At 41.5% G+C, this 72,089-nt stretch overlaps 3 protein-coding genes and 1 pseudogene across 3 annotated transcripts in view; 1 reads left to right on the top strand and 3 right to left on the bottom strand.

Annotated features, from left to right (window-relative positions):
• Positions 1-7,176: 7,176 nt before the first annotated feature.
• Positions 7,177-22,759, top strand: SmE (Small ribonucleoprotein particle protein SmE). The gene is made up of 3 exons (XM_080273753.1): positions 7,177-7,317; positions 16,154-16,322; positions 21,919-22,759. Exons 1-3 carry the CDS (start codon positions 7,267-7,269, stop codon positions 21,987-21,989), a joined length of 291 nt encoding a protein of 96 aa, XP_080129879.1. The 5' UTR covers positions 7,177-7,266; the 3' UTR covers positions 21,990-22,759.
• Positions 22,760-24,031: 1,272 nt separating this feature from the next.
• On the bottom strand, positions 24,032-24,150 carry LOC145401470 (5S ribosomal RNA; annotated as a pseudogene).
• A 1,694-nt stretch (positions 24,151-25,844) lies between these two features.
• On the bottom strand, positions 25,845-39,473 carry Tspo (Translocator protein). Its single transcript, XM_080273754.1, has 4 exons — positions 39,433-39,473; positions 30,102-30,121; positions 28,133-28,360; positions 25,845-26,052 (listed from the first exon to the last, which is right to left on the bottom strand). The coding sequence occupies exons 3-4, from the start codon at positions 28,286-28,288 to the stop codon at positions 25,861-25,863; spliced, it is 348 nt and encodes a 115-aa protein (XP_080129880.1). The 5' UTR covers positions 28,289-28,360; positions 30,102-30,121; positions 39,433-39,473; the 3' UTR covers positions 25,845-25,860.
• A 21,881-nt stretch (positions 39,474-61,354) lies between these two features.
• The window catches only part of LOC145401346 (uncharacterized), a 123,494-nt gene continuing 112,759 nt past the window's right edge, over positions 61,355-72,089 (bottom strand). The window contains exons 3-4 of the mRNA XM_080273671.1: positions 62,229-62,396; positions 61,355-61,615 (exon numbers count right to left, since the gene is read on the bottom strand). Coding sequence (XP_080129797.1) covers positions 61,401-61,615; positions 62,229-62,396 — 383 coding nt within the window. The 3' untranslated portion in view covers positions 61,355-61,400. The remainder of the gene's footprint in view (positions 61,616-62,228; positions 62,397-72,089) is intronic.

Consider the following 72,089-nt stretch of genomic DNA (forward strand, 5'->3'; position numbering starts at 1 on the left):
TGGGACATTTAAAAAAAATATATAAAAATTCAGGTTTAAGCAGCAATGTAATCTGGTTTATGTTAAAATGTTGCCACATCATTTTGCTCATTAGGTTGATATGAAATTCTTAGCTCTTCAGCTCTAAGCTATATATATATATATATATATATATATATATATATATATATATATATATATATATATATATAATATATATATATATATATATATAATATATATATATATATAAAATATATATATATATATATATATATAATATATATATATATATATAATATATATATATATAAAATATATATATATATATATATATATATATATATATATATATATATATATATATATATATATATATATATAATATATATATATATAAAATATATATATATATTATATATATATATATATATATATATATATATAATATATATATATATATATATATATATATATATATATATATATATATATATATATATATAAAATATATATATATATTATATATATATATATATATATATAATATATATATATATATATAATATATATATATATATATATATATATATATATATATAATATATATATTATATATATATATATATATATATATATATATGAACTGAAATACGTATATATATGTATATATATATGTATATGTAAACTGAAATAACCTTCACCAGAATTAAAAATAAATGACAACCTCTTCCTGCCACAAAATTATGCATAATTAGCCTCTCTCTCTCTCTCCCTCCCTGTCTGAAATATTGACTTCATTTTTCACTTTCTAGGCCTTATTTCAGAAGGACTAACTTAAGACTTTTAATGCATATTGTAGCCTGCAAAACTGAAACAAATTGTAATACCCCTCCCTTCTTTTAACGCTTTGAAGAATAGGTTAAACAAATAAAACTATTAATATATATTCCCTGATAGCTATTAAGAATGGTGTTTCACTGTGTTCAAATATAAATGATCAAAAGTAGCGTTATAATTTGATAAGGTCATGACTTGGTAGTGGTTGAGGGATAGGAATGTCCGAACCACCCCCCTCCTCAACTGTCCGAATCATCCCGAACCTACAGGTATGTAATTAATTGACGGGTACTCTCAAGTTTCACCCGAGCGAGTTTAACATTCGTTTTCCATAGCAATATGTTCTACATGCAACACAGATTCACCCTGATATTGCACAGTTCGATGCTTGACATATTCATTAAGTAGAGCTTACGATATACACTCAAATTATAACATAGGAGATGCAAAAAACATAAAATCTGACCTGCATCAAAAAGTGAGGGGTTTCTAGCTGGGAGGCTCAGTGTGGTCGAAGTAAACAAACTCTCCCACTTTCACACAAGATCACACGGCCCTAGGTCCCATACGTTTCTCAGGGAATGCACTGTCCAAACCATCACCGCCCTCCCCTACCCTTTTAAGCACTTTTCCCTCCAAACTTCCATCCTTACTCCTCACACTACCCAAGTACTTAAATGTACTCACATTTTCCACTTCCTCATCATCCAACCTCAGTGTACATTTACTGACTTCACCTGTCTCGAAGACAAATAACTTTACTCTTCCCTACATTCACCTTTAGATTCCGTTTCTTACACACACTCCCTAACTCATCCACCAAGCCTTGAAACTCCCCTTCGTCGTAACAACACAGCATCATTTGCAAACAACAGTACAGGGAGTTTCCAGACACTGCCCTCTCTCATTAGGGCCACTCCAACATCCACTGCCCTACCTTGTATCTCTTTTATAACCCCAACCATATACAAATTGAACAACCATGGAGACATGACACATCCCTGTTTCAACCCAACCTTCAAATAGAAAAACTCGGATCACTATCCACACGCACTGCAGCCTTAGCACCCTCATACATACTCTTCAAAGCATTCAGCAACTACCCATCTACTCCATATATTCTTAAAACTTTCCACAATCCTTGTCTATCCACCCTGTCACATGTTTTCTCCAAATCCATGAAGGCTGCATACAACTTCTTTCCCTTCTCTAGAAACTTTTCCACTTAAGATCTAAGAATGAATATCTGACCTCTTCCCTTCCTAAAGCCTCCCTGTTCTTCAACTAATTCCTCTGTTATTTCCCTAACTCTGTCAATAAGTATCCTACCGTATACTTTTCCTATTACACTAAGAAGACAAATCCCCCTATGATTACCACACACTTCTTTTTCCCCTTTCCCTTTGTACAAGGGAATAATTATACCTGACTTCCAATCTTCCGGGACCCTGCCATCCTCCCAGGCCAATCTACACATCTTCCACATTCATTTTACTACTATCTCTCCCCCATGCTTCAGCATTTCACCACACACTCCATCAATTCCTGGGGCTTTCTCCATTTTGACTTTCTTCATTCCACTACTTCCATCCTACTGATTTCCTCCTGTCTTCTTACCTCCCTCCTCCCAGCCATTCCCCAGCCACATATACTCACATTTCTTTCATTCTCTGTGTTCAACAATTCATTAAAGTGTTCTCTCCATCTGCTCACTTTTTCTCCCTTCTCAACTAGTAATCTACCATTTTTATCTTTCACTCCCCTACTAACTTCATTGCCACCCTGTCTGACTCTCTTTACCTCTTTCCAGAACATTTACATCCCCTCCACTTTACACTCAAATTCCTTCCAAATTCCTCATCTACTCTCTTCTTGCTCTCTCTTACTAATCTTTTCACCTCTCCTCCTTTCTACGTATAACTCTCTCTTCCGTCCCTCAACTTCTTCCATGTCCCCATTATTCATCCATTCAATAAATGCTTTTTTCTTTTGTGCCACAGCCTGTCTCACCTCTTCATTCCACCATGTTCCTTGCACCCCCTCATTTCGTCTTCTCTTCACCCCACACACCACCTTACATGTGAATATCTTACACACATCTTCCACGTCCTCCATCTGCTCCAATTCATATTTACCCAATTGTTCCTCCATTCTCTCTTATATTCTGCCTTTTTCTCTTCCTCTTGTAACCTTTCCACTCTCCTTGCATATACTCCTTCCTCCCATCCTTCCCTTCCATTTCTCCATTTTGCTTGGACCTTGATTCTGACCATTACCAAGTGGTGGTCAGAAAGTCCACTCCCCTAGTCTCTACAGTATATGCTCTTGCATCCATTACACATCGTCGCATCCTTTCATCCACACACACATAATCAGTCATTGCCTTTCATTCAGTTCACCATCCACCCTTCTCATGACTCGCCATGTATATACCTGTGGATCATTTTGTGCCTGAAGAGCGTATTGGCTATCACCAACCCCCTCCCGGCACAAATGTCTACTAAAGCACTGTCATTCTCATCGATCTCAGCAGGCACACCCCACTCACCAACTACTTCATCCACCTTCACAGTCCCTATTTTACAATTCATATCACCAATTAAAAACACTCTCTCATTCCTTTCAAACTTTTCCATGCACACTTTCACATTTGTCCAGAACTCATCTCTCACTCTGCTTGCCCGATCTTGCGTTGGCGCATACACGCACACAATTGCTCACACTTGTAGGGGCACTAACCCTCCGCCAATTACCCACTTGCAGTCACGTAAGGAACACGTGTCGGTTGGTTATAAGGTTACCACCCAGCGCTGTAAATGATTCCTGGTTCACAGGAAATCATTTGGCCTGCCACTCGATGTAGAGCTACCCTAAAAACGGTACCACTACACTAAGTGGGTGGATGATGGGCGTCCCCACCTACCACATGGCGGTATGATGTAATAAATTATATAGCATTATTAAAAATCTATCTATTTATAGCCCGACGCCCTAATCCCGCAAAGGGTGGCCACAGACAAAACGCCTCCAAGTCGCTGTCACCCACCATTTGACTATATACCCAAACTCACTCCCCCCTCCCTCATATACCTCATCTCCAACCCCCCACCTCATCCCCAGTCTCCCCTTCCCTCTCCCTCCCTCCACTTCACCTACATACACCCTCTTAGTCATTCTCCATTCTCCACATGTCCAAACCACCTCAGTGTATTTCTCCTAATTCTCTCAGTCACATCCACATCCACTCCACAACGTTCCTTCACTTCTTTATTCGTCAACCTGTCCCTCCATGTCACTCCACATGCTCCTCTCAGGTAACTCATTTCCACTGCTGGCACTCTTGACTTGTTCCCCTCTAGCAAGGTCCATGCCTCGCTTCCATACGTCAGGGTAAGGATCACAATACTATCATGCAATTACTTCTTAACTTCCATACTCACCTCTTAACTTCCATACTCACCTCCCTGTTTCTCATCACCGCTTTCAGTGAACCAACAACCCTCCTTCTCTGCTGTGCCCTTTCAAGTACTTCATCCCCCAAACTTCCATCCTTACTCGTCACACTACCCAGTAACTATGCACTCACATTCTCCATATCCTCACCATTCAACCTCACAGTGCACTCTATGACTTCATTCCTCGCAAACTATTACTTTTAAAAATCCACACGATAGAAAATATCCACAGCAACAACCGTACCCAACTACAGATCCGCGCGGGAAAATTCTGCCCGTGTGAAGTACTCCATTACTTCCTGTAGCATTCTAGAGTCTAGTGCACGCGGACGGTCACACGGTGAATCCCTACCGCGCGGACTCTGTGTGAACGGCCTCACTTGAGCAAAATGTTGAGTCCCAGTATTTACTCCACATGAAATTTCTGCCCACATAGAGACTGAATGAGCCAAGATACCTACTAGGCGTAATTTACAGTCTGAACAAACTATGCATTAAGAACCTAACTTGCACTAAATGTAGCAGAAGTTAAATAATATAGGACCACTGAAATGGCGGGTTGCCATCATATGCCATCAATTATATTTTAATTTCCGTTTATGATAAATATAAACAATTCACTATGTTTTATATAAGTGTTTTATTTGTATCATTTATATTACGGTATATGACATTACTATGTTACACAGTTTCACAGAACAGTGTAGATATTTAACAAAGAAAAATATGCTTTTTAAACAGTGCGGGGACTGTGTTTGTCCCAGTGGTGATTACATCTACCGGAATACTAGCTTTGAAAGCACCCCATTATAAGTCATATACTGGTATCGTAGTACCGCGCAGGATACTATTTGGTCAGCAGTTCAGGAGAGCAGATGAATGGCACAATAAATAGTGTTCGTTGTATTTCGGGCAGGGGGAATAGCTCGCTGTCACTTGGAGGAAAATAGAAGCTGTACTTAGGCTGGGCAAGTATTACACTGGTCTTGTAGTGCAGAGGAATTACACTGTAAAGGCCTAGTCTGATGTTTATTGAAATCACTGCACTCTTATTAAATCTCTCTTCTTACTCTCGCCTGTGTCACTGTTTGCTCGGATCTTGATTAGCACGTATTACTAGGCCTTGGACTTATATTCTATTGGTTATCACCTGCCCGATATTCTAGTTATTATCACACTGTCACTGCACTATTCACTGTCACTCACTGTCGGTGAGGCGGCGGCGTGGTTAGTGGGACGGCGGGAGGACTCACAGCCCGACTCCTGATGGGGGCTGAGTCCTGCCTGTGGCCTCTGTATCCAGCGGCCATTGAATCATTCGTAGGGGCGTCCTCTCTCGTTCGGGGCTAGGGGTGGCGAAGGGCCCTGCACTGTCAGGGCTGGGGGTTGGAGTACGGCCCTCAGGGCTGGGGCTGAACAGCTCCCTGAAACGCGCACTCAAGCGCCTGATGGAGGACGAGGGTCGTCGGCGTCGGGGTAGGGAGAGGCCTCGCCCAGGGGTCCTGGGGGCGGCACCGGGAGCCCGGTGACTGCGGCCTCCTGCCGTCGGGGACGTTGTCAGGAGTGAGCTGCGGTGTCTGTCGTCGTCAGAGTCCGTCAGGTAGGGTCCCTCTGGAGCCGGCTGGGCGGAGTACAACCCTGGGGATAGCACAGGGCTTCTCCACAGGTCCTCGGGGCTGGGACCCTCCTCCTGGAGGATATCACGTCCTGGGAGTGTGGCAGCACCTGACGGAGGAGCGGCTGCTGGCCGCCTCCTACCATAGGGCCCAGCTACTGGCTGTGGCCTTTTAGGGGACCGGCTACTGGGCGTGGCATGTGTGGGGGAGCGGCTACCGGCCATCTCCTGAAGGAGGGGTGAGCGGCTACCAGCCGTCTCAAGGGTACCTTTGGAGCGGCTACCGGCCGTCTCAATACGAAGGCGGGAGCGGCTACTGGCCGTCTCCTGAAGAAGGGGTGAGCGGCTGCAGGCCGTCTTATGAAGGGCGCGGCTATCGGCCGTCGCTGGGGTGCTGCCTGGAGCTAGTGTAATAGCTCCAACCCGGTCCTGTCGAGGGTCAGCTCGCCCGCAAGGTATAGTCTCCTTTTCCTGCTATGGCGGCGGCGGGGGAGTTCCGGGTCATAGGGGCGCGCGGCCCGGGCGGAGTTATGTCCCAGTCGCCCGGGGTCGGGTCGCGCTCTGTCTGCCCCTCCGTAGGCTCCTCCTGGGGGTGTTGTGTTGCCCTCAGTCGCTATTCCCGGCATTTTAGTAAGAAAAACGCTACTGTGTACAAGTGAAGAATATGTAGAAAATATATTATGTACAACAAAAGGAAGTGAAGATCTGAAACGGAGTGTAGTGGTTAGAGCTGTGATGGTACCTCACCGATTGCTGATTTGGCGATGCTATCATCACCTTCGGCCAGGGCTGGTACTGTTATGTTCACTGTATTCCTTTACTGGTCTGATACTACCCTTACTCTTTTATGTATTATGCCTCTGTATTTTAAAACATAGAGTTTAACTTATTTTTTATCAAAGGGCATGTGGCTACACCCACAAATGTCCAATCATTAACTATATGTATTGACTGAAGAAGGCGTGTGGCAAGACCCACGACCTTCTTTTGTTGTATTGATGCTCTGTACCTTTACAACAATAAATATTTCAATACTTCGCTTCAACAGCACAGTGGAGAGATTGCGAAAAGACAGCGCTTCAAAGATTGACTGAAAGCCCAGTCGACCCCTTTCCGAGGTATGCGAATATATTCTATAACAATTACAGTACAGTAGTACAAGGTATTTTTGGCATGTTATTTAGTACTTAATCACTGAAATGGATACTAGTCAGGATTAGTGGTGCGCACGCCGCTGCTCATATTCGAACCAACAGCAGCCAATCAGGTAAGCTTGTTATCCTGCGTGTTTAAACGTTTCCTGTGGCGGCTTGAGTGGAGGAGAACCACGCTTACAATTTTTTTTCTTCGTCATAGCAACATTGCAGCATCCTCAAGATGTCATACGCGCAGAAATCAAAAGTGCAGAAGGTTATGGTACTGCCAATTGTATCCTTTTATGATTAATAGTGTTTTTGAAGCGAATCATATCGGCTTTAAATTTCAGTGATTTCATAGGTGGTACCTTGGAGATTGTTAAATTTGCAACGGAAAACATGATGTTTCACCTTGGAGTGGGCCTGAGCTATTAGCTACGATGTCAAAACTTCCGCCACATGTGTGTTCCTCAGAAAATTTTGGCAGCTACTGATATGAAGTCGAGCTGTTTTTTTGAGCCTCTTGGAGAGAGGGAAGGATTCTAGGGGCCTCTCGTTGGTAACAGCCTTTCTGTTAATACCAGGAACCAATGGTTGGTTAATGTACGCTTTACTTGAGGCCGTAGAAGGACTGCACCAATTCACCACATATCCCTCTAGTTTTCTGTATTTTTCAGACTTTTCACTGTGGTAAATTATCTGAAAAATTTTGCATATTTTATCATGTTCCTTCAGCCATTCCTACAAATGTTTTGTTTCCGGCATTGTGGAAGAAACTTGGTGTACTTAAAGGTGGATTTCGTTTCCCAGTTTCCCAAGTGGAGCTTGGGTTAGGTTAAATCAGTAGGTACAGTTAAGCTAGGTAAAGTTAGGTTTAGTTAAACACTTATGACAGTCCCTTCTGCCAGTATGCTGATGAATCAAATGAGTTTTCATAGAGGTACAGCTAAAAACAGCGGGGAAATAGATTTTGCATGAAACATTCACCACCCCAGAAATAATCAGAGAAATAGGTAAAATTATCATTTAAGCCCCCAGTTCTCCTTTGATTTTATTTTTTCAGAAACCTACTGATTTTAATGCTTTCTTTAGGAATTTGATTATCAGTTTTACTGCAAATTACCCATGTTCGAGGTTGTCCCTCCTCCTTTCCCCACTTCAGCCCCCTTGAAACGGGCGTTTTGCTATGTAATTGGCAGTGAAAATTGTACGGAATTCATTAACACTGGTTAAAAAAACAGTTATATTTGATTAACTGTTTTTTTTCAATAAACGTAACCTAACGTAACCTAACTATGTACCGGGTATGAGGCTGTGCTGTATTAACTAAAGTACCTTTGTCTTTTTTTTTATTAATCTAACCAATCAAACCTAACCCTGTATAAGGCCGTGGTGTATTAACTGAATTAACCTTAATTTACAAATGAATTCATAAAGCCCATGGTTACAACTCGGACATCTCTGCACTAGATGGTCGCTGTAGCTAGACTAAATTCAAATTCATATGAAGGGCCTCCTTTTCCTATTTAGGGAAATTAGGTTTGAAATGATTAGCCTAAAATAGAGGAGATTGTAAGGAGTCCACCATATCCCTCCACCTTCTCCTTGACCTACCTCGCCTCGTCCCTTCTTCAGACTTGCTCAGATATTCCTTTTTCACCACACTCATGTTATCCATTCTGTCAACATGACCATACCATCTCAGTACACTCTCTTCGATTCTGGTGACCACAGACTTCACATCTTTCACGAATCATATTATTTCACATCCTGTCCACTCTAGGTACTCCTCATACAGTACATTCCTCAGCAGTCCCATCTCCACTGCTTTCACTCTTAACTTTTCATTTTCATGCCACATCATTGTCTCACATCCATACCGGTATGTGATATGTTAATTGGCACTAACTAACACTCCTTCATATAAGCCTCATGCAGCTGCTACACTCATGCCTGTGTGTCTTATCAAGGCCTTCATTGCACTGGCTACTTTCCATCCTTGTGTCACTCTGCTTTCCACTTCTTTTGCACATTTTCCATTTCTATCAATGTACCCCGGTATTTGAACTCTCTCACCAATTTCAGTCTCTCTAAATTCACTGTAACATCGCACTGGGAGTCACCTTCTCTCTTAGTAACCATCACTTTACTCATTTCTACGTTTACTCTCAAGGTATGACACTCCCAGACTTCAGCAAAACTCTGCAGTAGTCTACCAAGTTCTTGTGTGGTATTTGTAAGTACAGTAGTACTACATCATCAGCATACAACAAATTTGAGATTTTCCATCCATCACCATTCATTACCAATGCCATCCCCCTCTCCATTACTCGTGTTTTTACATCTCTCATCACGCATCCATACATCCATCATCCAATCCTATGTCACCCCAGTCAGCTGGCAGGCCAAAGTTCTTGGAGACTTCTACGTCCGGACAATAGCAAGTCTATCTATCTATAGCCCGACGCCCTAATCCTGCAAAGGGTGGCTGCAGACAAAATGCCTCCAAGTCACTCTGTCACCCACCATTTGACTACCCTCCCCCCAGCTCACCCCCCCCCTCCCTCATATACCTCTCAACTCCATCCCTTCACCTCATCCTCGGTCTACCCCTCCCTCTCCCTCCCTCCACCTCACCTACATACACCCTCTTACCGTAGTCAGTCTTTCATTCTCCATTCTCTCCACATGTCCAAACCACCTCAGTGTATTTCTCCTAATCTTCTCAGCCACATCCACATCCACCTCACAACGTTCCTTCACTTCTTCATTCGTCAACCTGTCCCTCCATGTCACTCCACATGCTCCTCTCAAGTAACTCATTTCCACTGCTCTCACTCTTGACTTGTTCCCCTCTTGCAAGGTCCACCCCTCGCTTCCATACGTCAGGGTAGGGATCACAATACTATCATGCAATGACTTCTTAACTTCCATACTCATCTCCCTATTCCTCATCACTGCTTTCAGTGAACCAACAACCTTCCTTCCCTGCTGTACCCTTTCACGCACTTCATCCCCCAAAGTTCCATCCTTACTCATCACACTACCCAAGTACTTGAATGCATTCACATTCTCCATATCCTCACCATCCAACCTCACTGTACATTCTGTGATTTCATTCCTCTCAAACACCATAACTTTACTTTTGTTTACATTAACTTTCAGCTTCCTCCTTCTACACACTGTCCCAAATTCATTCACCAAACCTTGCAACTCCCATTCATCTTCACTCAACAATACTGTATCATCAGCAAATAGCAAGTAAATTCAGCTAATGGTTTAATAGAGCCACAGTCCAGCATCCAACTGATGAACACGTCCGGATGCTGAGCCATCGGATAAACAAATGGGAGATAGTTACGGCAAGGGTGCTTGTTAGGATGTGAATATATCTCATGACACCATCTTGAGTAACTTTCAGTTGATGCAAGTGGCTGTAAACGACAGAGGAGGTGTGTTGTGTGCAATAATTCAGTGAGACACGCGAGTAAATGCAGAGATGTGACTACGTGGTGCCCTGTGTGTGGTGTGTGTCTCTGTATCAATTGCTTTACAGAATGCCACACACTAAAGACATATTAGTGTGAACAGTTGTGATTTACAGGTATACATAATATTTACATCTGTAAGATTATAACTGTAGAGACATAAGAAAAATTTAACATCCTAAAATACAGTACTGTAATGTGTAGTGTTCAAAGTGCACCACAGAGACACAGAAGAGTGTTCAAAATGTAAAAATAGTATATTTTAGGCAGGTATTACAAATAAGAGCAGAAAACAAGACTCACTGCCTTCCTGCTGTCAGTCGCATGCCACTGAGAGTGACCTTGGCGCACCATCACCCAGCCAGTGCGCAATTTGAAGAGAGTAATATCAAATTCTTTGTTTAACAGCTATTCTGATCCATGTAGGCTATGCATGTTTTGCCTGATTTCATAACACTATTTTTTCCAAAATAATCCATCCCACATGGATGTAAAATTGGAAAGTAGCCTGCCGTTTAATGGTTAACAAACACTTGTGAGCAGTACTCTGATAGAACATTCACCTTTTCTCTGTCTGGTGTAGCCTTAGAGTCTCTCCCATCACTTCTGTATAGGTCCCCTCGTTTTTGTTTTTATTTTCGTTTTTGAATGCTCCAGCATGCTAGGATGTGTCAGCCTTGGTGACCTAATGGTGGCTGTCCATGTTGCTCAATCTCTAGCAGCTTCCCTATTTAGTCCCTTAACCTTGAGGTCACTCTTAATGACCTCATCCCTGGTCTTTTTCGATCTTCCTCTCACTACCCTACCCCCAACGTTAACGCTTCGCACTTTATGCACCCAGTTATCATCCCCCATCCTCTCCACGTGCCCAAACCATTTCAATCTACTTCTCCCCATCACAGCACTGATACACTCCAGTCCCATTCTACCTCTCAACTCTTCCATCTTAAACCTAGCCCCCCCAGGCCTTGCACTCAAGGACGCACTGCACATCCACATGATCGCTGTCATTTCTGTACGCTTGAGCCTGCGAATATTCTCATCCGTTACTGCCCAGGACTCACTACCATACAGCATTACACTGCTAACACATTCCACATACAAAGATCCCTTAGCACGGAGGGAGAGCCCTCTCAGTGTCAGGAGAGGCAACAGCCCCCTGAACTTCCTCCAACCACTCCTTACTCTCGCCACAGAGCTAGCTCCTGCCCCTCCTCCAGCACATAACATGTCTCCCAAATAACAAAACTCTTCCACACACTCAAGAGACTCACCAGCAAGTTCAGTCCTTTCATGCTCGGCAATCTCCACCTGCTCTCCCTGACACACCACACACTTGAAATCAGCATTATCTCGCAGTCTGCCTCTAATACCACTGTATCTCTTGTGCACCCACTTATCACAGACACTCCTGAAGTCACGTGAGAGGGCTTTAAGTACCATGATAAACAACAAGGGGCTCAAAACTGACCCCTGGTGCACACCAACATTCACGGAAAACTCATCACTCAAATCTCCATTAACCCTTACCTGGGTGCAAGCATCCACATCTGGCCATAACCACCCTAACTAGCCACTCCTCCATCCCAAGCTTTCTCAATGTCCACTTCACCACCTCTATAGGGACTTTGTCTAAGGCCTTCTCCAAATCGTTTTTGTTTTTGAAGGCTCCAACATGCATGCATGCATTGGCCTTGGTCACCTAACGGCGGCTCTCCATGCTGTACGATCTATTGCAGCCTCCCTGTTCAGTTCCTTAATCCTGAGGTCACATTTAATGACCTCGTCCCATGTCTTTCTCGGTGTACCCCTCACAACTCCACCCCCAGTATTAACACTTCTCACCTTCTGCACCTAATTATCATCCCCCATCCTCTCCACATGCCCTGCCTCTCCTCATCACAATACCAATACACTCAATTCCCATCCTACCTCTCAATCCTTCCATCGTAAACCCAGCTCCCCGAGGCCATGCACGCAGGGACACACTGCACATCCACCTAATCATTGTCATTTCTGTACGTCTGAGCCTGTGAATACCTTCCTGCTGTACTGCCCAGGTTTCACTACCATACAGCATTACACTCCTAACACATGCAGCATACAAAGACCCCTTAGCACGTAGGGAGAGTCCTCTCAGTGTCAAGAGAGGTAACATCTCCCTGAACTTCTTCCAACCACTTCTCACCCTAGCCACAGAGCTAGCTCCAACCCCACCCCCAGCACACAGCATGTCTCCCAAATAACAAAACTCCTCCAGCAGTCAAGAGACTCACCAGCAAGTTCAATCCTTTCACGCCTGACAATCTCCACCTGCTCTCCTCGACATGCCGCACGCATAAAATCATTATTATCTCGCAGTCTACCTCTGATACCACTACATTTGTGCACCCATTTATCACAAACACTGCACAAGATGGAATTACTTCCCATGCCCTTGTGGCAAGCTGCACATAGCCACTCTCCCATGTCTTTAATAGTTCCACCACCAATTCTGGATATCATCATTTACCCTTAAGCCCTTATGCCCCATGCCATCTCTCCACTTCCTAATTCTTTCCACCACCTCCCTTTGGTTCTCAGCAATCAACACCAAATCATCAACATACAACATCTCCCACGGGAGTCCGTTTCTGAAGTCACGTGAGAGGGCTTCAAGTACCATGATAAACAACATGGGACTCAAAACTGATTGCTGATGCACACCAGTGTTCACGGAAAACTCATCACTCAAATCTCCATTCACTCATACCTGTGTGCGAGCACCCACATACATGGCCATAACCACCCTAACCAGCCACTCCTCCAAGCCAAGCTTTCTCATTGCCCACTTCACCACCTCTTTAGGGACTCTGTCAAAGGCCTTCTCCAAATCAACAAAAACAAAGTACAGTTCCCTTTTCTTTCCTGTATATTTTTCCTGAAGCTGTTGAACAATGAATATAGCATCAGTGGTCCCCTTGCCTTGCATAAACCCAAACTACATCTCATCAGTATTCACTCTTTCTTTAATCATACCCTCTAAAACTCTATTACCTTCATTATCTGGTCTAAAAGCTTTATGCCTCTATAATTTCCTCTTTCCTGGGTCCCTTATTCTTGTTTTTGAGTTGACATATTTCCAAAACATTTTGGGCTTGGTTTTGGCATACATGGCTATTTCTCATTCTGTAAACTTGGCATTTCTTGTTTCCCAGAAGGTCGTGGTTTGAGATAGGCCAACGTGTTGAGGTGACTGGTAAGAATGCCACCAACAGTCAGATGGAAATTACCCACCACTAAGGTCATGGTTTGGGATAGGCCTATGAGTTGAGGTGGCTGGTATGAAAGCCACCAATGGTCAGAAGCAAATTACTTGCCATGAAGGTTGTGGTTTGGGATAGGCCCATCGGTTGAGGTAACTGGTATGAAGGCCACCAACAGTCAGAAGCCAATTACTGAATGGTCGTACTAAATATTAATTAAAATTTCAACAGTGCAGTATGAATGAATACAAACTTATGAATGAATACAAACTTGGATGAATATATATTATCGTAATTAAACAGTAAACTAAACTTTCTGTGGGTTAGATATGTGCACATCAACTTAGTGGTTGCATCATGACATGCCCATTGGTAAAATGTAAACAAGGAACAGTTGATTGCGTCGAACATAAGGCAGTTGTGAAATCTTTGTACAGTATGTTCAAGTGTTTCCACCTTAAATAATTTAATGCAAAATTATCCTAACCCATTTTATGATGTTTCTGCTTGTTTGGTTAATTTATTGTAGGTTAGGTTAGGGTATATTAGGCTAGTTTATGGTTAAGTTTGTGTAGACCTGGTTAGGTTAGGTTTGCTTTGTTTGAGAGTGGTTAGGTGAGATTTTTTGGTTGGATAGGTTATAATGTTTTGTTAGGTTAGATAAGGCCAGTGTATGAATATGTAAGGTTAGGCTTGTAATAACAAATTTCAGTAGATTTGAGTAGGTTTTAGAGAGTTCCCCATAAATGCAAGTTAATTGGGATGAACATTGATATAATGAATGGGGAAAAGAAAACTATCAGTAAACAGTTTCCATGATAAGAACTGCCAGTACTAGATTAACATAGAGCACAACCAAGGAGAAAAGGAAGTGAATCAGTAAGGTATTTCTTCTTAAACTAGCCATGAGGAAGTCTGTTACCTCAAATGGTGGTCATGGTTGTAAACAAAAATTTGGTCAAACCATCATTAGTTGTATGCTGTTCCTGTGCATTTGAAATTGAGTAATGATGTTACTCAGTTTCAAAAGCACAGAGAGCAGGGCAGTGAAATGGAGGGGGGGGGGACGGTGACGTGGAGGTGATTTGTTTGTGGCCACCCTGTATAAGGGATTAAGGTGTCTGGCAATAGATATATAGATAGATGGATGTTAATGTATTACGAGTTTTTGTAGAACAAAAGTGAGTCTTACATTGTATGTAATTGAAAACAGTGTTAACATGCATTTGACCCTAAATGTTAGTGTTCACAACCTTGGGGTGTGGGCAGCGCTTCATGAAACTCGCCTTATATCCCAGCTGTGATGGTGTGGGCTAGTGAAAAGTGGTATTCTTGGTTCACTTCTGTGATGATGTCGTGGGCTGATGTGCCAGATCATTGTTTTTGAGTTGGACTTGGCCCAGCTCAGGCATTCTATAAAGATGCCTTTGTGCCAAAATATATGCTATAACAGCAGGAATGTGGATTTTCATCCTGCAGTGATAATGAAAACTGCTATAACCAGGTGCACTATAGCCAAGTGATCACTGTATATTATCGTTATTCCAGAAAAAAAATGCTCAAATAATTTAAAAAACACGGGTAGTATATAGCGGTTGTTGGTTTGAACAGCTTTAGTTTACATCCAAGCTGTCTGCTTAGACTTTACATTGGGATCCAGCTTGTCAATAATATGAAAAACAACACTCAGCAGATGAAGATTTGGGTGTTTACTGAGTTGTGTCCACAGCCTCATGACTTCTGGGTCCTTCAAATCAAGCTCTAACCACTTGATAAAAAATATTCTCTCTCTCCTTTCTGTCTTACTACTTGAGAGTTAGCAAAAGTTTTCTAGTAGTATTTCACTTCTGTAGGCTTTTACAAGCTTCAGCATAGCTAGAGTAGCATCATCCTTATTGGCATTTATCATCACTGTACTCGTGTGTCAATAAAATTACATAGGAAAAGACAGTCATTTGTCTGACTTGCATGGCAACCCAGGTTTTTTCATGCTGTGATTAGTTCATATGAAGGAGTTTCATTGTTCTTATTGCTTGAAATTGTCCACATGTGACAACAGTTTACCTATCAATGCATGAGGCCGTTTTGATTAGAGTTAGCTAACACCAGTCTAAACACATAACTTTCATCATCTAAAATCATTTGGGGACTTTTGATATTTTATTTTTATCATTATTATTATTATTATTTTATTTATTTTTTTTTTAAGGAAAAACCGCATCCTTTTATGCCAGAATGATACCAGTAATAAGTAGGAGAGTCAAGATTAGCACAAAGTACATCCCTCCCGTAATTTAAAGGCTTATTATACCTTATAGTATTGGTTTGTTCTCGGTTGCAAAATTCAACATATTCATTATTTTCATTACTTTTTTCCTTAACAAATACTTCTCAGAATCTGATTTTTAGGTTCCTGCAGTCCAGGGCACGAGTACAGATATGGCTGTATGAAAATCAGAACCTCCGCATTGAGGGTCATATCATTGGCTTTGATGAATACATGAATGTGATGCTTGACCAAGCTGAAGAAGTTCACATGAAAAGAGGAACTCGCAAAACCATTGGTAAGTGATGGAAATTGCCATTTAGTAAGATGAACTTTCGTACTCATACAGTGTACACTACAGTACTGTAATTGTTAACAGCATTGTACAATGTCATTTTATACCTGCCAAACTATGCTAATATTACCTGGATAAACTGTACTTCTGTATTCTTAGTAATGGTACTCTCATTATTCTGTATTGAGTAGACTGATCTTGTTAAAGGTTTGCCAGATCAGCCTTTTCTCCTTTTAAATTTCATATGTTGTTAGTCACTTCACTGTGGTGGCATATTTGTGTGTGTGTGTTCTTGCCTAGTTTTTCTTACCTACTTGTGTCTTTACAGGAATTAGTTAAGCTTGCACTGTCCCATTTATTAAACCCTTTTTATCACACACATCCTTAAATTTATTGATTTGGCACCTTCTATCTCATTTGGTAGTGCATTCCACTGATCAATTGCCCTAGTTGGGAAACTGAATTTCCTTGCATTTTATCACCTCTTTTTATGCAGTTTTTTTTTGCAGTGTCCTCTTACTGATGTTTCCCCATTGGTTCTGTACTCATTTATGTCTGTTTTCTCTTTCCCTGTGATGCATTTATATAACATAATCATGTCTCCTCTTTTCCTTCTTTCTTGTAGTGTTGGTAGGTTCTTTCTCTAGTCCTTCATCATAGCTTAGATCCCTTAACCCGTGGATTGCAGTTACTTTTTTTTTTTTTTTTAATCCCACCCCGTGGTGTGGAAAAAAAAAAATGAAAAAATAAAAAATAAATTTTTATTTATAAACTTGAAGATAAACATCCAGGGCATCATCTGGTTAAAAAAAAAAAAAAAAAAAAAAAAAAAAAAAAAAAATTTGCTTAGCGCCATGTGTAACATTGCGTAGGGGTGGAGTAGTGAGCAGTGATGCACAGCCACTGGAAGGTTAGCACAGCCTGAGCTGTGGCTTGCAATGTGGCGCTTCCCAGCCTGAGCTCTGGCTTGCAATCCTCCGGTTAAACTTGGTACCCATCTTGTAGCAGCCCTTTGTACTTTTTCAATCTTATCTATGTGTTTTTTGAGATACAGATTCCGGACTACTGATGCATACTTCGGAGTTGGTCTGATGAATGATGTCATAATCTTTCTCAGCATGTTTTCATTTATATATGTGAATGCTATTCTCATATGAGCAAGTAGTGTATACATGTTCCATACCTTCTTATTGACGTGGCCACTAAGAAGGTACGGAACATGTATACACAGCTTGATGTGTACAAATACTGTAGGTTAGGTATAGGTTAGAGATTGCTTATAGGTGGGGTCTGGGTATGGTAGGGGAATAGTGTTCATTATCCGGATGTAGCCACTACCCAGACGTGCCTTTGGCTCTATTATTTTCGGATAAGTGAGGGAATGTATACATGTATATATATATACATACATACAGGACAGTACAAGAAGAATTTTTTCAGCTGCTAGGTTACTTACCTGTCTGAGTTGCATTCTGATGCAAATACTCCCTTTATCATCTCAGTCCTCGAATTTTATAGATTATGCTTGTCCTTCATGGTATTTGGTACTGTAATTTTAACCCTAAAAGACAGGCATTGAAATGTTTTGACATATGCTCAGGATGGGCATCATCGGCAGGTGCAATATGGTGGGGGGTGGGCTGGGTGGTTGGGGTAGGTGGGGAGTGGGGATGGCAGTGGGAGTTGGAGAGGTTTGGGGGATAGGGGATGGGGGGTGGTGTGGGGCTGGTTGGGGGTATGGGGGGGTTGTGGAGTGGTGGGGCAAGGAGAGCACAAAAGATGACCATCAGTTGGTACACCCCAAATCATCAACCACGTACGATCAAGTGGAGACCATTCATCACGTGGTCCTGAATGACAGGCATTTGTCTGTTCAACAGAATGTTGACACCATGGGCATCAGTCTTGCTCAGTGCACACTGTTTTGACAGGTATCTTGGGTATGAGCAAGCTGTCTGCAAGATGGGTGCCCAGAATGTTGACACCAGAGCAGAAGCTGACCAGATTGGAAACTTCAAGGCTAATTTTGGCTCTTTTCCACTCTGATCCAACCAATTTCTTCTGAATATTTGTGACCCTGGATGAGACATGAATTCACCACTTTGAACCTAAAATCAATGAGTCAAAGCAGGCAATGGAAACTTCACTGTTCTTCACCTCCCCCCAAATTCAGGCAGGTGGCATCAGTTGGCAAGGTGATGGCTTCATTATATTGGGACACTGAGGAAGTTCTCATGATTGACTACTTGCAAAAGAGTTAAACCATTAATGGGGCTTATTATGCATCAGAATTACAACAGTTGAAATAAGAAATAAAAGAGAAAGGGAGAGGAAAGCTGCAAGGGCCATGCTATTGCTCCAGGACAATGCCCCTGTTGACATGGCATAGGTAGCAAGGGCTGAATCAACCACCTATGGCTTTTTAAGTGTTGCTTCATGCTCCTTACTCACCTGACCTGGCTTATCAGACTTCTGCCTGTTTCCCAAATTGAAATCCCATCTGTGTGGCCCGTTTTCGGAGTGACAAATTCATTCACGCTGTTGGGACATACTTGGAGGCTCAAGATATGACCTTCTTCTGCAACGGAATGACAATGCTTAAACATCGGTGGACCAAATGCATTAACTTAGGGAAGACTGTTGAGAATTAATACAAGAACAATATTTCTCTTGTGACATTTTTTGGGTGAGGCTGAGAACTTTTTGAAGGACCCCTCCCCCCCAACACACAGTAAACCCTTGCTTTACTTTTTATTTTTTAAATGCCAGGAAGAAGGAACCAAAGACCAGGAGCCCACAAACCGTTCCTCTTAAACAGAGAGAGAGAAAGCCAAATTCAAGATCCGTTCATTTTGAGATGCCTGGACACACTGCGTTTGAAGACTGGAGATCATAGGAAGTAGGAAATACAGACAGAGGGAGACAGTTCCAGAGTTTACCTGTTGCTTAAATGAAGGACTGGGAGTAATGAGTAACTCATGCATTAGAGAGTGTTGGACAGAAAAGGGATGAGAGTTTGTTGCTAGATGGGTGCTACGTGCCCATCATAGAGGTGGAGGGATGCAAGCAGACAGTTCAGAGGAGCAGTGACCATTGAAGTAGCGATAGAAAAGAGATAAAGATGCAACAGTGCAGCGAAGACAGAAGTTGAAGGGAGCCAGTAAGAGAAGGAAAGTTTATGAGATGAAAAGCCTTTTACTCCACCCTATTGAGAAAAGCTGTATGTGGGGAGCCTTCTCACACGAGAAATGTATTCCACACACAGGCAAATAAAACCCATGTATAAAGTCAACAACTGTGCAGGGGTAAAGAAGATACGGAGTCGGCTTAGCACACCTAATCTCTTGGAAGCAGATTTTACAAGAGGTAATATATCCCAAGTATGTTTGAGGACCATGCAGATTTGAACTGGATATTATTAAACATTAGTGGGTACTCCTGTGGAAGATTTTGTTGGGTCAATAGGTATAAGAACTGAGTCTTGGATGCATTAAAAACAAGATTACTTTTACCCCAGTCAGAGATACAAGCCAAGTCAGACATTAGGTGTGCCATAGCATGATCCCACGTTTGTTGAAGTAACTGCTGAGACGGACGTTGCGGGAACCGAATGGAAAGGTGAAGGGTGGAGTCATCAGCATATGAGTGGATAGGGTTAGATGTACAGCTTAGATGCTCATTGATGAATAGAAGGAAGAGGGTTGGTAATAGGACAGAGCCCTGAGGAACACCACTGTTGATAGATCTAGAAGAAGAACGGTAGCTGTCTACAACAGTAGCTATAGACTGACCAGAAAGGAAGCTATAGATGAAGGCACAGATAGAAACCCTAAGAGGGCAGTTTGGAAATTAAAGATTTATGCCAGACTCAATCAAAAGCCATTGAGATGTCAGGTGCAGTGGCAAAGCTTTCACCAAAGTCCTGAAAGGAGGATGACCAGGAGTCTGAAAGGTAGGTGAGAAGATTGCCAGTGGAGCATCCCTGATGGAACCCATACTGACGCTCAGAAAGATTATGATAGGAAAGATGCTTTAAAATTTTTCTGTTAAGAATAGACTCGAAACCTTTTGAGAGAGAGGATGTTAAAGCAGTTGGACAATAGTTAGAGGGTTGGGAATGGTCATCCTTCTTTGGGACTGGCTGAATGAGAGCAAACTTCCAGCAAGAAGAAAAGGTACAAGTTTATATATAAAGGCGAAAGTGTTTACCTAGGCATGGCATAAGCACAGAAACTCAGTTTTTAAAGACAACAGTGGGGACCTCATCAAGCCCATATGCCTTGTTAGTATTGAGGCCAGTGATGGCAGAAAATAAATCAGCTAAAGAAATTTTAATGTCAGCCATGAGGAAGTCAGAGGAGTGGAAGTGATGGAGGACCAGCACCAGAATCATCTGAGGTGGAATTGGAGGAGAAAGTCTGAGTGAAGAGATTTGCTTTATCAGTAGAAGAAATCGCTACAGATCCATCAGAGTAGAAAAGAGGAGGGAAGGATGATGAGGGAAAGTTGTTAGAAAGATTTTTGGCAAGATGCCAGAAGGAGCAGGAAGAATTCGAGTTGGAGAGTTGAGAGCATTTAGTACGGATGAAATTATTTTTAGCAGAGCAAAGAACAGACTTACCACGATTCCAGGCAGAAACATAAGAAAGATGTGATTCAGAGTTGGGTTGGCTCTAATACCATTTATAGGCCTTCTCCTTGTTCTGGACAGCATTATAACAAGAGTGATTTAACCAAGTCTTTCATGCATTAGTCAGAGGATATGAGAAAGGAATGTATGCTTCCATGCCCGAGAGAATAACCTCCGTAATGTGCATGGCACACTCAGATGGCTCCCGGCCATGGAAGCAATAATCATTCCAGGGAAAATCAAAGAGGTACCCTGTTTGACTGGATATCGGATTTAATGAACATTTTGAGGACCCCCAGACAAATTGTCATATACCGGGTATATCGCTTATCATCCGGAAAATGGGAAAAACCAGGTGGACCTACCAGACAATGCTGGGCCCCCTGTATACTTTTTTGCCTATATCGTATACTATCTGTTACCTGGGGAATATAACGCAGGCCTACAGAATTGTTTCCCTTGCACGTGGTCGTAGACTGTAGTTACCAACAGAAGGCAGTTTTTCCCATCCGCTTGGGCTAGTTACAAAGAAGTGCTATGACAAGGGTAGAAAAATTATGGGCCAGATTAGTGTAAAATGAGTATAGTTTTCATATTTATTACTAGAATATGCTATTTTACTTTTATTTTCCGTTGTGTGCTTGAAATCCCACTTTGAGGGGAGACCATCAGACTTACCAGATCATTGGCTTAATCAGATCGGGCATCCCCCAACTGATCAGTTACAGTGTCTACAGAGAGAGAGAGAGAGAGGAGAGAATAGGTGAAGTACTGTATGGTTAGAAAATAATGAAAATGGATTAGAATGGATGGCATAGTAAGATGTGACAGTATGTCCTGTAATTTCCTTACTTTCATAGTATGGCTTCTAGCTTTTATTTTTGCCTATCTAATTTTCATCAAATAATATCATTGTAGATGTACAAAACTGTTGTTGTGGTAGCTACTAACTATCAATTGTCTTTTCAGGTCGCATATTGTTAAAAGGAGACAACATAACTCTAATTCAAAACACGCAACCAGATGGAACCTCCATGTAATGTGTTACGTGCATACAAACCTAGGCTTAAATATCCACAGTCATGTGTAATATTTTGAATGAAATTCATGTATTGTTTATTGAAGTAATTTCCTAATTTATTTATTATTTTCTAAAGTTCCAAGTAATCTTTTGGTGACCCCCCCCCTCCCTCCTAGAATACCTTTTTATTTTTTCATACCTTGGTTAAATCTAATGTAGTTCTGTTAGTTACCAGGTGCATGCTAGAGGATGAAGTAATAGATAATTGCCATAACAGCTGCAGTTTTTTTTTTTTTTCATAGTACAGTATTTATCAGTACCAAAATTAATGATGCACTAGAAAATAAGCAGTTTTTATTGGTCAGTATCTTAGTATACGTGTCATCATTTTATATTGAGTTTCTGTAAACACGAAAGATAAGCCATTTTGTGAGAAGTAAAAGAGGTAATAAACAGAATTTTGCATGAAGCAAAGTATTATATTACCAAATAAAATGTGTTGACTGAACACAGAAAATATTACTGTATTTCATTACAAATCAAACCAAAATACTCTGTTTCTCATATTTGTTTATGGAAGTTTAGAGTCAAGGAGTTATATTGCTTTCAAGTATTCACCTTGATGTCCTTATTGTCAATGCTGTGAAAGAAGCTTGTCATTATTTCCCATACATTTGATAGGTAGCTTTCACATTAAGTGTAGATGATTTATGTTTTTTTTTTTTTTTTTTTTTTTTTTTTTTCCCGTGTTGAGTCAGGTATCTACAGGAAGGTCTTTTTATATATATATATCATTTTCTTTTCTAGTAAATTTTCATACAAATTGCTTATTAAAGTTTTATTCCTACCTGTCAGGGTTGTTTTGATTTAAATCAATTTAAATCATTGAAAAAAAAAAAAAAAAAAAAAAATCATGATTTAAATCAAAATGTTTAGAGAGAGAGAGTAAAAATGAAGATAGAGAATATGATCGATATGTACTGAACAGATGCATCAAGTCTGCTTGTCCTGTACTCCTCTTGTACTGATCCTGTATCAAGTCAGGCACCAGTGAACCACTGCCTTCTGTTAGAAGGCAAATATTCAAGTGTTAAACACAGGAAAGAGGGCCCTTTTGTTGATAACAATGTTATTATGTTCACTGTTGACATATGAGCTCAACTCTTCTTTGTATACACAGTAACAATATTCATTCTAATGATTATTATCCAACTCTGATGAAATATAAAAGACAAGTTGGCAACTTTTATCAGTATATGAGACACAGTGATGTAACACCATGAGTAACCTCCCCCATACCAAGGAGTGCTAGCCTGTGTTGCATATGCTTGCTCCCACTTCCAATTCACATTATTTTGTAACTTGTAAGTTTGTTTAATTGAACTCTGATATATAATCATACCTAATGGACACACTGCAGCAAGTGGGAGGAAAAGAGACCCAGTATGGTACACTTTTAATTGAATTCCCAAAACTGATACCAAAATAGGATTTCACTTAACAATGGCAAAGGCTTAGTACCATACTGTACAAAGAAATGTCTTCATAGTTGTAAAAAAATTTATTTAAATAATATAAATCTGGTCTAAGTAATTTTTTTTTTTTTTTTTTTTTTTTTTTTTTAAATAAAAAAAATGATTTTTTTCCAACCCTGCTACCTGTAAAGCAAACTTTCAAGTTTTCCCTAATTAATAGTACCAGCTGCAGGAAAATGTACAGTATTTTGGAACACATCTTTGATTTCTAACAGTGGCTGTCTGTATGAGGAAGTTTCATATGCCACCATTATACTACTCTGTAATAAAATAAGAAAATTATAATTGCTTTTATGTGTATATATTGTCGTCATCATCATCCGGACCTCCTTTCCCACCCTAAGGCAGGGTGAAGAGTAGCAATGTCCAGACAGACCAAGAATGCCCAATCCAATGGGCCACGCTTCCATTCATTCATTCATTGTCAGACGCCATGTATCCCATATGGGGTGGCCAAGGGCTTAGGGTTAATTGTTTTACAGGGAGGGACACTAATCCTCCACCAACCCCACTTGACACGTAGGGATGCCAACAGCGTCTGGTGTTCCTAGGAGGTCACCCATCCAAGTACTAACCAGACCCAACGTTGCTTAACTTCGCTGATTGGACGGGAAGCAGTGTACTCAACGTGGTATGGCCGTTTCACTCATCATTAAAGCCCCTGGAATGCTGGCTCTATTGGATACACCAAAAACATTCACCACGTTCTATATATATATATATATATATATATATACAGTACAGTGCCCTCGCGTCCAATACGGTAATATTGTCATGCATGGGTCCCGTGTTGGACCAAAAACGTGTTGGACAAACAACAGAGCTTATGGGGAAAAATGAATTATGTCAGCAACCCTAGGAAAAGTCACCCTAAATACCTACCATATACCTATACATATATTGGTACTATTGTAATTATAATAAATGGTACTGTGCTAAGAATGATAACTAACCTTTTAGGATAGTGTTGGTGGGCTTGCTGGGAATGGAAGGTGGTATCCAAGGCTGTAGGTAGTCCTACTGGGTCCCCGGAGGATGGCTGCTGGTGTCACTAGCGGGTAATGGCTGCTGCTCCTCCTCAACCTCCCTCATAAATCCTTCGAAATCACACTCAGAATCACTATCTTCGTCCACAGCCATGGAAGGTCCTGCTTCTGCGTGTCCTAGCACTCTGTAAGCCTTCACTGCTGCCAGGGGATCTTGTCTTGGTTTTTTATTATGGTCCTCATGTTGGCTTCATTCATGTCATAGGCCTTGGCAATGTCAACTTTCCTCTCCCCTTTCTTCTTCCTCTCGATGTTTACTAGCTTGGTGGCCTGAGGGAGGTGCCGACGCTTCTTGGGGTTCTCAGAAGGCTTCCTAGGCATCGTGAGCAGGGTAAAATGCAGTAACAAGGGCAGAAAATGTAGCAAGAAAAAGGCACCTTCCAATGCGAATTATGCAACTGAGTGGCGCTGTGGCGGAAGAAATTTAAACAAAACATCACGTGACAGCAGAAGCGTTTTTAATTGTGCGGCATCACAATCACGTCACGATAGCGGGCGGGGAAGGCTACTTGATCAGAAGTTTTCATTGGCTATCATCATCATGGGAATGTCCAGTATGACCGTGTTGGACCAGGGGTGATCGTGCTAGAGGTGAACTCTGCGGATTTCGCCCACTTCTCGGAGCACTGTGCATGTTATGCTAACACACTCGTGTTGCAGTAATTAAATTGTATTCAATAATACTAATTATTTGCTCTCCGTGCTGGACGTGAATCGTGCTGGACTGACTTGTTGGACGCGAGGGTACTGTATGTATATATATATATATATATATATATATATATATATATACAGTATATATATATACAGTATATATATTATACCTTCACTTTTTATCAAGAGCTGCTTATAAATATACAGTTGTACAAAACTTGGCAATGGAAATAGTGATGTGCAATATTCTCTAGCTTCCAGTTTTACGTCATCAGCCTGCTTATGCACCTTCTTGTATGATGCCAAACTATCATTGTCTGTTCAGTCCTATATATTCCAACAAATACATGATTTCCCACTGCATGTAGTAATGGGAAATGTATATTCTAGTAGCACTAAGCAAAACATGTAAAACTTAACTCACACCTAAATAAACAATGTACACATTATGCAAGTCATAAAGATAATATAAAAATGAAGAATCCTATCATAGGTTAATAAAGTAGAATTATGTGAAGGAACAGCCGTATTGTGAACATTTAACTGTCTCTAAAAGAGCAAATGTGGCACTTGAGGAAGCTCAAATCCATTCTCTGCTTAATAAAGCCTTTAAATTTCACTCTTGTCTCATATAGCTCAGGTAGAAATTAAGACACTACTTAGTTTTGTTACTTGTACCAAAGCGCCAACATGGATTTGCCTTCCAAATGGCAGCAGTGAGACAAGTTGCAAGGGTAAGCCATGCTACGTAAGGGAGTAGAAGCAATCCAGAGACCTGGTCCAATTCGAAGAATTTCAGTGTTGTCACCACCACAGCACCATACAGAACCACTATCTCCAACAGAGCCTAGAAAGAAAGAATAACGTACGGCAGAGTTAAAATTACTGTCAATAAAAAATATCAAATCACTCGTCCCTAGTTATTATGATCTTACGCATTAGTTTCCAAGTAAATGCTAATATACAGTAGATATCCGTATTATTCTAGCTGTGGTAAACTGATATCATAGCTGGTGCACTGTTGAACTCAGTTCTATTAAATGCAGAAAATTACAGTTCACTGACTGAATACTTGTACTGTCATCCCACATTTTTGCAGTACTGTCTTTGCCCATACTGGTTAATCACAGATGAGTAAAGCATCATAAAACTTACCTATCACTAGACATATTAATCCCAGAAGTGGTGGCCACAAATGAATTCCCTCTATGTAACACAGTCCTCTGCCACCTGACTGCTCTCTCTTTAACTCGTGCCTCCCTCTCTCAAACAAATCTGCATTCCATTCCTCTATCTCATCCTTGGCCCCCCTCTCACCCTCCCTCCCTTGACTAAACTCACATACATTATTTTGGTCAGTCATTCTCAGGCTTTCAAAGCAGACTCAGGTGAAAAAGTAGGTACAGAATTTTTCAAAAAGTAGGAGAGGAATGAAGTCACAGAGTATGCAGTGAGGTTGGATGGTGAGGATATGGAGAATGTGAGTGCATTCAAGTACCTGGGTAGTGTGATGAGTAAGGATGGAACTTTGGGGAATGAAGTGCGTGAAAGGGTACAGCAGGGAAGGAAGGCTGTTGGTACACTGAAAGCAATGATGAGAAATAGGGAGGTGAGTATGGAAGTTAAGAAGTCACTGCATGACAGTATTGTGATCCCTACCATGACGTATGGAAGCGGGGTGTGGACCTTGCAAGAGGGGAACAAATCAAGAGAGAGAGCAGTGGAAATGAGTTACTTGAGAGGAGCATGTGGAGTGACATGGAGGGACAGGTTGACAAATAAAGAAGTGAAGGAACGTTGTGGGGTGGATGTGGATGTGGTTCCAGTACTGCTTGTGCAATTGCCTTACCAGGAGCATGACCAAACATCAAAGCCTTTAGGAACCTGACAGACCTGGCCCATGTCTGGAAACCATTATCTGATGAGGGGGTCACACTGCATCCGGTTCTGGGAATTCCCCATTTCATCATACTGTAGAGTGTAAGGAATGCCTGCTGCACATATGAAGTTGACTACTCTCTACTCCTGCAAGACAGCTTTGTATAATTTTTCGGAGTTGTGGGACAAAAAAAAAAAGTAGGAATAAATAGGAAATACTAGGAATTTCAGGGTTAAAGTAGGAATAACAGAAACAGGGTAAAAAAAAAGCAGGGCAAACTAGGAAAAGTAGGAGAGCTTGAAAGCCTGGTAATGAGCCTGGAGAGTAGTCACAGAGTGTATGGGAAATATAGTAACATGGTTACCTCCATAAATCTAGATAGTGATGAGCAAGAGTGGGAAGTTAGAATGAACAAGAGTGGGAATTTACAAGATGAAATGCAAAAATGGGCAAAGCACTGACAGTCTTTGAATTCAAAATGAATTCTTGGATTTAACATTACATTCCATCCATCCATCCATCATCCAATCCTACATTGCCCCACGAGAATCGCAGGAGCCCAGGGCTAGGCAGTTGGTCCCGTGATTTAAGATGAGAGTGACCAGCCTCACTCATCCTTGAGTGGCATTACATGAGCAATCAACCCCGACCACCCTTTGGATATAAACCTTCACCGGTTCAATCCGATTGGAGTGCAATAATTACCCACTAAACCACCAGGTGCCAAAATTTGGTTATATGGTTACCACCCAACATAGTAAATGGTTTCCTGGTGCACAGGAAACCATTTGGCTTGTCACTCGGTGTAGAGTCACCCACAGGCTGAAGGAAGTGGAAAACATTACATCTGAACTAAAATACTATGCAGACTTACCAGAGGCATAACCCAAAGTGTATCTTATTACCAAGACTGCTATGGAATTAATCTAACACAACTCTTAATCACTATCATAAACATGCTCATCTGATAATGTTTATATATTTTAATGCATGCTGTGCTCAGAAAGCAGAAGAGAACTACAAAAGCTTTATTCTGGTCAATACTTACAAAAGTTATATGCTTCATGCCAAAGAATATTGGTGTCCAAAGCCAGTTTAACAGTATCTGAATCAGGAAAAGTAGGAGAGGCTGAGGCAGGAGGAATGGGTTGATGACATCTGGCCGTCCCAGTTGGTCCCACACACGGTATGATGAATAACCCATACTACAGTACAGGTAAGTCCATACTGGACCAAACACCCAGTTTGGTGGACGCCAACTAGGTTTTACCAATTGCTGGAAAAAAGGTAGTATAGTTTAATTATTTTACTGCAATAGTTCTTACTTTCTGAAAGGTCCCTGTATCATGAATCTGTATTGTGTACAATACAGATAACAATCATCATCCTAACCCTATTTCTCACAAATAAAAATTGGGATGCTAGGATCCAAGAGCAGAAAGAGGAAAACAATGGAGAGTGCCAAATAACTTTTGTCATCCACCCATTCACTTATAATTCTTGTCTTCAAAGTGCTTGGCTCCATCCCACAGGCAAAAGTCATCTACACTATAAGCTTCATTAACATCTCAGCACACTTCAATGCTCTGATCAACAGACTTTTGTATTCCACATCTTCCACAAGGCTCATTTTCCTATTCCTATCAAGCCGTCACAATCCACACTACAGATGGTCCCTATTGACAATGGGGTTACCTTCTGAGAAACTGCTTGTAAGGTGAAATTGCATTTAATACACCTAACCAACCGAACATTGCAGCCTAGCCAAGCCTACCCCAAATGTGCAAAGAACACTTACATTAGCCTACAGCCGGGCAAAATCATTAACACAAAGCTTATTTGATAATAGAATATTGAACATCTCATGTTATTTATTGAATGCCGTACTGAGATCATTGACTGTGAAAGTCCAAGTTCATGTGTGATGGCCATTACAGGTTGGTTCACAATTCCCCAACACACACAAAAAAAGGACAAAGTGCTATCTAGAGTAATTGCCTTCCTCCTCCTCTTCTCACCAGCAGCAGGACAGACAGAAGGGCATTTCATTGACATAATGGATGCACAAAACACAACGTAAGTGCAGTGGGGGGTATCCAAAAAAACGCTGGCAACACAGAACATTGTAGCATTGACTGTTTACAATAACAACCGCCCAGGCAGACTGGGAGTAACTCAGCTTGCTGCCACAGCATTGTACCGCATAACGCTATCTCAGGAAGAGATCAAAATTCAAATTTCGAAATACAGTTTCCAAATTCGTAAAGTTGAAAATTTGTGAGGTGACCGTTCGTAAGCAGGGGACTACCTGTACTTCTACTACTCACTTCTGACTTTTCAAAGTCATGCTATCCTTACCTCACATTCATATGTTAATGTTGGTGCTATCACACCAACATGCAGTCTCTTAGCACCTCTGTCTTCAGTTTCCTGTTCTCACCAACCACCTTTCTTCCTTGTAATAATAATTTCCCACCTTTTCTCTTTCTCAGGTGGGAATACAGGTTAGAATGATGATAACTACATAACAGTTCTTTAACAGTAATTCTTCATCACACTATGTGCATGAGTGTTTTGATGTACACATAAGTCTTGATTAATGCGGCGTTTAGTAATGTGGTTTTGCAGTTACATGCTCACCTACTTTGTGATCAACCTCGAGCAACAAGGGATTTTTTCAAAGTTTCATGGTCCGCTCCTGCACAGTGATGTCACACACCTGACTTCCTGTGGTTGGCTTCTCCACTTGACTCCGTCATACACATGATCACCTACTTTGCGATAAACCTCAAGTAACATGAAGATTGTTTAAAAGTTCGAAGTTCATTCACGTACAGTGACGTCACGCACCTGACTCACTGTGATTGGCTTTTCCACTTGGCTCCATCATACAAAATCAGCTCAACTCAACCCCCACAGTCCTGCTTCCACTTCAAACCTTGCATCTTGCCAAGGTCTAGCCAAGTTATTATCCCCCCCCCCCCCCATAAGTGCTGAGAGAGGTAACTGACCCTTACCCATGCTGCAACATCATCATCTGTGGGGGGAGATAGAAGGAGAGTGCCAGGGAGATATGCAACAATACCATACCAGTACACAGCAAAACGTTTGTTATTATGTTAATGTTCCTTAACTGTTATGTTGTTACAGTGATTACATCATGGTGGGTGTCGGTTATGGTCATTTATCTGGGGTAGGGTGGGCAAAGGGGTAAAAGTGGGACTTTGGGAAAGTGGCCAGGGTGAATTGTGCAAGTATACATGTAAACATATTGTCTGGGTGATGCAGTTTTGAGTAATGCAGTCCACATCTGGGCTATATTTACTGCAATACTCGAGGTTTGAGTGTACTGTCTTTACAATACTGATACAGTTATGCAAACTGTATATACTGTAATCCACCTAAAATGTGAAATTTGATGTACAGCTCCATTTATTTATTTATTTTTATGCAGGGAAGAGGGCATCAAAGGCTAGAGGCCCATACACTGTTCCCTCCAAGAAAAAATAAAGCAAGATAAAAAATATATATATAAAAAGAAAAAGCAATGCTATCTTAGCCTCAGTAAACACACACCTGGGAGCTTCTGGCCAACAAGTCATGAGGGAAGGGATGTGTGGAAGGGTAAGGTGGTAGGAGCACTGGAACTGCTTAGGGATGGAAGGGAGGCATGACATACTGAACTCTGGCAGAGTGATAGAATGGAGATGGAAGGTGTTATATCACTATCAGTTCAAGTTGACTGCCAGTATACAGGAATGGCTGGGTACACAGCCAGAACATGTGTTCATCTCATAGAGGATGGATGCTTCTGCCCTGCATAGTCCTGGTCACCCTTGGGCAAGGTGTTGCACCTGTCAGTCTGCCAAAATTGTAGCAGGTGGACATTTATCATCATCCCAGGAGGTACTACAGTACCATGGGAGTGATGTGGGGCCAAGGCTCAGTAGCTGACCTTGCACAACACTCTCAGGTATGGAACTCAACCAAATTTACCAAGCAGTCAAAGTCTGGGCTGACTATAGCACTAGCCATACATATCACCTATACACAGATCAAAATTTTTTGTCTGCCCTCCTCTCATTCTATTTCTCCCATATTTCCAGTCACTTTTTATTACTCTTCTTTCCATTTCAGGTGGTTTTACAATGAGTGACAAACTTAACGGTAATGGCTTCCTGTAAGCTAGGAAACTGTTTACAACGCTGGGTGGTAACCATACAGCCAACCCTTGCGTGTTCCCTACGCGTCACCAAATGGGTTGGCAGAGGGTTAATGCCCCTCCCTGTAAAATGGGATTATGGCATCTGGCTATAGATAGAGAGTGACAGCTCATCCTCTTGAAGGTTATGCTTCTCCATGTTCCACACCTCACCATGTGGAAGGACCTTGTTCTAATCCTGGCAAGGTGCTATCTGCCAGAGGAAGATGGCTGCTTGCTTGTGCTTGATGGCTCTGCTTGACTAGACAGACCAGAATAGAGCAGCAGCAATAATAATAATAATAATAATAATAATAATAATAATAATAATAATGAATGAATTGGATCTGGACAGCCTGTGGAATGCATATAGGGATTGCTTAGTTAGGAATGCTAGAATGGTGTGTGGTGTGGCAAGAGTATCAACAAAAAAAGAAGAGTACGGAATGGTGGGATAAGGAGGTCAAGAGAGCAGTGGAGGAAAAGAGGAAGAAGTGGCTAAGGTGGTTACAGGATAGGGATTCAGTTGAGATAAGAACTGAGTATATCGAAAGCAAGAAGCACGTAAAGAGACTAGTGATGAGGAAAAAGGAGGAGGTAAATGATGATCTGGGAAGAAAAATAAATGCGAACTATGAAAATAGGAAGTTATTCTGGAAAGAGGTGTGGAAATGTAGAAGTGAATGCGGAAAGAAATGTGATGGTGTGAAGGATGCAGGTGGTAGGTTACTAACCCATGGAGATGAAGTAAGAACTAGATGGAATGAATATTTTGAAAGCCTGATGAATGGGAATAGACAGAGCAGAGCGGCTGTAAACATGATTGGTTTTGGGGGTGTGCAGAGAAGGAATGCAGTGCCAGGAGACATAACACTCGCACAGGTGAAGAGAGCTGTGAAACTGCTGAAAAATGGGAAAGCAGCTGGGGTTGATGAGGTGTAAGCAGAGATGCTTAAATGTAGTGGAGAGAGTGGAATGAAGTGCTTGTTGGAGATATGTAAGAAGGCATGGATGAGTGAAACTGTGCCTGCAGAGCGGAAAAAGGCTGTGTTTGTACCCCTGTACAAAAACAAAGGTAAGCAAAGTGAGTGCAAGAATTATCGTGGCATAAGTTTATAGAGGTATATGGAAAAATTATTATAGAGAAAGTAAGAGAGATATAAGAAATTCTAGTGAGTGATGAACAGGGTGGTTTTAGGAGTGGCAGAGGATGCGTGGATCAAGTATTTGCAGAGACAGATAGCACAGAAGGCTTGTGAGAAGAACCATAAGGTGTTTATGGCATTCATGGATCTGGAAAAAGCATACGACAAAGTAGACAGAGAGGGATTGTGGAAAGTTTTGTGCATGTATGGTGTAGATGGTAAGCTGCTAGGTGCGGTCAGGAGTTTTTATGATGGTGGCGGAGCATGTGTAGGGGTTAAAGGGTATCTAAGTGAATGGTTCACGATCGGTGTGGGCGTGCGACAAGGTTGTGTGATGTCCCCATGGTTGTTCAATATATATATGGATGGGGTGATGAGAGAAGTAAAAACACAAGAAATGGAGAGAGAGATGATATTGGAATGAATGGTGATAGGTGGAATAACTCAAATTTGTTGCATGCTGATGATGCAATACTGCTTGCAAGTACCGGACAAGAACTCGATAGGCTAGTGCAGAGTTTTGCTGATGCTTGTGAGCGTCATGCCTTGAGAGTAAATGTAGAGAAGAATAAAGTGATGGTTATTGAGAGAGAAGGTGACTCCCAGTGTGATGTAACTGTGAATAGAGAGAGACTGGAACTGGTAAGAGAGTTCAAATACTTGGGTACAGTGATAGAAAAGAGAGGAAAATATGCAAAAGAAGTTGAAAGTAGAGTGACACAAGGAAGAAAAGTAGCTGGTGCAATGAAGGCCTTGATAAGAAACAGAGGCCTGAGTGTTGCAGCTGCACGAGGCTTACATGAGTGTTAGTGCCAACTTTAACATATAGGTGTAAGACTATGGTATGGCATGAAAATGAAAAGTCAAGAGTACGAGCAGTGGAGATGGGACTGCTGAGGAATGTATGTGGAGTACAGAGGGTGGATAGGATATGAAATAATGTGATTTGTGAAAGGTGTGGAGTGAGGAAGTCGGTGGACACCACAATTGATGACAGTGTCCTGAGAAGGTATGGTCATGTGGGAAGAATGGATAACAGCTGAGTGGTGAAAAAGGTATACCTGAGCGAATCTGAAGGAAGGAGGAGGCGATGTAGGCCAAGGAGAAGGTGGAGAGATTTGGTGGATGAATGTTTGAGGAAGAGAGGTTTGGATGTTGGTGGGGCTACGGAACTGACAAGTGATCGAGCTGGCTGGATGAATGTTGTGAAGAGAAGTGCATGATCAGGGATTTTGGCACCCCTTGTGAGCAAGGCAGCGTCCGGAATGACTCAATCGGATATGTTTGTGTGAAGCTGCAGAATGTGGTGAACGTTTTTGGCACATACGATAGAGCCAGGATTCCAGGGGCTTGAATGATGAGTGAATGGAAGTGTGGCCTATTTGGATTGGGCAAGCTTGTCCTGTCTGGACATTGCTACTCCTCACCCTGCCCTTGGGTGGGAAAGGAGGTCCAGATGATGATGATGATGATGATGATGATGATGATGATGATGATGATAATAATAACAACAATCAGTATATTAAACTGACATTATAACTACCGATACCTTTCTTCCTCCCCCCACCAGTACCCTATCCCCACATCCCCTATTAACACTTTCATCCCAACCCATCCCACTATTATCCCTCCCACTCTTGCCTGCTTCTACTCCCCAACTCCCCACTCCTTGCATTTACTGAGACTAAGACTGTCACCAATGTTTCATCTACACGAACTTGTACCTTTAGCAGTGTCCCCACCTCCCTTTGCCAACTCACTGATGACTTCTGTCTTGTCTTCCCATAACATGATTGTTTTTATAACCAGGCCCTGAGAGTGTTAAACAAGTTGGGACAAACAATAAAAGAAAATTTTCAGTGCCTAGATCCATCCATCCATCCACCATCCAATCCTATGTTGCCCCATGAGGAGCGTAGGAACCCAGGGCTAGGCAAGTTGATCCTGACATTTAAGATGAGAGGTACTGTACTTGCTTTTAACTTCTACAGCAAGGGGACTTTTTTTTTTTTTTTTTTTTTTTTTTTTTTTTTTGGCTAATTCCAAATAATTTTATTCAGCTTTGAAATAACTTGTCAGTTGTAAGGGTTAGCAGCAATCTATCTATCTATCTATTTCTATTTATCTCTATCTATATATATATATATATATATATATATATATATATACAGTATACAAAGTGGATCCCGAACTTATGAAGTAATTGGGTGCAAGGATTTTGCTCGTTTGCCAAATCCTTGTTAAACGAAGTGAACTTATGGGAAAAATAGGGTCAGGGAGCAAGGCCTCTGAGCAACCTCCCCCCAAACCACCAAAACTAACTTTCTGATCATTTTCAGCTGGAATAAGGGGATAATACAAGAGGGTAATAAGTACACCTGAAATATAAAAACAGCATTAATATAAGCAGAATAACATAATAGGTAAAATAGGAATGGGGTGAACAACCAGCCAAGTAACCTCCACCGACCACCAACACCTGTGACAGACAATTTTAACCCATGGATTGTGAGCCACAGCTCAGGCTGGGTAGCGCTGTGTTCTGAACCACAACTCAGGCTGTGCTGGCAGTGCATCACCACTAACTACTCCACCCCTACGCAACTTTACGCATGGTGCTACGCAAAGACAGAGGGAGAGAGATTTTTTTCTTTTCACCAGATAATGCCCTGGATGTTTATCTTCAAGTTTATAATAAACAAAAAACTCCATCCTCCATCTCATCCTCAGCTTCCCCCTCCCTCTCCCGTCTCCCCCCCTCCACCTCACTCGCATACATTCCTCGTTAGTCTCCATCCTCTCCACATGGCCAAACCACCTCAAAGTTAGCATTACTTTATCAAACTAAGATTCCGCAGAATCAGTGTAATAAAGCCTTACTCTTGCATGCCCTTACGAACAGGATGTTCGGTGATTGTTATGTACAGCAGAATCCTGGAGTATCTAATGTGAAGCCATGTGATGAGATGGCAGGTTCCCAAGAATCTCTGTAAACCCGGTCTTACATAAACCAAGAAGATAAAGTTCTTTCTCAGGCTAGGCCTACATCCACATTCAGCCCACTTCATGAACCTCTGACCACTTCGCACCATACAGTACCTCCAAATCTGTCCTCCAGTGATTACGTTTAGTTGAGAGAGACTGATATATACAACTTGGACAACAAAAAATGAACCTTGAAGTGCAGTGGGTGGCTATTCAAAGCAGGAGTTGGAGCTTAAAGTTTAGTCAAGCCAACACTTCTCAGCCAGTGCTAGTCAAAGTAATTAACGGAAAGACTTTGTTGACCATTTTTCTGATCACTTGAGGATCTTTCCCCCATCTAATGAAGCAGATGTCCTTGGGGTTTTCATCTCGTTTGGGAAAATTGCCTGAGGTTTTGAATGGCCTCAGTCTCAATGGTCAATAACGGCTCAGACTGCTTTCAAAGGTAAGGCCAGGAAAATGTATGATGGCATGTCTTTTCATCAGTGCCAAAATTATTTCCTCTTCATGGAACAAATGTTGAAAGCCTATGAAATTAACCCCAGAAGCCTACTGACAACAGTTCAGGAACTTACAGAAGAGGCCAGAAGAAACCCACTTGGACTTTGCCAAGAGGCTGGATCATGCTTAAATTAAGTGGCTTAGAGCTATGGAAGTATCAACCAGCTCAAACCATGCCAACTTCATTAAGTTGTATGATATGATGTTACTTGAACAATTTTTGAGTAAGCCTGATAGACAAACTGAGTTCTATCTGAGAGTTAAGAAATCTGATCAAGATGATTTACAGCCGGCAGCCTCCAAAGCTAATGCTTTTGTACGGAGAGCTTGTTAGGGCAGTATAGGTGAATGGAGTGATTCTAAGCCTTATAACTGTTCCTTCCACCCGAACCAGGCTCAGCCTTAGCGAAGTCCATTTTTCCCAAATCACCAACCCCACCATCCAGAAGTCAAATTCCTTTCCTTATCTCTCATTCAACACCCCAGACATCCACTCAGAAATACTCTGGTTCACCTAGCTGTGTTTGTATTTACTGTGGGATGTCAAACAACCTAGCATGCCACTGTTGGTTAAAGCACAGTAGACCTAACCCCTGTAATAACTCCAATGTTCTCTGTTTCACAGTTAGTGATGACGTTGCTCAACTTTCCCCCCTGTGGTAAGACGAGCAGAGAAGAGTGGTGTGAAAGAAACCTGGAAAAGGTGTAGTCCCCAGCAGCCAGATGGAAAGGTGTCCAGTGCTGCTAAGTCCAAGAGTGCTGACATGGTGTTGTCAAGCATTGCCTATGACTCTAGCATTTCTGTTTGTCTCCCCTTTATGTTCCCTGGTAAGGTAGTTTTTGATAATATTACTTATGATGTCACCGTACTTAGAATCATCGCAGCCACTGGAAGTTTGCTGGTGCACCCAATGGGAGCACTTGTAAATATTACCGAGAATGTACTTATCACAGATGTGGGTGGGTTCCACACTTGCCCTAAAGTTACAGTTGGTATTGTTTGTGATTTAGTGAACTGTAAAGCAGCTGTTGGAGTAGTGGAGCATTTGCTGGTTCCAGGTATGACTCTGTTGTTAGAAAATGACGTAGCTGGAGCAAAGGTCCTTCCTAATCCGGTTGTATATGAGGTTCCTGTAAGAGTGAGTGGCACAGCTGAGCTGAAGAGTAGGCTCCCTGAAGTGTTTATGGGGTGTCTCTCTCTGTTATCACTCCGTTTGAACTGGATAAGCATATTAACATTATCAATGGAGAGGTGTACTGATTGTTAGACAATATGAAAGTGGGTTTTAATAATATGGATGACGATATACTGAGGTACAAACAAGTGTTCATAATAAGAGTAAGATTAGAATATGCAGTAATGGTATTGACACACAGAAACATGTTAATAAAGTGGAACAGATACAAGGGATGACCTCAAGGATGTTAACAAGCCTGAGAGTGCAGTCACAGAAGGAGAGTTCAAAAGTTTGAGTTACCAACCCTAAATGAGCAATATGAGGAAGATTTGATTATGATCTTTATAGGAGTTAGAAGCCTTTAAAAAATGGACAGAGAGGATTATTTTTGGAAAGAAGATGGAAGGAAATGAGAACATGAATAACAAGATTACAGTGCTCTCTGAGAGGAATCCTCCACCAGTGTCTATACCAGACAACTCGGATCACCATCATGATTTAATCAACTCTTCCTTGGCCCATGACCCTCATATCCACAAAATTTCATTGAAATCCATCAATAACTTTTTCAGATATCCACTGGACAAACAAACAAACAGGGGTTAATACATAACTTTTCCAGCATTTCTGGCAAAGATAAAAACTGAGGAAGAATATACAGGTACATTTAACCCCAACGCTGCAGCGACCCTAAACATTTCCTGTGTCTGTGGTACGGGAAACCAGTTTTTAAAAAATCGTGTTTTCATCACATGTTCTGACCCACTTATACCTAATCAAACATGACATTTTAGTATGACAAAGTTTACACTCCACACTGACAATTCACAACCCATTTATCAAGCATAAGAATGCCGTAGGGGCGAAAAATGACCAAAAAATTCACAATATTTCACGTGGCTCTTCTGGAATGTATGACACAGTCTACTGACCAGCATATCTGGAATGCTATACACAGCCAAGGGGTTAAATGATTAATTAATACTGTATATAATAATTAAGTAATTTCCAGAACAGAAGAATAGATATGTGGCACTGTTTGGATGGGGTTGTGATCTATGCAAAGAACATCTTTGTTCAAAACTAGACTGAATTAATGTACATATGAAGAGAACCTGATCTAGCTCAAATCCTGTACACTACAACTAAGTATATACACAAACACAACCACAGCTAAATACATCTCCGCACTACTGCATATCTATCTATCTATCTATCTATTGCCAGACGCCTCAGTCCCGTTTGGGGTGGCCACAAACAAATCGCCTCCAAGTCGCCCTGTCCCCCGCCATTTCACTCCCCTGCTCCCAACTCACACCCCCCTCTCTCATATACCTCTCCACCCCATCCCTCCATCTCATCCTCGGCCTCCCCCTCCCTCTTTCCCCCTCCACCTCACTCACATACACTCTCTTCGTCAGTCTTTCACCCTCCATCCTCTCCACATGGCCAAACCACCTCAGTATGTTCCTCATAACGCTTCCTATCACATCCACATCAACACCACAACGCTCCTTTATATCCTCATTCGTCAGCCTGTCTCTCCATGTGACTCCACAGGCTCCTCTTAAATAACTCATTTCCACTGCTCTCACTCTTGACTTGTGTCCTTCCAACAACGTCCAAGCTTCACTTCCGTACGTTAGAGTTGGTATCACAATACTGTCATGTAGTAACTTTTTCACTTCCATGCTCACTTCCCTGTTTCTTATCACTGCTTTCAAAGAACCAGCAACCTTTCTTCCCTGCTGTACCCTTTCAAGCACTTCACCCTCCAAACCTCCATCCTTACTCATCACACTACCCAAGTACTTAAACGTACTCACATTTTCCAATTCCTCACCATCCAACCTCGCTGTACATTCACTGACTTCACCTCTCTCAAAGACCATCACTTTACTCTTCCCTACATTCACCTTTAGATTCCGTTTCTTACACACTCTCTCAAACTCATCCACCAAGCCTTGCAGCTCCCCTTCGTCTTCACTCAACAACACAGTATCATCTGCAAACAACAGCACAGGGAGTTTCCAAACACTATCCTCTCTCACCAGGGCCACTCCAACATCCACTACCCTACCTTGTACTACTGCATATAAATGTAATAAACCCCTTCAGCCCAGGAGGTCTGACATTCCGTTCTGACTGACTCCAGATGACAGTTTAAGTAAGACCTCTTCAAGCAGAATGAGTTAACAGCTATTATTCTGCATGTGTTAGCTATTCAGAAATATCTATAAGGAGCAGGATATACCTGAAATTGTCGAAATCAGAACTAATCTCTCTCTTACTGCATTTTAAGTGTAAGTACCACATCAATAATATTACAACTACCTACCTTGTTGTACCAATCTGGGATGCTCTTCCTTGTGAAATATGTTCCAACTAGTCCTCCAAGGTTGGGGAAGATAACTGCACTTACCACAGGCCACCAAGACATGATCACCCTGTAATATTAATACAGACTATAAAACAGAGCAAAATCAACAACTATACAAATAAAAAAATATCATCACCATCATCTTTTCCTGTGTTGCCCCATGAGGAGCATAGGAGCCCAGGGCTAGGCTAAGTTGCTTTTGACATTTTAGATAAGTGGACCAGCCACACTCATCCCTGAGTGGCATTCCGTGAGCAATAAACTGCAACCACCCCTTGGATATAAACTGACACAGGCTGAATCTGGTTGGAGTGCCTCAATTACTCATAATAATAATAATAATAATAACAACAACAATAATAATTCTGTAATTATAAAGTATTTACAAAAATACAGTTCAGTATTGTTGTTTGACTCTCACATGATAGTACTGTATAGGTGGGACAGTATTAGAAAGTGTGAGGGAGAGTAAGATAGGTTAACAACAATTGTGGCAGTATTTGTGTACTCTGAGAATGAGAAGGCATTTATGGAAGTGGATGTGGTAATGTGAAGGTGGATGGGGTAGTATAAGCAAAAAAAAAAGTCAAGAATAAAATAAATTATTCACTGAATTAACATGTCTCTAGACTATAATCCACTTCATTGCAACCTGTAAACCTATCTGTTAAAATAAAGGAGACATAAAGGATTTAAAGTTTCAAAAAATAGAAAACTGGTCATAAGTTGGCCATCTTGGAATTTTTCAAAATTTCGGAAAGACGGGCATCAACCTCCTATATGGCCCTACAATCATACAAAATATGAGAAAATTCCAACAAATGGTTTCTGAGATACAGCATGGAACGGACAAATGGATGTATGAACGGCAGACATGACCTAGCCTAAGATTCCACTTCATGAGAAACGAAATGGAATAAAAACATCAATGTAAGATGTGTGAAGTACAGTAATTTATGGGTGTCTGCAGTTATATGATGCAGTAAAGAGATGGTGTGAGAGCCTAAGAAGTTGTGCAAGATATTGCAAAGGTGTATAGGTCAATGCATGGGTGTGTGGTGGTAATGTGTGATTGTTTAAGAGGTTACATACAGTAGAGTGGTGTATTAGTTGAATGACGTGTCAGGTAGTGTTAGTGTGTATGAAGGTGCGTTCAGAACTGGTAGCTAATAATAAGATGTGTTAGGTGGAGTTTGAGTGTGGAGTATGTTGCTTATGTAAGGCTACATAAGAGTGTGATGGGTTGTTGCTTTTGTTGTTGTTACTGATCTTCCTCATTTGGCTAAGCAGACCTATCTACCACAGGCATGCAACTGCCCATGTAAGGCTGTCCCATGCAGTGAGCCAATGTGTTCTTATGAAAGACAATGCCTTGCTGTGGTGAGGCAAGAGGAAAAGTATGGAGGTTTGGTTCCTGGGTGGATGCCACATTTGCATCTCTCCACACAGTTAAACAAGGGCATCATAGTGGGCTCCATTTCGTTCTATGATGTGGTTATATGGTTACCACCCATTGTTTCAAATAGTTTTCTGGTTTACAGGAAACCATCATATACATCATTCAATGTCAAGCCCCCAGAAGAAGAAGAAGAAGAAGAAGAAAAAGTGATAGGAAGGTACGGGAGAAGTATGAAGACAGGCGGGCAGACAAAGAAATAGTATGATAAACGTGAAAAAAGAAGTAGGCAGCCTGACACCAGATGAGTGAATGACAGTCACCACTATATACTTACCACTTTGAAGTGATGGGTAATGTATCGTACTGGATAATCTGGGTTTATGAAGTTAACCCCTAAAGTCCGCAAACCTCCAGGCCCGACTGTCACCCCAGCCAAAAAAAAAAATGGCATAAATTTTTCAACACTCACCATGTTAAAATTTTCTCTTGCCAATTTGAAGAGCTTGAATTTACACACCTGAAAATGCCAATCTCAGTCCCACAAGCCTAATGGTTACTGCAAAATCAACTGTCAACTATAATAATAGTTACCCACTGCACATGAACGAAAATAGGAAACGTTTGGCACGTACCTATTTTTTGCCACATAACCTTACAAAAATCACCCAAATCGATATGCAATGTGTTCAGACGTGAAACAAGCTGTATGAGTGTGCATAAAACAAAGGGAAAAAAATTACCTTTGCATGCAAGATGAGAATATATCGATTCACTGCATAAGTAAATCATACAGTAACACAAATTATTATACATATAATGAAATGTATAAATGAAGAAACAACATTATGATAATATAAATAAATTAAATGAACAAAAAATAAATTGCTTGTCGTGTAAAAATATTACTGTAGGTTTTGCATGTAAATACAGTACCTAATGTTTGGACATGTCGACTGGCTGGCCGAAGTTCTCGGACACTTTTACGTCCGGATAATAGCAAGTAAATTCTGATAATGGTTTGATAGAGTCAAGGCCCAGCGTCTGGATAATGAAAATGTTCGGATAATGAACATCCGGATAATTGAGGAATCACTACTACTTGCCGTAGAACCCCACAGAGAGACTGTAATGCTTGGAGGCTTGAAAATATGCTACAAGAATCAGACTGTAGGACTATGTAGGAAATACAAATACTAGTTACGAGTAGTTACAAACAAGTGATCAGATCACTGACAATAATAACAGAAAACACGACCACCATAATACATCACATATTATGCAACAGGGAAGACATATCACAATCTGGGGTCATAGAATTAGGACTCAGTGATCACTTCTTCACATACTGCACAAGAAAGGCTTATAAAAATTTAATTGGTAAACACAAAAAAATCACAAATTAAAATCAGATCACTCAGAAATTATGACTCTCAAACATACATAGCTAAACTAAGAAATGCAGACTAGTCATTTGCATACATAGGTAGGAATGTAAATGAAGCCTGGGCACGTTTCAAAAGTATCATTAACCTACAAAGATAATTGATGAGGTACCCCTTTGAAGGAAATAAAAATAAAAAACTAGACAGAACCATGGATCAGCATGGAATTACTCCAACAAATAAAATACAAACTTCTGCGTACACTCGAAACACAAGCATGATAACGAACAAAGACGTCAGTTCAACACAGTAAGAAACAAATTAAGTGAAGACCATAAATCAGCTAAAGCAGACTATCTTTACAGTAAGGCTGAGGAACACAAGTATCACCCCAAAAAAACTCTGGAAACACTTAAAATCGACTGGGTACAGCGAGAAAACATCAGAATGCCCAAACATAATACTGTACTGAACACTGAACAATTTTTTTTTTTACTACAGTTGCAGATACACTAGGAACCTCCCACAACCTCTCAGAATTTACAGTACAGACACCAATACCTTCCACAATTTCTACAGAAGCAAAGGGGTTGCCCTCCTTTGTAATGTTACAGCTCAAAATGCATATCAGGAATTACATACTCTTAACACAAGTAAGTGCACCAGACCAGACAAAATACCAGCTAGGTTTCTGAAAGATGGAGCCATGGTAATTGCTGGACCCTTACACATCTGATCAACCTGCCGATAGGCACTAGCCTAATTCAGTACCTGTCGAGGTCAAAGAAGCACTAGTTAACACTTCTTTATAAAGAGGGAGACAAACAAGACGTGAATAACTACAGACAGGTTAGTATGCTTTGCATAGTGTCGTAGATTCTGGAAAGGGCTGTATATACACAAATCATAACCTGTTCATGAAAATGATTTTATATAAATTTCAGTCAGGCTTCAGAGGGACATACTCTACAGAAACATGCCTCATTCACCTTATGTACTTTATAAAATCAAACATGTCAGGAGGTGCATAAAGTACACAGGTATTATTCTGCTGGATCTTCAGAAAGCATCTGACACAGTTGATCGTGGCATACTCTGGTACAAACTACAAGCCATGGGCATAGGATCTGCTGACTGGTTCAGATCATACCTCAGCAACAGAAAACAGAGGGTAAAAGTTGATTAAGTACAACCAGAATCGATGAATATAACTTGTGGCGTGCCACAGGGAAGCATTCTCGGTCCACTACCAATTCTATGCTGTGTCAAATGACATGATTCTGAGTGTCAACTGTAAACTTATATGTGGATGACAGTGTACTTCTTGTATCTGGAGAGGATCCTAATGTAATACCAGAAACTCTATCCAAAAACCTTGAAATCCTTTCAAAAATGGCTTGCAGACAATAGATTATCACTGCATCTGGGGAAAACAGAATCCATATTACAGTATCTGGTTCAAAAAGGAAGTTACAAGCAACAGAGAATTTCCAAATAAAGTGTAATTCAATTACCAACTCAGCGGTACCTGTTGTGAAATATTTAGGACTCGGACTGGATGCTACTGTCTGGGGATTTAAAAAAAAATGGAGTCAGCCATAAACAAATCTACCAGTAGATTAAAATTCCTTTACAGACAGGCAGGAAGCTTGCCAACAACAAAGAAGACCCTGTGTCAGGCTCTTGTATAATGTCACACAGAGTTATGCGATATCAGCATGGTACTCTATCCTCAGCAAAATATCAAACAGAAGCTCCAAGTCCTTCAAAACAAAGTAATAAGGTATACTGTACAGTATACTGAATCTAGAACCTAGGTCACATGTAGGCTGCATGAACTAAATGAACTTGGAATGTTATGGGCTGCAGATAGGGTTAAACAACACAGACTACACAATACTTACAAAATCTATAATGTTGCACCATAAGACCTAAGGGAAAGTTTTGTAAAATCTACAGCTTGTGCTCCCCATAATATGAGAGGAAGAATGTTAAATTTTGATGTACCAAACATTAAAGGACAGGAAGTGTGTACATTCTTCAATGCAGGAACCAAAGACTGGAACAGTTTGCCTCACAGTATATAAAAGCAAACAGAAGCCTTTACTCTTTCAAGAAAAATTTGAAAAGATGCCTTCAACAGGCTGCCTCTGTCAAAAATGCTGATGTATTTTTGTACAGGTACTACTAGACATTCCAAAGTCAATGTTAGTTTTAAGTATGTCACCAACAAACTGATGTTCTTTATTATATTCTTGTTTGCATATTAATATAACTTAAGCTAAGATTACTGTCAGAATAAGACTATCGGTAACTACTCCCCCTTGCCCCCAGCTAATCCTGATCCCAAAAGTAGGACCCCAATGGAAGTATGCCACAGAGGCCTTATTGGGTTATCTTTGGATGGTTTCAAGCATGGCTCGTACTTTGAAACACTGGTTCAACATTTAATATACCACTTCTGATTGTATATGCCAAACTGAATAAACTTATTACATAATGAATACTTCCACATCTCTAGCCTTGATCTATTTTTAAGTATCTCTTTTGATGAACTGTTTTTGTTTGATCCTTCCTAAAAATAAGTATGCCATCACACATTCTTCATCATGCACTCCACAGAGAATTTTATAGGTTTCATTTCACCTCTTGCCCTTCTGTATGCCAGTATCAACCTTCTCAACCTCTCCTCATATCACACCTTTCAGTGTTGGTGCCAGCTTACTAGCTCGTCTCTGTACGTTTCAACAGCGTCAATATCCTTAATTAGGTAGGGCCACCATGACTGATTGGCATATTCTAAATGTGGTCTAACCACAGAGTTATAACTCTGTGGGTCTAACTAATGTCACTTAAAGGGATTTGAAAATTTGTCTACAGATACCATACAAAAGTTCTCATGAGGCCAACTAACTTATTATCTTTACTTACTTCTGCAAGACTGTGTAAAAAATTTCACTAATTATCAATTATAACTCCAATGTCCTTAAAATTTACATTTTCCATTTTTTTCTATCAAATGGGATCCATCATTTGCAATATTTGACATTCCCATACTCATATACTTACATTTTTGGAGGATGAAACAAGCGTAACCACTATTCTGAACACCTCTTCATTGCATAAATATCATCCTGAAGATTGACACATCATCCTGATTTTTCAATTGCCTATAACAGTCTCATCTGCATACAACTGATGTCAAACACCTGAAAAAACAATAATAATAATAACATAAACATTAATTTATATAACTTACAAAAACTAGTGTAACACAGGTAGAGCACCGCAGTCTCTTCCCACAAGGAATGAATGTGAAAATACCAGCGTTACGAGTCGATAACAGCTAATCAAGCAACCTACACACCTTTGTATAATTTGGAAAAATGTTGTACTCCACAAATGTACTTTTAACCTCTTATTCAATAAGGAAGATCAGTGTATTTGTACTAGATACAAACAAATTACAACAACGGTACTGCCAGCAAAGACACTTTTACTTGTATATTAAACAGGGCGACATAGTTCCTTTACGTAATTAAACTTCGTACGTCAACCAGACATTGACAGACGCTAGGTCAAGAGAATTAATTTGACGAGAATAACAAAATCAGAAACGTTTGCATGAACTAACTATTTACACTGGGTTACAAATTTTCAGCTTTATCTGATTATTAACGTGAATTCCTAGAAACATTGTGATTGCGGTAGGTCTGAATAATGTCACCACCTGTTGTATAAGTAGCCTACGCTGTATAGCCAACCATTTACAACAATATTTCACACCACATTCTTTTGCTGTGTTAGCGCTCGGTACCTTTTACAACATATCAAATCAAAATTCGAAACATGGGACATCATGTTACCTCATCCATTCATTTTGCACTGTAGGTTATACACTTTAATATAAAGTATTAAAAGCAAACACTGTCATTAACTGTTCAAGACAACGTTTGGTTCAATATAATATACAGGGTGGCCCAAAACGTTCATCTTCACTGTGCAGGGCGATTTCTCGTGTTCTGCGAGGTAGTCTGTCCTGCACCATTTATTCATGTGATGCGATGCTAGATCTTAGGTTATACCTTCAGGCCTGTATATAACCAGGTTTTTCGAAGGGAGGTGGGGGGGGGTCTTTGCTGCTGAATCCGCTAGGGACCCATATGGTCTCTACGTGGCAACAGCACCATTTCCCCCTCCCCCCTCCGCTGTGGTGTAGGAGAACGTGCTTTTCTTGTTCATAATCACTGCCGCAGATTTTGCATGAGGAGGATCTGTTATCATAAACTGGGTCTTCCTCTACTTTTGTCTTCCATCTTTTGTAAATTTCTAGTCGAGTTTTTGTATTGGTTTCATCCTCCCAACACTTTGAATCCCACTCTTTCGTTTTACTTTTGATTTCTTTCGTTAAATTCTTCATGTCCCACTCTTTTATCTGTATGTATTCTAAGTAAGTTCTGGTTGTAGTCATCCATTCACATTTGTCCTTTTTATTATCTATTAACATTTTTTAATAGCTGACTGTTTCCTTCCACTATTTTTTTTTCATACTGTGTTTCGTTTATCACCCTTGTTTTCATCATAGATGCCCGTCTCTCCTCTTAGGGTGCAAACTGGTGATATTCTAGATGCTTCCAATACTTGGCTATATTCTCCCGTTCTTTGCACTGACCATTGTCATATCTGGATATCTTACCTGGATAGCCTTTCCCCAAGGAGCTACACACTGGTGTACAGACAAGCGGCGTATAGAAATGCCTAAAACTACCAATGCGGCAGCCTTTAAGTAAAAAACTAGTACATAAGGCAGAAGTATGCTGGAAAGTGCACTGTACGATCTAAAATTCTTAGTATTCAAATAACTTAGAACCCAGTGCCTGCCTGAAAGCCGATTTTAAAAGTCCTATATTTCTTTTAATTGGCTCAACAACCGCGGAAGGTATTACGTTCCAAAGGTCCACAAAGCGAACTGAGATAAAACACTTGACACAGTCAAGGGAGCAGTGATGCACTAATGCGGTATATTACGACCTCTAGTTCCCACAACTGGAGCACACCGGATTAAACTACTGAGATCAAAAAATGTCTGGCCATGCATTATCTTCCAGCACTTAGATCAGTTCGCTATAGCCTTCCACTAACAGAAAACAAATCCGAGGCTGAAAGTCTTGCATGATAGGGTAAATGCCCCATACTTAAGGTTCGTTTCATTCACCAAAGTTGAACAGACTCAAGTAGTTTGGTATCACCAATAAAGCCTGTATTTCAAATCTCATAACAATATTCCATTAAAGGCCTAATATGAGTAGTGAATAATGAAATCGGGAGAACGGCAGACGGCGGTTTTCAAAAAATTGTAGCCACACCCCCAGCTTTACCAGCCACAGTACGGATACTGTATATGGTCATGGAACCTCGGATTAATATCCACTAGAATGCCCTCTTTATTCGCAGTTTTAAATGGGCTACGATGATTACCTATAAAGTGTTACATCCCCATCCCACACTGCCACAGGCTCCAAAAGCAGTAGTTCCGTATAAGAAGGATGTTGCTCAGCGAGTTAATTCCTCTTCTTATGGTCAGCCTTTCGGTGTAAAACAACGAGATCAGCTCAAACGTTGTAAATAAACACTGGTTCCTCCGTCTTTATTTTCCAAATACACGCACTCAATGCTTGCCAAGTTGATTTCCATCTACACCTGGTTTGTGCTGGTTGAAGTTTTCCAACTTAAAACTTGAGGTACAAATTTCAAACCTTCCATTCCCGTGGGCCACTTTAATTTTGCTACAGTTAAACTGTTTTCTCCACTTGGTGCATACCGGTAGTGACGGTATTCATGAGTGCTGTCTCTCTCGCCCTCTAAATATATATATAACCCGTCTATCTCAACACATCTACCCTAAACATGAACTAGATTGCTTGCTCGGATCAGAGAATTGTCTGTGGCGGGCAGAGATCACTGAAATGTTTGATTTTTCTGAGCTACTGGGATTCGAGGTGATAAAAGTTTCGTTTGCTCGGATCAGGCGAGTTCCGCCACCCGACCCCTAGGCAGGTAGGTCTCCGTCGCCCACACCCGTCAACGTAGAATCGAGGGAATTAGTTCAAGGAAGGCGGAGCTCACGAAGTCATCCGTGTATCGAATTCGAAAGTGTATACATATCCTCACATCTTCCAAGAGAGGATGAAAGGGGAAATACAAGCCAGGCAGTGTTGACATAGTTATACTGAGTCTATAGTGTTTATACCTTCCCATCCGCGAAGAGAGGATCAAGGGAGAAGTTAGAGACAGGCAGAGCTTACACCATCACCCAGTAATCACCCAATCCTCAGGTCTGTGCTCCTCCGTGGCCCACACCTGTAAAATGAGGATCAGGAATATGGTTTGAAGAGGAAAATAGTTTAAGGAGGTAAAGCACTCTGTCACACGACTCTCAAGCGATCCACGCTTCATAAAGAGAAGCTGTGTTAATCGTCTCTGGGCTGTGTGGTCGTCTGCGGTGCTGTCAGGCTTCACGTGATTACCTTCGTTTCGACAGCCTCTCACAATGCGGTGGTGGTTGTGCAGGTAAGACGCAGCCATTACAACATTTATTATTTTTTGCTGTTTACACGTGATTTTATTTAGCCTGCAGAGGCGTTAGGGCGAAGTTTGTGTGTCGTTTTTATCAGTATGGCTAGCACTGTCTCGTGGCTATCCATTAATCATTATTCAGGAGCAGACAGCGATTGCTGTGTTATACCTGTTCTCCGTGTCCTATAGGTTCACTTGTTGCGTTTCCTTGCCTCCATACTGCATTCGAAGCAGTTCCAGTGCTATTTTTTCCTTAAAGATTTTCATTCATGTAAACAGAAATTCAACTCTGGAGTAAAGATTCTAGGAACTAATCATGAGAATAAAGTAACTTCTAACAGCCACTATGTGTGTGGTCATGTGGTTACTACATTTTAGAGCATACCACTTTCAGTACCCTGGAAAAATGAGCATTATCACTCTACTGTAGGCATCCTCTTAACCAGTAATGCTATGGTGGTGTTACTAACTTAAACGGTGGTTGGATAGCTTTAAAACTGACTGGCATGAGCTATAGTTCTGATCAGTAATTATGTTAAATATTTGCTTCCTTTCAGATTTCGAAGACAATTTTGTTTGGATTTTGTTCAGAATTATATATTAGGTATCAATAAAAATCTGCCATGGTAATATACAGTATTTCAAAGGTTTTCTGTGCATTTTTTTTTTTTTACTGGCCCTTATTGTATATTTTGTAGCTCATGCATGTGCTCAATATAATAATTATATCTGTACTCAGGGTGGGCGTGTGGGCAGTGGGAGTGACGTGGGTGTCGATGGCAGTGGGTGTGGGCGGCTCCAGTGCAGAGGGGAAAGGGGAACGGCCGTCTCATCTCTGTACAACGGGTAATTCTTCAATGGGGAACAGTTTGACAATCATAGTAACGACTGTATTACTATGTCACTGCTATTGGTTATCTGGTAGCTTTATGGACGCAGAAATCTCACCTATCATTTAGCTAATATTTGTCCGGTCAGGTATATAATCAAGGATAATACCTGGCCATTTTGTATAAGTGAAAAATCCTAACAATGACAGGGTTAAATTCTTAGTAGATGAACTGCGCTAACACTCATTTTAATTTAACTATTTCCGTATTTCCAATCAGGGTTGGCAAGGGCTGCATATAGCAGTTCCCCTGAAACTTTCATATATTTTTTTTGGTTGTCATTCCAGACAGGCTTATGCGTCTATCTATACACCATAGGTAATTATCCACAAAAAATTATCACTGCAATACAAATTACACCACACACTAATATTGTTTACAGGTTGGTTTGAGTGCGTGAGTGCGACGGTGAAGGAGGTGTGGAACTTGGAGCGAGTGGAGGCTGCGGCTGAGTTGCGGCGGGCGGTGCGGGAGGTGGGAAGGAAGGCGAGGGACCTCTCTTCAATACTGTCACCCTTCATACCCTCAGCGTCAGTCGTGGCTCAGGTCAGATCACAGCATAGACCAGTATGGGAGTGACATACATCATCGTGTCTTGAGATTAGAGCAGTGGCATCGTTATCGTTAGTCATTATCTTCCATATCTTAATAGCCCTGTAGAAGTTCCCTATAAAAATTAAGTAGCTGAAAACCTAATGCAATTGAGTGCAAATGAAAGCTATACCTATTAGTTATTTCCAGACTGTTTGTTAGAGGGTAGGCTGTAACTAAGATAACTAGTTTGAGGCGAAGACAAGGATAGAAGAGCAGTTAGCAGGTGTCCATTTGCTATCTAATCTATCTATTTATTAAGTCTGGCTGTTATTAATGTCTAGGTGTTCTCAAGATAGTTCTCAAGTACAGCAAGGCGTTAACTGCTGTGTCATTCCCCAGGTTCTTTCGTTCCTGCCCGCCGCCGTGGACGCTGCTGTACGTGCTGTGTCAAGTCTGGTGTATGCTGCAGGTACGGGGGTCACTGTAGCCGGCTCTGGCCTCAGCTACGGTGCATCAGCAGTACAAGCCGTCGGCACTGGCATTGCGGTGAGTGATTCATGCGTCTTATACTTCCTTGCACCTACCCTGAGGATGATTTTTTTTCGTTTAGTTCCGGCTACCTTCAAATTAATTTCTTAAGCTCCAACACAAGCATACATAGTAAAATTCTAAATGGCACTGTAGATCCGATCATGCAGCAGATCTATGGAATGTCACATAACAACAGTGGGATGTAATTTTCTAGGTGAAATTGTTATACAATTACGAGTACGGCATTTCTTTCATATGAAAACAAATATATATGTAATTCCTGAGGTTAACTGTCAGATATTTCGGTAGACTGGAATGATAGGAAGCACACCAAAATGAGTGGAACCTTTCAAGCCATCCATGCAATAAAAGTATATGTTACATATTTACTCATGAGTATTTTCATAAACATTTATTTATGAATTTCACGTAGGAAAATTTTTGGGACAGATTTTAGGAAACATATATATTTCATTTAATAATATTTAGTTTTGTATTAATTAATTAACTGACTGTAGAGACGGATACAGGCAGACAGGTTAGAGACAATTCGGGTAGACATAGGTAAACTCTCTTAATACAGGTAGACAGACAGGTAAGTAGACTATTAATGCAGGTAGACAGCCATGTAAGCAGACTGTCAGTACAGGAAGACAGGTAAACGGATTAATACAGGTGGACACATGTAAACTGACTATTAATACATGTACAGAGGTAAATAGACTGTTAATACAGATAGACACAGGTAAACAGACTATTATTACAGGCAGACAAACAGGTAAACAGACTATTATTACAGGCAGACAAACAGGTAAACAGACTATTAATACAGGTACACAGGTAATCTCATTAGTAGTGGTAACAAATGCACACCTTCTCCCGCAGACTGCCTCGTACGAAGTACCTACTGTGGTGACTTTGGTGCTACTCGGTGGCTTGGCTCTCCTGCTGTTTTTCCCCGGCATACAGGACACTCTCTTCTCCTTCCTCGCCTCCGCTGGTCTCGCGTGAGTCCCCTTACCACCCTTCAGTGTAACCAGGCGGCTCCACTGTCACCAAACGTAGGATAATGCACTGTAAAAGGGCAGCTTAAGCCTGCAGTCCACTGGGTTCACGTTTAGGTGGACTGTGGAAGGATAGCTTAAGCCTGCAACGCACTGTGTTCACGTTCAGATGAGCGTAGGAATACAGTTACTACGATACAACAGTTTAGGTTTGAGGGTCTTTATCGGGTCGAAGTTTTTTTTTATTATTCCAGCTTATAAGGTTCATTTGTTATTCCTTTATCGTCAGTCATAACACGACCAGACACTTCACACCCAGCTCATAGTAAACATTGCCTTCTTCTTTCTCAGGCTGGCCGGGTACGTGACGTCTGGGGCCCGGAATTTCGTGGCCGATGACAGCTTCTGGGCCACCATCTTAGACACCCTCCATCACTTCATGCGTCGAGTGAGTCGCGAATACATTACCTGATTTGTGTTCTGTCCGGCCATATCTGTCCAGCCTCATCTGTGTTCTCTCCAGTCACACGTATGTTCTCTCTGGTCACACGTATGTTCTGTCCAGTCACTCACATACACGCCTCTGTTTAACATCTGTTCTCAAGTGGCTGTTCATGAATGTTCATCCTGTTTCTGTGGCCACTTTGTCATATTTTGTTCTCCACTTTATTTGTTTTCCGCTTTATTTATTCTCTACTATATTTGTTCTCCACTTCATTTGTTGTAAGGTTCATGTAAGCTTAAGTATGTAGAAGAATAGCATGATCTTACTTTGAATTTGCTGTTATACATCTCGTAATATCAGCCCCACTCTTTGTCCCCCCATTGCTAATTATTCTTTCTAACTTCATCTAAATTCATGTTTTTCTTAAACCATCGTAGTTTCGTATTTTGGACTAAACTGCCATGCATAAGTTAATTTCTGTCCTCTGTCTACTCGTCCTCGTGTGTGTGTGTGTGTGTGTGTGTGTGTGTGTTTTCATTTATGGTTCTTGTAAGTCTGTTTATCATAAGTTTGGGTGATCGTGCTGTGAATTGTCATGCTTCATTATTTAAAGATTGTTGTTCGTTTTGTTAAATGTGGGTTAATTGGCACACGTTTCAGCTGTTGCTGTTGTTCGTGTTAATAAGAGAGCATCGTGATCGCACTTTGAATTGTTGTTTTCATTTTAGATTGTGATGCTGATTTATTATTATTATTATTATTATTATTATTATTATTATTACTATTTTATCCAAAAAATTCATATGCTGAGTTTACGGCGCGTCCACACGTGTGCTCGAACAAGTGCTGGCAACATGTAAGCAACACAGTAATGAACATGTTGCAAACATGTTCTGAACAGCAGCGTCCAGATCATGTTGGCAACATCATGATGAAGTCTCAGCTGCCTGGTATGGACACACTTATCCCATCGCCTCTTCTGCCAATGTTCGAAGCTGCACTGAAACATATTTGCGTACATCTGTCCAAATACTGCTGGAAACATGTTCCCGAACATGTTGCCAGCTGTGTTGCCAACATATGTTTGAGTACACGTGTGGACGCTCACTTAGATATTCGCTACTCCCAATTCCTTAAACCCCTTCACATAATTACGTATTTTACCATCTAATCCTGCTTCCCCAAGACGAGTGATTCAGTATAAGGGAAGGTATGGAGCAAAGGTGTAGGTGAGGTTTTTCTGTCTCGTCATTTTAGGGGTCGTTTCCTAAGCTTACTAGAGTCGTCTGGTAGTGACAAGATAAATAAATAGATAAATAAATTATCTTAGTAGAGATGTTAAGTATTGCATTACATCTTCGTGCTGAACTGAGGCCGTGAAATTTGCTTGATCCCATGAACATTTATTGGCGTCACTACATAGCCTAGTGGTGACATACTATTGTAATTAAACTCAGCTTTGATGTTTGGTTTCCTTTTCTAGACTGTGTGTGTGTGTGTGTGTGTGTGTGTGTGTGTTATTTTTTTGTTTTTTGCCTTTCCACGATCAATGACAAATTGAGTATGTCCCGGTAATAAGTTGGTTCATCCACAGAAATTTCTTTTTGTCATAGTTCCTTATTCAACTTTCTATGTACCACGTCGTTCATAGAAAACAAACTTAAGGGAAGCTAGTGTAGCCTATTGATATTCACACAGCCTCGCAGGATATGGACTATTTTGTTATGAAGTTTACATTTAACGCAAGGAGTACCCCTGTTTGAATGAATTAGAGAATCATATTAAAATACTAGGGAGGTTAATTAACGATATCCGTTTGATCACCTACGTATTGCAGATTTATATAAAAAAGGAAAAATTACGAGTGTCTTGCAAACAGTATGGCTTAAGCCTTTCGCCCCATGACTTATTTTCCAGTTTATTCTTGCTGTCTTGAGACGATGCTATTGACTCAGTGATTTGGGATGACGATGACTTGACGACGACGATGGCCGTCAAGATTCCGATGACGTGACGATGGTACTAATGATGACGATGACAACGATGACGATGGCAGTGATGATGACAGTTATGACTTCGATGACACGACAATTATTTATGTTCCTCCAATATAACAAAGGTTGCTGGAAGTGTCTTACTGTATAGTATCGTGATTAATCAGTTGGATGAATTTTTCCAGATGGTGGTGGTGATAGTAGTTGCAGCCCCAGGTTCATCTTAAAGTGAATCCATTCGACTGCAGGCTGAAATTGGCCTTTTCCTGCAGCCAATCATCCTCTATTTGGGGGAATGGGAAGAGTATGGAGAGACGTTTATATAAAAGGCAGTGGAGCTACCCAATATATTAGTGCCATCATATGAAGGCGTCCATCTCCAACAGCACCTGCATAATAAAGCTGTTTTGTTGTGGGGGAAATAGTCCAAAAAAGCCGAAAGTACATCAGTTTGACGGTAGATTTTTCTTTCAGTGCATACAATTGTGAATGGTGCTGGAGAGGAGCGCCTACATGTGGTGGCACTGACATAACTGGACGGTGGTGCTGTTTGTCTCCCTCCCTGTCACCCGAAAGGAGGATGGTGGGCTGCAGGAGGGGGGCAGCTGAGTTTGTATCCACTGGTTTCATAACCACATGAACCTGAAGTTGCAACTACAGCTACTGCTACTCCAACTGTCACTATTAATGACATCTTTGTCAAGCAGATGTGTAGCCTGTATATTATTCTGAATAACATTACATTAGACAGAATAGTTGTCCCCACCATGACTAGGGTAATGGTGACAATTTCTCAGGCTGCTATGACTCGTTCAAGCTAACGTAAATCGTCTGGCATTTGGTGGGAACAATACTCGAGTTCTCACCATGGGGGGATTAATGGTGACAGTATCATCTCTCTCAGGTTCCTGTAACTTATCTGCATAAGATCGTCTTAGGTTCAACAGGAAGATAATACTAGAGTTGTACCCACCGTATGAGTTATTAGTGACAGTACTAGTCTCGGGCTTCCATAAATCTCAGCTGAAGAATATCGTCTTGCTTTAATTGAAATAATATACTAGCGTTGTCTCTACCATAAAAGGGACGGAAAGGGATGAAAGAAACAAAGCCTTACCTATATAGCATTTATTTACACGCACGAAAATAAGTGAATTACAAAGAAAACTTCATGTATACTTGAAACTTGAACGACAATATTTTACACTTTTACAGGGGATGGTCTCCCTCAGTTGGTAAGCATCTTTTATGAAAATATCTTCCAATACAAAATAGTATTTCACATGATAGTCCAACATGACACTGAACAGTTACAACAGAAATGGCACAAATTCGCACCGAGGTCTGGTATCTGGGGCAGGATTCATGAAGGAACTTACGACCAAATCCCTCTCGTAACTGATGTTTTTTGTAGGAGGGGCAAGATACATAGAAAGAAGCGGCACTCTATATCTATTGTCTTTCCTGCAAAAAGTAATGTACTTTTTGCAGACGCAAGATATATGGGAAGAATTTTAACTTCTTTCTACTTGTCCTTCGTGCAAAAACAAATCAGAATTATTTTATTGTAGGATGAACGAGAGGCATGGGAAGAAGAAGAATTTTCTTCGCCTTGTCCTTCCTACAAAAAAACTTTTTTTTTTTTTTTCAGTAAGAACAAGACATTGAAAAAATAACTTTTCTTGTCCATGTTCTTCCTGTGAAAAGCAATAATTATTTCGCAGAATCACCAAGACACATGAGAAAAATCACTGTTCTCCTTCTTATCTTTCTTACCAAAAACAGATCTTGAGTTACGATGGGAAGTTGGTCGTAAGTTCCCTATGATTCTCGAACCCTTGTCCTACTTCTCGCAGCAGCGACAGAAGCACCTCGCCCTACCTTGTAAAGTCCCTCAATCACGGACGCAAATAAATCTCGACGGAGTTTGGCGTGTTCTAATGGTTCGCCCTTTTGTTTTTCGCTGGATTCTTGGCTGGACTCGAAGTGACGCCCTGGCACATAAACACGGGTTGAGGTATCTCTGGCTAGCGCGCCTCCTACTGACTACCGGGTCAAGTGCGCGCTCATGATTTCAGTGCCGTAGTCTAGGTGGCATCTGTAGGCTTCGTAGCACCGTTTTTCAACGATTCATTACGTATGCTGCATCCTGATATTCCCTTAATTTGCCTCAGTAACTTACTAGACAAAATAAATAATATGCAGAATAAGTAGTAGAGGAAGAGGTTATACAGAGTCTCCGATGCCATCTAGACTACGGTCGTCAGACGAAAGCAATAATCGGTATCCCCCTCAGCAGACAAAGTAATGGACCAGTTTTTTTCTTTTTTCTTTTTCACTCTTCCCATGGGCGGGTTTAGGGGCACTGTTCATGCTGCCCGGACAACACCCCTGACCAATCACACTGAGATCAGCAGAGAGCACTTTACATAAACAAGATGCATCTTTTACTGGCTATTATGTTTACTTCTCCCGCACTAATATGACACGAAATCATCTTTGTCTGACAGTACACTTAGCTGGTTGAGGGTAAGGGGAAACCAAACCCCTCATTACTTTGGAAAGTGCATGATATGGGCAACACTTCTGCTTCTCCACTATTTATCTCTAAACTTGCTTTCGTTCTCATAATCTTTTCTTTATTTTACCTTATGTTGCGTCCATACCAAATGCGAGCTGGTGCTGACGGGCGCAGACAAGACCTTCGAGCTGCATCCTCCGGCATCAGCAATCTCTGGATGTAAATGTGTCTTTAGAGTGAAAGAGCTGTTAACTGACCTTGGGTTCATCTGCTGGGGGGGAGGATACTAATTATTACTTTTGAGTGTTCGGCCCTACTGAGGGAGGACACACACACGCACATGGAATTCGCAGCAATAAAATCTATTTTAGCTTCTGAAACCTATACCACATTCAATACCTGTTATTCGTTGCACACAGTCTTTCATATCAGTGAAGTTGAAATGGACCTGTTCTCACGCTCATTACGCAACAATAAGTAAAAAATATGAATTGTTTTGTGCTGTGTATAAGCTTGGATAACTTTAGACGTGCATATTTAATGGTATATATGCACTTACATACTAAGATCTACATGAAGCGCGAAATCTAATACAGCAAGACATGAGTTGGCAGAGTGAAGCAAAAAGCAAATTTAGAACAGATGAATTATTATTACAGCTAGACGGCCTCTTATTGCCTTCGGGAAATCTAGAATCGGTGGGAAATCATGGTTGAGAACGCTGGACGACCCGGATTCACAAACAAATTTACGATGAATACTTTCTCGTAACTCTGATTTCTATTGACAGTGAGAACAACAGCCGGATTTCTATTTACAGTGAGAACAACAGCCATCTGATGATTCTGTTCTATCCTTTCCTTGCCCATCCTACAAAAACAAATCGCAGTTACGACAGGAAATTCATCGTAAGTTTGTCTGAGAATCTCGCCCCTGTGGATCACTTCCCCGGCAGCGGATGCAAATCAGACGACGAGTGACGGCAACATTCAGAAGCGTGAGGCTGCACCACCACCACCTTTCCATTTCAGTACAGATTTTGAAACTGCTAGTACGCATGCTTGCTTCAGAGAAATGTTGCTAGGGAAGTGGCTATATATCACCAGTTATACAAATGGTCGAGGAGGGGTTGCGTGACTTAGGGACCTAAATGTCAAAACAGAGTTATCAGAAATCATCCCCAGTGTTAATCAGTCTTCTGTTGCCCATATTCTATTACCAGGTCTCGAGAGTATCGCTATTATGAAACTGGGAGTATTTCTGAAAGCCTTGTAGAATTTTCATATTTTACATTTAGTGCCAGAATGGCTATAATGTCCTGCAGGAGCACACCAACGTCCCCTGAAGACGCTTGTGACCTTTTAAATGTCCACCACAGTTTGCCTTCATAGTAAACTGGTGTTAAAATGGAAATCATTATTTGACATTAGAAGCTTTCAACCTTGTTTCCTGTTCCGTTCGGGTGTTATATCACAAGAAAAAACATAATAATCGGGGGAGAGAGTTTGGGCGAAAATAAAGCCAGCAATAAAAAACACACTTTAGCCTGGGGCAGTAAGTAGGTCCTTAAGTCAAGTGACCCCCCAAATGTTTGACTGACAACAAATGGCCAGATGAATGTGTTATTGATTCTGTTAGGTAACACATTTGATTGGTTAAGCATGAAACTAAATATTCATCTCTAAAATATGGCTGCATAAATCCAGTCGCACCTCACTTGGCCTAGTGAACACTTTATATATATTTACAACAATTCAACAAAAACTCTTTCTATTGCAGTATTTGGGATGGAAAACAAGTCTCCATTAATATCCGTTTGGAACAACATTCGCATATCAAGTACCTTCCTGCTTGAGGGAGTGTCTTAAGTGTTTATAGCATGGAAACATAACTCCACCACCTCTCCGCTTTAAGATTTTTATAAGCAAACCTCCCATAACGTGAGGAAATAGCAAAATGGCAACAAATATGGGTTTTCACCATTAGGCCACAGTCACATTGCTTCTCTGTTTGGTTAGGTTCATTACTCTGGTACTAGATGACATATACCTGTATCTTTACATTTTGGAGATTCATGGATGTAATGCTATAACTGCATATCTCCAAAAGGCATAAGAAATTAGTCACTCAAAACCAGCCTAATGGACCTAACTTAACCTGGGAATTGTGTAACTGACCGAACCCAATTGAGACGTATACATGTCGACACGTCAGTTATTTCAAGTCATGAAGGGTCCACGGAGAGGTGGCAGTGATATTCTTCCATCGTGTCGGAAATGTGTATCTGCTTCATTCACACGCCACAGCTTCTGTGACAGCAATGTGACCGACTGAACAAATATTTCCTGACGCTCTGGCGAGACTAACATAAACATCTCATGGTGTGCCACAGAACACCGGGATGAGGCTTGCGTAGAATTCGGCTATCCTATAGAATTTCCATGGCTAAAACAGCTTATAGCCAAAATAAAAAGCAATGTACATATATTCTCTACATTCATTTGTTATAACAATTAACAATTAATTATGGCTACAACTATCTCGAAAAGGCTGTTGATTCTCGCGGTTAAATATTAGCATATCTACAATGAAGGTTGGAGACTACGGGTCGTGTACTCGTGGGCTTATGAGGTTCCCTATCACCTCCCCTTTAGCTATATATTTTACATAGCACACCTTATTATTCTCTTGCCTGTTACTTATTTACTTTGATACCAACGCAGATGGCATAAATAGCCTACAAAAGCACATTAACGTTCCAAATACGAAATATAGTTAGGGGAAGGTGGGAAAGTATATTATGAAGGGAGGGAAAAGCAGGTCAGAGGGGGAAGGACAGGGCGACATGTGGGTAGCCTGTTTGCGACCACCCCGTTCAGAATTAAGGCGTCTTGAAATAAATAGATGGATGGATGGACAGATAGACAGATAGGAAGAGGTATTAGGGAGCCTCCATAACCTACAAGAACACAACCCTACGAGATCACAACTCTGCCCTTGAGCTGCCGGGCTTTCTCAGGAGCACCCGACCCGCGACACTGCGCCGGAACAACACTCTGGTGGCGTTCGAGGCTGACGAATCCTAACTGAATTTGACTCCTTTTTTAGTTAAGTATTTCATAGCTTTTTTTTTGTGCGCAGATAGCTTATATATATATATATATTTCTTTTATACAAGTAATTAAACACAGGGAACATTACAGGTGAAGTGGAGTCCATAGCATTGATTTTTCATTTAGCATTTTCAGTACAGAGATGTCCTAAAGTGGTTGTATGGATATCTGCGAGGAAATAAAAATTCGACTTGACTACCAGTTGCCTTGGAAAAAAGGAGGCAACACAGCAAGGGGGAGTGAAGAGGAGTTATGGAGTTAGAGGAGGAGGAGGGAAGAGGAACAGGTGAAGGGGAGGGGAGGAGAGGGATGGTAAAGTAGGGGCCAGGGAATGGAAGAGGTTGGAGACTGCAGGGGAGGAGAGGAGACTAAATGGGGAGATGGGGAGGGGGGAATTGAGGGGGAAGAGGGAGAAGAATTGAAGAAGTGAAGGGGATGAGGAACGGAAAGAGAATGAGGGAAGGAAGGGGGAGAGGGAGAGGAAGTGGGATTCAAGGGAAGAAGAAGAAGGATAACTGAAGAAGAGGAAAGAGACTGAAAGGAATTTGAACTCCCCATCGATGTCAGGAACCGCAATCCACAGCGAGAACAGCAGCTGAGGGGAGGAGGAGACGGAAAGTTAAATCAATAGGGACAAGGCAAATAAATTAAGAAAATGGAATGTTAGATCTCTTAATAAGAAAGGATTGCATGAAAGCTCAAATAAAAGAAGTAAAATATTGGGAAAAGTTAAAATTCCTGAGAGAACTGACTGTCTGGAGAAAGGTGGGGAGACTAGGATATAGGAACAAGGACAACGTTAAAAGAAAACTTAGAATTCTCAAAAGGAAGAAGGAATGTCAAGGGGAAAAACTTGGACATGGGGAAGGAGGGAAGTAAGAAAAAAAGTGCTGAACGAGGAAAAAAAAAAGAAAAAAAAAAAAGACGAAGACTGGGGAAAAAGTTAACTATTTCACCCCAATGACGTACTTTTCCTTTTATTTTCTTTTTGTTGCTCTTGAACGGTTTTCTTCTTCTTAGGGAAATCGTCTCTGGTACTGCTGGGGTTAATGAAGACTTATCTCTGACGCCCCGGGTTCGAAACAGTTAACCTTAGCTTAATAAAATCGTCTGTAGATAGTGAAAATATAGTGAATAAGTCGTCATCGTGGTGAATGGGTTAAATATGCGTCAGGGAGGAAGGTTGTGTTAGAAGGAGAGGGGGAGGTTGTGTTGGAAGAGGGAGGAAAGAGAGTAAGGTTCTGTTCGAGGAGGGAAGAAGGTAATGTTGGAGGACTGAGGGAAGATTACAACATTGGACATTAGAGGAAGAAAAGGTTACAACGTTATAAGTTAGGAGGAAGAGTTAGAAAGTCGAGCGCTGAAGGAGGGGAGAAGAATTATAGGATGTGTATAGGTGTAAATTGCAACGTTGCATTTTAAGGGGAGGGAGGATTGCAACGTCGTATATCTAAGTCAATGAGGCAGGGTTAGAGGGTATTAAGTTGAAGGAGGCATACGGGGCTAAAAGTATGTGTATTTTAGATGGAGGGTTGTATTAATAAGCCCCCCTAAGGACGGCGACGAGGGCGGCAAGGGACATGACGAGGAAGGATGCTGTGGAGGGCAGGGTGGCGGCGTTGCAACCATCCTCCTTGCATGCGCAGACCCACGTGCGCGTGTTGTAGCCGCTCTTGTAGTAGCATTCCTGATCGGGGTCATCGTTCTCCACGTAGCCGCAGTCTCGCATGATGCGGTTCTCAGCGGGGTGGTCTGGAAACAAGAACAAAGATTAGACTACAGGTTGACTCTATATGACACTGGTACTGGATTTATACTGGCTCTACATGGCACTCATACTAAATGGCACTGATACTGGCTGAACATGACTCTTTCTGACTTTACATGGCACTGACACTGACTCTACATGACACTGATGCTGACTCCACGTAGCACTGAAACTGACTAAATGTCACTGATACTTGCTGTACGTGGTTCTTTCTGACTACGTGGTACTGATACTGACTCTTCATGGCACTGATACTGGCTCAAAATGGCACTTTCTGACTCCACACGGCAATGGTACTGACTCTACATTGCGCTGATACTGCCTTCACATGTCCCTGATACTGACTCTCCATGGCCCATGCTGACTCTACATGGCACTAGCACTAACTAAACATGATTCTATTTTTCCCCCCCTCCGATTTATATTTACACATGTTCAATTTATGGGTGACCCGAAGTGAGGATAACTAAACGCGTTTCAATTTTCGGTCTAAAGATAACCTCCAAACGTTTCTCTATAATTTTGGGGTAAGGATGGCATGTTCTCGCCCCCTCCAAATCGACCAATTCTCGTCCTAAAGCTGCACATGACACTCACATTTCCCGAAGTCCATGTCGAGGTACATGTCCACTTTCCTGCAGAGTGTGTACTGCTCCCCGTTAGGCTCGTCCCCGCACTCCGTCAGGAACTTATCGGAGCCACTGGGCAGCTCCATACAATCCTTGTCTAAGTGGCTGTTGCACTGGTAGCACTTTATCGACAGGCCTGGGGAGAGAAGAAAAATGGAGATGAGTTTTAAAGACAGATTTGGAGGCTTCAGGATGCTAAGTTGAAGGAGAGATGAGAGAATTTAATAATCGTCGTGCAAGTTCTTACAGTCTTCATCTCGACAGGGTTGGGGAGAGGAGAATGGTGGAGATGAATTGGAAGGGTAGAATATGAGGAGATTGGATACTGCCTTTAAGGATAGGATAGGGTAGGATAGGATAAGAGTGTAATCATTGTCGGGAAGTCCTTGCATTTCTTTTCTGTGTGCGAAGAGAGGTGGCGTTTTACTAATCAGGCAGTGTATTAAAAATAGGGAGGTATTCCGAAAAATGCTGAGACAACAACAGAAATGGGGAGAAGCGATCAGAAAAAAGTTCGAGTAAAATAAGGGAGAGAACAAGATGTGAAACAAGAAAAAGTGCAGGGGAGAACAGGAAAAAAAGTGCTGAGGTGGGAGGGGGAACAGGAAAAGGTGCAGTGGCGAGAAGACGAGAAAAGAACAAGATGGAGAGCAAGAAAAGATACGGGAATGGAAAAAGGAGAAAGTGCAGGGGAGAAAATAAGAATAAGTCCTTGGATTCTGAAAAGTGTAGCAGAGAGAGAGAGAGAGAGAGAGAGAGAGAGAGAGAGAAACAAACATCGAAATAACAGCAAAAATACAAGCAGTGAAAAAATGTAACCTTTGTGTTTAAATTGGGCCACTGAAAACGGTGGCGATGGCAGGGGGAACTATGAAATAACACCGCTCCATCAGCCTTTCACTCGGACCACGAAAGTTACCAGCCAAACCATACACAAAGCTAGAAAAACTTTAAAAAATTTAGATCCGTGTCTTTGTTTGCTTAAGAGGGGTTTTAGCAGGTCTAATTTCACGATTTGTTTTGCTAATTACACTTTATTATTCTTGTGTGTGTCGTTTATATTTTTTTAGTGTCGTCGTAGTGTAAATAAATGTCGTAGAAGGGGAAATTTAGGGATGAGTAAGGGAATAAAATAACAAGGAAGAAGTGTATGAGAGCCCGCTAAGCTGACCAGAATATTGTCCTAGATTCCAAGCAAGATACAAGAAACCATGCAAGATCCTAGAAACCATGCAATGTCCTAGAAACCATACACAGACCCAGAAAACTCGGAGAAACGGACCAGCCAGCGAACAGCCCCACTTTAGATAACATTAAGCGACAATGGCGCTGGGTGTTGTTGGGTGCTGTTGTCGCTAAAGCTGATTTCGTAATGCCTTCCTGGTGTTGCCTAAATGTCCCCACTTGCCTCACAACTGCCTCCTAGTTGCTTCACAAATGCTCCCTAGTTACTTCACAAATGCATCCTAGTTGCTTGTCCCTTGTACCTGGAGTGACTAGTTCCCTTGTCTCCAGGTCTAATTAAATGTAATGGCCATTAACGATCGAATGGGCCCGTCTGTTGAGTCGTGTTGTGTGTGTTGTGGGTAAGGGTGTGAGAGGGGAGGGGAGGGGAGACGGTGGGGAGGGAAGAGGTGGTGGTATGGAGGGGAGGGAGATGATGTGGAGTGAAGGGGAGATGGTATGGAGGGGATGGGAGAAAGTGTGGAGTGGAGGGGAGACGGTGTGAAGATTATAGACGGATACATAGTACACTGTGGGGAAAGTGTGGAAGTGGTGTGAGGATGGGGGGAATAGCAAATGTGAGGAGATATGGGGAGGGTAGATAGTGTGGAGGTGGAGATGGGAAGGTGTGGGTTGTTGTGGGGAAAGTGTGGAGGTGGTGTGAGGAGAGATTGGGATGGAAGTGTTACGGAAAGTGAGTGAAAGGTATATCTGAAGCGTGGGGAAAGGCAGGCAGTAAGTACAGGGAGGTAGAGGGTGTAGGAAGGAAGGTGTGTACTGTAGGTGCTGGAGAGATGGGGATGGATACGGCGGCGCAATGGGAAGGAGAGGTTGAAGTGATATGGGGACGAAGGTGTGGAAGTGGTGTGGGGAGATGGGAGAGAGAGTAGAGGTGCAATGGAAAGGGAGTGAGGTAGATGTGGTGTGGGGAAGGACAGGGAGTAAATACGGGGAGGAAGTTGCAACAAACGTGAGGCCGTACTGATAAAACCTACATCATAGTTAGGTGAAAGTCAGACATGTGAGACATTATAACAAAATCGGAACTCGGTTACGTCGAAAATTGCAAGCTGCTGAGATAGCGGTTTGCTATAATATGTAGCACTTGGGAGTTTTGATAATTGAAGAAAAATACGAAAAAAAAAAAAAAGCAGAACAGACGTAACAAATAATATAAAATTACTACGATATTTTTATTAAATGTTTTCGGCGAAAAGTTAACTGATTATTGTAAAGTTTTAAGAATTATTTATTTACCATTTTGATTTACAGTGGACGAGGAGATGTTGCCTCACCACACCATCCTGTAAACAAACACCATCACCGCCACCAGCAGCATGGAGAACTCTTACAGTACGATACAGAAAGGTACAAGTGGTCGTTGCCACTACAAAGTTTCATTTTTCCAGTTGCAAGGTAACGCAGCATTAAATAATTTTTGTTTCTGGCGTGAGAGCCTTGTTTCTTGCCGTTGGTCTTGTTAGGGTTCCCGACCAAATCTGCCATAAAAATTATGCCTGCATCGTCCAAGCGGTATTTCCTTACCAGTTCAGCATCACTTAGCTCATTAAGTACATCTTTCTTGTCATGAAAACGTTTTGGTTGACGGTGGCGAATTTCTTTAGCTATTACTTAGGTTAGGTCGAACGTAAGGAATTATGACTCGCTGCTATGAATTTAGGACAGACTTTCGCCTGATGACGCAGAAGATCGTCTTCGGCGAACCCCTCTGTTTACTATGCGAGCGGCACGTAATTTTTCGGTTCTACGTATCCTGGACTGTTTTTGCGGACAGAAACCAAGCACCCTAAGACGCGCTTCGAATCCTAAGCTCCAGCTTGGACGACAAAAACACGGCTCTAGTGTTTTATAAGTACGGGCCGTGGTGCCTGTACAGAGACAAATCACCTGAGTCACGGAACATGGCATCATCCATCAACCGTAGAGGCAACGCATACATATATACATACATACATGAATACATAAAACGTCGTGTAAAATTAATACAAATCATAAGTTTATCAGAATTAATATATTTATCATAAGTTTATCAGAATTAATGTATTGCGGTGAATGGAAAAGATGTATTGTTAGTATGGCAGGGGGCCCACGAAGGTGATATCCCCTATGAGGAGGGCATGAGAGGAGGGACCTGGAAAGAAGCCAGAACGTGGCGGTGGTGATGGGGTGGGTGGGCTGGGGAGGGGCGTGTAAGAAAGGGGGCTCAGTGCTCGACGTACTCCGATAGCGCGATAAGATAACAACACATACAGTATCCGTCCACCTTTACATGGCCTAGAGGTGCCGTCTCTATTACGTAAATAACAAGCAATTAATATTAGAATATGGTGCTAGTCGCGAGGGGGTGCAATGGAAAGGACGTACGACCAGGTTAAGGTGGACGAACTACAGATAAGGGCTTTGTAGACATGGATTATGGACAGTTATGTAAAATCTAAGCTTAAGTTAACCTTGTCTTCATATCTACGGGAGAGGCATCCAAGCTTAGTTTCTCCTCTCAGCTTGATACCGGTACCAGTTTTAACGGGCTAAAGGCAAATTCTTTTAAATATAATCAGTGTTACCAACCATTTTTTTTATTTGGTTGTTAATTTTATGGTAAAATGTAATGTTAGCAGTACAAAATTTAATTTTTTTTTTTTTTTTTTTTTATATAGAGCAGCGGGTTTCCTTAGCTGAATAAAATTGTCTGTCAGCAGAATGAATTTACTGAAGTGGCCTCCAGCATTACAGAATTTACAGAGAATTCAGTGTTTTTCATATTCTGTGACTGAGCATGAATTTGTTTCACTATCGTTAACTTCACCGTCTCCTGTTTTCTAACGTTAAAGGTTTGGGTAGGGTCTAGAAACGAGGAAATAAAATACAGGGAGGAGGAAGTTATCAATAAAGTGCCTTGTGAAATGGTCCAAACATCCATTGAATGTCCCTCCCCCTCCACTCATCTTACCCTTCGAGACACTTTATTCCTTGCTTCATTACACTTTCGAGGTTGTCGTGTCCTCGATTATCAGCTTGAGAAAGAGATATAAATCATTGTTGTTTGTCGATCGCTGAAATTATTTAAATCAGGGCATATAGATCTTTATACTGTTCCTTGTTATGTGGCTCTTTATACAATGGTCAGGTATGATTTTATTACAGCTCTAAATATTGCCAATAATGACCATGGGAAATTCTCATGATTTCAGTACTTCACAACATGACATCTTTCTTGGAGATACCGGTAATCAGTAAAGAGATCATCGTTGGAGGGGATCGGTAAGGGAAATTTTGGAGGGACCAGTTGAGCTATCTTGGGAGGGCATGAGTTAAGAAATTTTTGAAGAGGATTAGCAAAGGCGTTATTTCTTAAAGGGCACCAATAAAGAGGTTATTTTTGGAGGGGATAAGTAAAGAAGTAATTTTTAAAAGGGCATCAATAAAGAAGCAGTATTTGGAGGGGAATAGTAAGGACGTTGTTTTTGAAGGGCATCAGTAAAGAGTACTTCTGAGAGAATTCGTAAATTAGGTATTCTTGGAGGGGATTGGTAAACTAGTAATTCTTGGAGAGATTAGTAAATAAATTATACTTGGAGGAGATAGGCAGACAGGTGAGGCTGAGGGTGGAAAAAAAAGGGGGGGAGGGGTCTATCCATGTACCTTCTGTCTGACACGGTCGTCACCTGGGAGACACTGGCCAAGTTTCCCAGTGATCTATCCAATTATCAAAGGTAGACGCTGGCGAGAACTAGATTATCTCTGTCTATCTATCTGTCCGTGTATATATATATATATACAGTATATATATATATATATATATATATATATATATATATATATATATATATATATATATATTTCTTTTTGTTTGTCTGTCTATCAGTCTAATTATTGACTAACGCCGCATCCTGTGAGACGTGATCAGAGGGATGCTAGATAGGTTAGGGAGTTTTAACACTTGATGGGATTGTTGGCTTGAACGATGATGATGATGATGATGATAATGACAGCGAAAAGACAATTCAGAAGGATGACTAAATTATGAAAAGCATGCTCTCTCTACCCAGCTCATTCATTCAGTCGACAGCAGACAGCAACAACCACTCCCACCCGTCCCAACCCCCTTTCTCTGGTCTTTCCAGGTGCAGTGGAATTTTAGGCATGGAAAATGTGGCGGGCATTATGTGGGTCTGGAAGTGTCTGGGGGGCCCTTCTGTGGCAGCCTCTGTAAATAATGTGCCTGCCATGAGGTTCTGTGTGTAAGTGTGTGGATGTGTTGTGGAGGAAAGTGTGTGTGTGTGTGTGTGTGTGTGTGTGTGTGTGTGTGTGTGTGTGGATGTGTTGTGGAGGAAAGTGTGTGTGTGTGTGTGTGTGTGTGTGTGTGTGTGTGTCTCAGTCTAAGTATATGGATGTTTATGTGTATGCCTGAGTGAATGTTTACCCATGATTACGCATTTGTGTGTACGGTACCGAACATATTTCTGTGCAGACTGTACGCGCTGACGTATGTTTCATTATATAGTAAAGTATAAAACGTACATATGGCGAAAATATGTTGTTGTTAGAGAGCTGCATGTTTCTGAATTAGCTTTTGTGCGTGTGCATGTACGTGTGCGTGTGTATGATGTTTGTGTGTGTGCTGGACAGTGTATGCAAAAGTGCGTGTGTACGACAACTTGAAGGCAACTTAATGCTCCGCTCCAAGGCAACACAAAGAGGGGGAAGGGAGGGGAGAGGAGGTGAATGAGAAGAAGGAGGGAGAGAAGCAGAGAGAGAAGAGAGAGAAAGAGAGAGAGAGAGAGAGAGAGAGAGAGAGAGAGAGAGAGAGAGAGAGAGAGGGAAAGGAGATGGGAGGGGACGGGAGGGTGGGGGGGGGAAGGGTGAACGGGAGGAAAGAGGAAAAGTGTGGGAGAGAAAACAAGAGGAAGTAGGGGAGAAAGGTGAAAGGTGACCAGGAGAGCGGGAGTGTATATGAAAAAAAGATCGATACCTGAGAGAGAGAGAGATAGAGATAGAGAGAGAGAGAGAGAGAGAGCGATGGCAAAAGGAAAGGAGGCGGAAGAAACGAATGAGAGAAAGAAAGAGACAGGAGAAATAAAAAGGAGAGAAGCAGGAAGAACCGAAGTCAGAAGGAAAACGTTCAAAGAGGAAAGGAGAGGAAGAAACGAAGGAAAACAAAGGAACATGAAGGAGGAGGTGGAGGGGTTGAGAATGGAAAAGCCTTTAAGATAATCGAGGTTCTCTTGTCTGGCCTGTTCTGTCACTTATTTTATAGTCTATTTTCTAGGTCATTACAATTATTCCATTATCTTTACTATCTTTTCCAGAAAATCCCTTAAAGAATCTCGAAATGGTTCTGGAGATTTCGCAACAAGTCTTCCACAGCGATTTATGCTGCACATTTCGCTTAAGTACCCTCTTGTGTGTTATTGATGCAAACTATATAGGCATTAATACAATATAAATTACAGACAACTATATTATGAAGTAATAAGCAAAACAAGTCGCTATGGAAGAGGAGGTTCGAATCCTCTTATGCCACTTAGACTTCGGCCTTAAATGCATTTCTGTGTATATTCTGTTTCAGTTTCTGTTTACATGTCTGTTCCTTTGTTCTTCCTCAGCGTCCTTATTTTTTCAACTTAGCTTCGTCTAGTATTATATCTATCTAACCGTTCTAACTTTTTCGTTTATCTCTGTTTCTATCAGGGCCTATTCGACTATTTATCTTTTTATCTAAGCGACTTTCTGCGTCTATGTGTGTCTTTTCAAATCCCCCGCGTTTATCACTGCGTCTATTCAACGTGTCTAGCTTTGGAACTTGTTTTGACGTGGCGGCTCATCTGTAAAATCTAATCATGTCGGTATTTCTTTTGAGCGTGCTTTCTCTCTCTCTCTCTCTCTCTCTCTCTCTCTCTCTCTCTCTCTTTCTCTGACAAACACGCTTTGATAAAAAAAAAAAGTGACATCCTTCAAAATGGCCAAAATTCCCAGGCATAAAATTTGTAACCAACGCCATATGTTTCTCAGTGGTAAATTTTATGGCGTGTTTTCGTCGACATAAATTCTCTGGCCTATATTCACTCTGATGCTGTGACATATTTACCCACATAGAAAGGCCCATTGGTGCAAGCTTCACGGTTCAACCAAACATTGTGTGTGTGTGTGTAGAGGCGGGAGGGGTTTGTCTGTGTGGCGGGTGGGGATTTGCGTTTGTGTGGTGTGTGTTGGGGGTGTGGGTTTGTGTGTGTGTGTGTGTGTGTGTGTGTGTGTGTGTGTGTTGGTATGTGAAGTTCCCGTTTGCTTTGACCACCAACGCAAGTATAGTTTTTCGTTCTGTGGATGTTTGCTGCTTTTTCCTTCCTACCTTTGTGGCTTGTTACATTCTTTTAACACTTCCCTTTGACTCTAGCATTTTTAAATCCTATTGTCTTTTTTTTTTCGCCTTCCCTCAATTAACTCTTTCATGGCTGGGGCAACTGTAGGCTTCTCTTCCAGTTAATCCTTTCAGTCCAACGACGTATTTTACACTTTTAATCGCACTACACACCATCTTTTTTTTTTTTTTTTTTTTTTTTTAACTCTAGTACAGGAGCTGGTTAAGGGTACCTGTAACCCTTCCCGTTCGAAAAAATGTCAGTCTGAATGAAATCGTCTGAAGGCAGCAAGAATATCGCTGAAAAATTACGTCAAGGGATTCAAGGGATCAGTGTTAAGCGATTTTATTCAGCTGAGTGTGTCATAGTAACCTGAGAGTGTTGATATTGTCACCATTATCTCTCTATTTGTCTGGAAACTCAAGCTAGCGCCAAACATTTTTATTCAGCTCAGCGTGAGGCACAGGGAACTGGGAAATATCATCTTTCTGTCGTGAATATTTTGCTTGTCTTCGTTCAGCTGTTTACAGCGATTTGCTACGTCCCTGTACAGATGTTGCTATCACGTTGACCCCAGCTTCTGCCGTGCTCTCTGTTCCTCTTGCTTATTCACCCATACTTAACACGTGTTGCATTGTTTTGTGTAATTGCTTCTGTCACATATGTTTTTCATTTCTATGCAGGAATGTAACTTTTTTGGCAGGTGTTCATCCTAAATTTTCTATGTTACTCAATTTTACCCCTGTGTTTCCTCATTTAATTCGTGAGTTTCATATTTAGTACACGCCATTTTCTCTCTTACATGACTCCTTTCCCCACGTCGTTCCTCTATCCTCTCGTTCAGTTCGTTTTTTTCTTTGACATAACCTATCTTACTCCTCTCACTCCATGTTTGTTTTCCTGCATCTCTTTTCCTCACCACACCCTACACTCTCTCCTCCTTTATCCTGCAATTTCCAAAACCTCTCCTTGCACTCCCCACAGACAGTCCTCCACCTGTGTGATCCTCTTACGACAAGGAGTTTCCCTCGTCTCACCTTAATTTCCCCTCGTATCTCCCTACTTTCTCCCATTTTCCCCTCGTTCAGTCTTAATCTCTCGTCGTTTCACAGTGCCCTCTCTTCGTCTTAGGCCAATTTCCTCTCGTTCGACCTTAATTTCTCCTCTTGTGCCCTCAGATTATCCCATTTTCCCTCGTTCCCACCCTACTCTACCCTCATTCTCTCTCAGTTTCCTCTCGTTTCACCCATTGTTCTTGATCCACCCTATTTCCTCCCAGCATCATCCCTCTCGTCCCACCCTGCCCAGTCTTTCCCTCCACCCTACAGTCTCCCCTCGTCCTACCCCATCTTCCCCTCGATCTACCCAAATTTGGTCGCGTTCCACCTGAATTTCCCCTCGTATCATGCTATTGCCTCTCATTTTTCCCCTCACCCCCCTAGACTCTTCCCTTGTCGATCCCTCAGTTTCTAACACCTCTCCGCCTTGCACCCATCCTAGACAACCTTCCCTCGTGCTCTGAGCCCCTTACCAAAAGGCTCTTCCCACCCTCAATTTCCCCTCTACTCTCCACTTTCCCCTCGCCATACCTTACCTTGCCCTCGTTCCACCTTTCTCTACTCGTCCCACTCTGTTCTCCCCCCTTTTTTCTCGTCACACCCTTCCTCCTCCTTCTTCCATTATGTCTGCCTTCCCTTTCCCTGGCCCTGCCCTAGCTTCCTCTTCCTCCACCCTCCTTTCCCCTTCTCGTATTCTGATTTCCCCTTCTTCCACCCTATATCCTTCCTCCCTTCCCCTCGTTCCATTCCTGTATTCTCCCCTCGTCTACCCCTCATTTTCTAACACCTCTCCTTGCTCCCCTCCCAGACTGCGACCCCTCCTTCCCTGATCCTCTTACCACTTATTTGCCTCAATCTGTAACTTAAAGATGCGGTGCTGAGATGGCCTACGGTTGGAGAGAGAGTCTTTTCTTGTGTTCCATTGGGCTGTATTTGTAGATGGAATGGGAGGCTTCGTAACATCTTTTCCTTGTCGATTCCGTCTGGATATTACACCCTAACTTTATTTTGTTTTTAGTTTATCATTTGAATATCGATTTTGCATCACAATGTAGACGGGGATATTGAAGCAATGTGTCTGTATCTGTCTATCTGTTTATCTGTCTGTCTGTCTGTCTGTCTCCTTCCCTGCCTCAGCCTCCCACTCTGTCTGGCTGTCTGTCTCTC

The sequence above is a fragment of the Coenobita brevimanus genome, chromosome 55 (assembly GCF_032717465.1).
Source record: "Coenobita brevimanus isolate Jiangsu-jjx chromosome 55, ASM3271746v2, whole genome shotgun sequence".
NCBI classification, from domain to species: domain Eukaryota; kingdom Metazoa; phylum Arthropoda; class Malacostraca; order Decapoda; family Coenobitidae; genus Coenobita; species Coenobita brevimanus.

Bases quoted from the DNA above. Each gene is read 5' to 3' on its own strand.
- SmE (XM_080273753.1), top strand. From the start codon at position 7,267: ATGTCATACGCGCAGAAATCAAAAGTGCAGAAGGTTATGGTACTGCCA. The intron at 7,318-16,153 runs GTATCCTTTTAT...AATACTTCTCAG, and splicing joins AGGTTATGGTACTGCCAATT to AATCTGATTTTTAGGTTCCT. The intron at 16,323-21,918 runs GTAAGTGATGGA...TTGTCTTTTCAG, and splicing joins AGGAACTCGCAAAACCATTG to GTCGCATATTGTTAAAAGGA.
- Tspo (XM_080273754.1), bottom strand. From the start codon at position 28,288: ATGGGTTATTCATCATACCGTGTGTGGGACCAACTGGGACGGCCAGAT. The intron at 26,053-28,132 runs GTAAGTATTGAC...CTTTCTTTCTAG, and splicing joins GCATGAAGCATATAACTTTT to GCTCTGTTGGAGATAGTGGT.